The 72089-nt window shown below is 35.6% G+C and overlaps 3 protein-coding genes across 3 annotated transcripts; all 3 read left to right on the top strand.

Annotated features, from left to right (window-relative positions):
* Window positions 1-18470: 18470 nt before the first annotated feature.
* Window positions 18471-21734, top strand: LOC144704835 (uncharacterized). The gene is made up of 3 exons (XM_078577381.1): window positions 18471-18584; window positions 20378-20482; window positions 21331-21734. The coding sequence occupies exons 2-3, from the start codon at window positions 20386-20388 to the stop codon at window positions 21549-21551; spliced, it is 318 nt and encodes a 105-aa protein (XP_078433507.1). The 5' UTR covers window positions 18471-18584; window positions 20378-20385; the 3' UTR covers window positions 21552-21734.
* Window positions 21735-36337: 14603 nt separating this feature from the next.
* On the top strand, window positions 36338-40822 carry LOC144704687 (coatomer subunit epsilon-1-like). Its single transcript, XM_078577194.1, has 7 exons — window positions 36338-36607; window positions 36900-36989; window positions 38917-39068; window positions 39191-39326; window positions 39764-39919; window positions 40340-40419; window positions 40520-40822. Exons 1-7 carry the CDS (start codon window positions 36443-36445, stop codon window positions 40611-40613), a joined length of 873 nt encoding a protein of 290 aa, XP_078433320.1. The 5' UTR covers window positions 36338-36442; the 3' UTR covers window positions 40614-40822.
* A 17866-nt stretch (window positions 40823-58688) lies between these two features.
* Window positions 58689-59988, top strand: LOC144704155 (uncharacterized). The gene has a single exon (XM_078576437.1). It carries the CDS (start codon window positions 58752-58754, stop codon window positions 59694-59696), a length of 945 nt encoding a protein of 314 aa, XP_078432563.1. The 5' UTR covers window positions 58689-58751; the 3' UTR covers window positions 59697-59988.
* The last annotated feature ends 12101 nt before the right edge of the window (window positions 59989-72089 follow it).

Below are 72089 nucleotides of genomic sequence, written 5' to 3'. Positions count from 1 at the left end.
CCTTCAAAAATTGGTAGTAATTGTTATTTCTTTCTACTTGTTGATAACCACTCACACTTGATGTGGGTGAGCTTAGTTAAGCTAAAGTCTAATGCTTTCGGTGCCTCAAGTGGTTCAAGACACTTGCTGAGGTGGGAAGAATGTGAAGCTGAAGTGTCTTTGAACATACCAATGTGGGGAGTTTTGGTGTATGGATTTTAAAAGATATTGTGAGGAACAATTAATTAAGAGGCAGTACACATTTCCATACTCCCCATAGTTTAATGGAGTCGTTAAAAGGAGAAATAGGAAAGTGATGTCCATTGAAAGAAGTCTTTTTGGGGTGAAGCCCTGAATATAGCAGTTTATATTATGAATATATATGCATCAACTAGTTTATTAGGGAAACTTCCCTACGAAGCCTGGACAGGAAGAAAGCCAAATGTTGATCAATTGTGAATATTTGGGTGTTCGGCACATGTGAAGAGGGTAGATAGAAGGCCAGGCAAGTTACACCCAAGAAGCCACCTCTGATGGTCATTGTGTATGAAGTAGACCCCAAAGCGTACAAGTACTTTAATCCACCAACCATAAGGGTTGAGATCAGTCAAGATGTAGTGTTTGAAGATGAGTGCACATGGACTTGGCCATCTAAAAAGGAAAGTAGAAGTATGATCTCAATACCTACTCAAATGGATCTGACACCATTTGAACATGCGTAGAGTGAAAATGAAGACGCTCCAGGAAGTTATGGCCATTCAAAAACATGAAGCTGGCTCTCCAGCCCTTGGTGAGTATGGTTTCTCCCCTTTCTCAGTTGACTTAAAAGTCAATACATTGAGATTTGGAAGCCTGAGATCCATGCAAGAGAAAATCAGATAATGGAAGATCTTCACCTTAATAAGGACAAAGAGCCTGGACCTTAACGAGAGGCTTGCAAGGAAGAAGTTTGAACGAGAGCTATGATGTAAGAGCTAAAAGCAATTAAAAAGAATCAAATCGTGGAGCTCACATCTCTACTAGCTAGGTGTAAAACAATAGGCTTCAAGTGAGGTAAATAAAATCAAAAGTGTCCAAGTTTTGAGGCATAAGGCATGTTTCTTGGCCAGGGGATACTACTAAAAGAATCAGTATTGATGTGAAGTATTTGCTCCACTTGCCAGCATACATACCATCGCCAATTAATTGCTTTGGCCAAACAAATGAATTGGTATCTTCATCATATGGATGTGAAGTCTGCTATTTTGAATGGAGAGCTTGGAAAATAAGTGTATGTCACTCAACATGAAAGCTTTGAGCTTAAGGGATAAGAGGATCAGATACTAAAACTCAAAAATGCATTATATGGACAGAAACAAGCTCCAAGGATTTGGTACCTAATGTTGGGCAAGTGTCTCACCTCCATCATATTTGTGAAGAACTCACCAGAGCATTCCCTATATAGGTAAAGAATAGAGGGAAAAGTTTTTCTGGTCAGAGTATATGTGGATGACTTGATAGTGACAGGAGCTAATCCAAGTCATGTAGATCGATTCAAGAGGCAAATGAAGGAGATCTTTGAGATGTCTGACTTGGGTCTACTCATCGCCTATCTTAATTTAGAAGTCAGACAAGCGGAGCAGTGTGTAAAGATATTATTTTTTATTTATAGTCCATGAGACAGGTTTTCTGGAAGCCAATTCACCAAAGACACCATATGAACCACACACCAAGTTCTCGAAGAATGAAGATGGTGAGACAGTAGATCCCACAATCTACAAACGACTGATTGGGAAGTTGAGGTACCTAACTCACACTCAACCTAATTTGATGTATTTAGTTGAACTTGTGAGCTGGTATATGGAGAGATCAATTGTGTTACACATGTGAACAATCAATAGGATACTTTGATACCTGAATGGAACTTATGCTCTTGGACTCAGGTATAAAAAGAAATTTTTCTATATAGATATACCAACAGTGAGTTTGTAGGAGATGAAAAGGATCCAAAGAGCACTGGTGGAACTGTATTTTTTATTGCTTCTACTAGAATTATATGGTCATCTTAGAGGCAAATAATGGTGGCAATATCCTCATGCAAATCTGAGTATATTGTAATAAAAAAAGCAGCTTGTGAAGGCGTATGTCTAGCCCAATTGATCTCAGAAATGAAGGGAGAAGCCTTGAAACCTGTGAAGTTTCACATGGATAATAAACCAGAATTTGGATTCAATCATTCGTTTTAAGTCTCTGATTTATGCAACAATATTTATAATTTTTGCTTACTTAGAATAGGGTAAGTAAGGGTTCAATCCACAAGAAGCAAGTAATAAGAGAGTAAATTGAATTTAAAATATATTTTTAAAAAATTATTTTAGGCAATTCTATATACTTTTTGGATTTTAACTACATTCTAAATAGGAAAATTAATGAAATAAATGAAAATGGGTCATATTTTTTTAAAATAAATTAAATACATATTTATTTTGTTTTAGATAAGTTCTAACAGTTAAATGTGTTTTTTAGGAAATTTTATAGAATTTTTAGGGCAAGAAATAAGATTTAATTGTTTTAGATAAGTTCTAACAGTTAAATGTGTTTTTTAGGAAATTTTATAGAATTTTTAGGGCAAGGAATAAGATTTAATGTTAAGGAGAATCTTCGGCCATAATTTGTGGGTGGCGGCACTCTATCAAGTGGGTAATAGAGTGAAAACACTATAACATTTGCTATATGATTATTTTTTCTTTTTTTTTTTGCGCTGGAAAAGTCTGAAGTCAAGAATATCCACTTTAATGTTAAAGAGAATTTGTACCTAGACAAGGACATTTGAATGCGCTTTTAAAGTGGTATTCTTGTGTATTGGGTCTTTTCTTGTTATCTATTAGATGGGTTAGGTTTCTCCTTTCCACCTACTTGTATCCCATATCCACCATTGTATTTACCTAAGACTTGTTTTTTCTAATAAAATCCAAGAAGATGTGAGAAATCCACTTGACTCTGAGGAGTCAAGTTGGGTTCTTCTCAAAAGTCAATAATATATATATAAAATAGAGCTCAAGAAAGTAAATCATAAATTTCTCATTTTATCCTTAAATGGTGAATAATCCTAGTAGAAATATAAAATATGCGGTAAAAAATAAGTATAAAAGTATAATTTTATTGAATAAATTGGATGTTATCAATGGACTACAAGGCAGTCATAGCGTTGAGCAAGAATCCAGTTATCCATAGCCAGTCTAAACATATTGACGCCAGGCATCATTTTATTCGTAGTTATTTCGAGAAGACCAGATGGCTGATATGTTCACAAAAACATTGTGAAGAGTTCTTGAGCAGACGAGGAAGAAGCTTGGACTTGTGACAATCTACTTAGCATAACATGATTAAGGGGGTGATTGTTGATCTAACACCTTTCGTGTAAGTATCTAAAATAATATACGTATATGGAAACATCAAGAAGGCGAATATTCTACAAGTTTCATAAAAAATACGTCAATGTACCTCTCTCAAACAAACTCTATTTAAGGAAGGGTTTTCATCAAGCAGAAACTAAGTATTTTTCTGCTCCCTTCCTCTTGTCATATATTTTTCTTCTTTCTTGTAGGTAAAGCTCTGTGTGCGGGTTAGTGTCCAGGAAGCGGTTGAGAGTTTTGCTTAAAGGTAGCAGCAACAAATGAGAAGGGTTGACCATTTAGTATTTATGCTTCAATTTTTCTTTGGGAGTCATAATCTTCTTCTGATGTTTTGATCTTTCTAGCTCCCAATAATGGACTAGACTATTGAACCCCGTAATGTGTTTTTTGTTGAGTGCTCAAAAAAATTTTTTTTTTTCTGTATTAAAAAATATTTGTTTGTCTTTTCTAATGCATTCAAAAATATTTGCCAAGCAATGTCCACTAGGAAAAAATTTGATTTTTTTTTAGCATTGATGAAAATCACTTGGTAGTAACAAATAGTTTAATCCAGTGGCATCATCTGAAAACTACCCTAGACTGTAGCTTTTATACCCTTGTTTAATCTACCCTAAAAACCTTCGTTGAGGGAAAAAAATGCCGTTGATATTGCCTGCCGATGAGCGGTAAGGGAAGGGTTTCTCTTTATCTCTCTTTAAAAACCTACATGTTGAAGGGTAATAGTGACTTTAGGTTTCATATGAATATGACATCATAACTACTAAGTATTGCGTCTGCATAAGATCCTTCATGTCATAATAAAAGTTTAAAACATTTCTCACAGTACCCTTTGATCTTATTATTATAACTCAAGGATTGGTCTAAGATAATGGCTTTCAAGTAATCATCTGATTCTGCTACCAATGGCAAAATGAAATGGAAAAAATCACTTCAACTACGAAGAATTGGGGCTATCATACTACTTAGATATTCCTTACCGCCACAAGAGAACATACCACCACCAAAAGAATAGTATTCAATGATTGAAGGATAACAAACCTTCCTACTGAAATGAATACAAAATCTGAATGTCAAACATTTCTTTCTCTCTGTTCCATAGCAACCAACTGCACCGGATAAAGATCCATGATTTTTTCACTTGAAAGCTAAAGGTAATGGCGAACATACTACTTATTCTTTCATGTTGTATTCTTAGTATTATCACAACATTTTTCATGAACACCATCGGAGTGGGAAAAGGGTTTACGTCCTTGTTAAATTTTGAATATACAATTAGGGAAAGAGTTCTACACTAGTCAAAAACTCAACATTCTGTCATCTGCCAAGTCAACAAGGACCTCAATGTGGACCCATATGATTTACTCTAAGATTATCTCATAAGAAGTGAACACGTACCCCTTATAGTCATTTTGAGATTTGACAGCTATGATTAAACATAGGATTTTGCAAAGATAGGATCAAATATAGACTGCCAATATTACACATTGATCGAAATTAATCAAAAGGTAGGATTTCTTCATGATATAACTGTTGTGTTTGTTATAACAGGTATGATTAAGATTTAGATAACTAACTACTATATGGTAATATAAATAAAACCAGAAATGTATTGGTAAGATTACGGGATAGTCTGAAGATCATAACCATATCTCTTTTTCTCTCTTCTCTCTTTGTCTTTTTCCTCTTTCCCCTTGTTCTTCTTGTTCTTCCAATTCTACTCAGATTCCATCCATGAGGCAATTCTTCACATGGTATCAAATCCAAGAAGGGTCTCAAGAAGAGTAAGGGTAATTCAATTGCCACTGCGTCATCTGGTTCTCTCAGATCTCCTAGTTAGATCTACATGGGGTCATATGTGCAAGTACGAATCGTTATACATACATGTCATATGGTGTGTCTGTAGCCCACAAATGAAAACTATAAGTTATGGAAAAGGGCCATCCTACAAGTATTAAATGAGCATGATTTAATGGTATCTATCAAATATATTCCTATTCTGATTTTATTCGGAACATAATTTAGAACACCAGAATTCAAGGCCTAGAGGAGGATGGATCATACAGTTTTTGGTTTCCTTCACTCCACACTCTCAGAGGACATGATACCAAGCATAAGCAAACCTATAAAAACGAGAGAAGAGGGTGATCAGTGAGAAGAGAGAGAGAGGATGATCAGTGAAAGAGAGAAGAGCGAGAGGGTGATCAGTGAGAGAAGAGACGAGAGAAGATATTCAATCATAACTTCTGAGTTATTAATTATGGTGAAAATATTATATTGAATCAAAATGGTGTTTATGAAATCTAAATTGGACGTGTTAAGTGTGAAAACATTACACCCTCATTTATTCAAGTTCGACTTCTGAAATAGGTATTTCAGGTCTGTGAACTATACTTTGAGTGCTACATATCCAAATTGTTCAACTAATATTGTCACTCTGCCAGTTTAAATAACATCTATTACAGTGTATTATTTTACCTTGATTCAGTTTAACACTTCTATCTCATATCCTCTAATCATTTATGCATATCATACTATCCTTCTATATGAAACTTTTCTGAATTATAGTCCATCAAGTGAACTTTACACGCATCTTCGAGGATAGAATGGCCTGACTCCCACAACCTCCAAGATTCAACTTTGTCTTAATCCAGTTATATCTATTTCAGATTTATGTCCTCTTCAACAAATCACTCAATTATAAAAACTGATAATAATATATATCTTAAAAACATATAAACATTCATCCTTTTAAGTCATTTATTGCATTTGAGTATGTAGATTGTTTGTCTAGATTATCCAATGATGAACACCTAAAGTCCCAAAATGGCAAATGCTTATATATGAGGGTTCAGTCATCTCTAATTTAATTTAAAGTAGTATGATATGTGATGTTTCATTCTTATTTCAATAAATTTATTTCTATTTTTTATTTTTATAGTATTAATGATTTACTTACATCTAAAAGATAATTTGATTTTATCAACATGATTATATGAACATAATCTCTCTGCTCCTATGTTTTCATGAAACCAAATTTCCGTTGAGTAAAGTATAGTATTTATGGCATGGTTATAAATTTTCTTTAAAATATGAGACATTTAATCGTGCTTAAAGAGACCTTTCAACTTCAAAAAAGAGGGCAAAAAATAAGTGGATTTTCTTCCACTTTAAGATAGATTAGGTGGGAGCTTTAAATGCACACAATTTTGAATTAAAGTGAGATTAGAGAAGGCCACCCATTTATAGGTATGTATGCAAACCAACCTCGGTGCCCTCCCCTTTCTAATCTTGCTCCACCAAAAGTATACCTTCTAGTGGACTAGATGATGAACATATCCTCTAGAATTTCAAGCAATGTTTTCTGAGGGAACCATAAGGAAATAAATATTCTGAAGATTGTGTGGATATAGATAAAAATTTTATACATGAATAGCTCGAAGAAACTCATACAAGATGCTGTGGTAGTGGAATATGTGATACATGAGGTGATATAATTATCAAATGAGTTAGGTTTTAATTATATTGAATACTTTAATTTTCCAACGTGATCATTTTAGATTGTGTGCTATAACCTAAAAAAACAACATTTTATCAATCTCCAGCTTAGTGAAAGATAATATAGAATAAAAATGTATTTTCCCTTGATACAAATGTAAGTATTCATCATTGCAATACAAATTTAAGAGGTTCCTCTTCTATATAGTTTTTATGGGTCACTGGATTCTTACCCCTTTTCTTCATTTAAAGATAAACCGAAAGATTTTATTTTCTGAAAACTTTCTCATGGAAAACTATGTGATGTAATTGATTTCAATCTTGTCAACATATGTTTTTAATTCATTTATACTTGATTCAAATATGTCACAAAAAAATTATTTTTGACACCATTTAAGGATTTTACTAAAACTGAATCAATTGAATTTCAATCTTAAGTATTTTTATAAAACTTATGTTTAAATTAGTAACTTTTCTTTCAGTAAGGGTACAATTTTTTTGTTCAGTAACTAACTCAAAGCGTACTGTAAACAAAATCTGATTCAAAAACACATTTTTTTGTCATTGAAGTGTTTATTCATTTAAGGAAACTTGTACTATTGTGATTTGAGTACTATGAATCAGGTTTTAATGTTACTAAGGCGTTTTGAGTTAGGTTGTTGGGTGCTTATCTTGGTGTAAGCGTGATTTTATAATCTCTTAAGGATGTTAATAAGATTATGTTAAAAAACATTTTAATTTTGGAATTTGGCACATTAATTTTTTCTTCGAGGAATTATATTTTATTTTACCATCAGTTGATTGACTTCCGTTCAGGTAATTTAAAAGACCAATGAATTTGTCAATTTACTGGGATATATTTTGAGATAACTGATTTTTGAGAAACTTTGCAAATTATGATGGTAGATTGGCTGTATTCTATACTGTTTTATTTATTAGGTTGGTTATAAATAAGTGCATTATCTTGCACTTTTAAAATATGATCTCTATTCACACCTTCAAGTTTAAATTGAGTTAGAAAACCATAATGAACTCTGTCCTTGCCTGTAACTTAATCTCCCAAAACACTTCATTTGTGACCAAAATGAATGCAGAAATGCATTATTTTTTGGACCCTGCTACACGGGCAACTGGTTGGCCCAAAGGAATCTTGGGCAACCGGGACACGTGGAAAAAAAACCACGTGTCTTCCAAGGATTGGACGTAATCCCCTCTCTCTCTCTCTAGAAACCAACCGGTTGCCTCATTTTTTTTGGCGCTCTTCTTTCGCGCTCTCTCTCGCCCATTTCATTTTCCTATATTCTCTCTCTCTTCCCGGCAATCCTCCGGCGATCCTCTGGCGATTCTCCGGCTTCCGGAAAGCCTCGTAGAATCGTCAATTGCTCATGAATAGTAAATATTCTCTTCATATTTTTTAATCGGCGACAACTTTCATATGAAGGAGCCCAACCCGATCAGGCCAGAAGGACCACGCTGTTGGTGTCGATCAAGTAAGGAGCCGACCATTTGCCACAGCAGAGGTTTCTGATGCAACCCAATATCGAGGAAGAAAACGTGCGGAACAGATTTGGGAGGAAAACAAACTTGGACCAATATTCGCGTTCCGCAACCGGAGCAGAACGAAGAAGGGAATGGGCACACCAGCAATCAACGGCAATAAATTTAGGGTCAATTTAGATCAACGGCAGTTGGTTCTGATGCCCCATTAAGGCCGACAATAGATGGAGAAGATTCAGTGTAAGCTCTCATCAATTACGACCTCTGGTGACGATCTAGATCAGGGGAATCACAACGGCATTGATCGGAGTCTCCGTTGAAGAAATAAAAAAATAAAACTCCCAAAAACGCTTTGGCGCAGGGCTTCTTCTAGTTTTTGATCAACTTCTCTTCAATGCCAAATAAACTTAGAACTAAGAACAAGAGAATTCCAGAAGTACGTTGACGGGATTCCTCTCAACCGCGATACAATTCCAGTGATAATTTCAAGTTCACAGTCGATGCTGTCTCTCCAAATCACACAGCCATTCTTCTTGAACTCAAGCAGGACTTCAATTCCTGATTCTTCTTCTACCGTATCTTCCTCTTCTTCTTCTTCTACCGATCCGTTATCGCGTAGCCTAGTAGCCGTATCTCGGCGTTGATGGTCGGGGCGGCAGCGTGGGGCAGCGTGGGTGCCTTACGGCAGGGCGCGCGCAGGAGGGCTGTGCGGAGAGGCCGCGAGGATGCTGCACGGTGCCGTATGACCAGGCGCACGTGCAGCTGGGTCGCGCAGATGGGCACAAGAGATGGCCGCGCGAACGCCGGACACCAGGATTTGCGTGAGGGGGCCGCGCGGATGCCGGTCGGCAGGGCGCGCGCGCGAGAGGGCCGCACGGCTGGGCGAGGGTGGGCGCTGGGCGCGCACAGATGCGGGATGGGTTGCAGCCGCCGGACACGTACAGGGCAGCTGCGCGTACGGCTGGCGCGTACGAGCAGAGGCCGGTGGCGGCGGCAGCGGTGACTGGTGGCAGGGCTTTCCAAAAGCCGGAGAATCGCCGGAGGATTGCCGGGAAGAGAAAGAGAATATAGGAAAATGAAATGGATGAGAGAGCGCGAAAGAAGAGCGCCAAAAAAAATGAGGCAACCGGTTGGTTTTTAGAGAGAGAGAGAGGGGATTACGTCCAATCCTTGGAAGACACGTGGTTTTTTTCACGTGTCCCAGTTGCCCAAGATTCCTTTGGGGCAACCGGTTGCCCGTGTATCTGGGTCCTTATTTTTTTACACTCTTTTACATGATTTCGGGATAAATTTAACTAATAAATCTGTAAAAATCATCATCCAGGCCTGACATCATTATGCCAGCATTTTTTAAGTAGTTTAAAGTAAATGGTTTAGCATTGTAAAATCACTGATGTTCCCATGAATATTTCTATCATGTGGTTGGGTTTTCAGGCCAAGCATATGCTTAACCTCGTTGATTACCTTCATTGAGTTGTAGGATAAGAAATATCATCCCTGACCTCTCACATAAAAATAATATACACATCTATTTGTTTGCATATAAATATTATCTTAATTATTATCTTTTCTATGTTCAGACTATTTACTGTCTTGAATACTTAAGTTGTCTTCACCCTTATTTGACTTTATTAATATTAATTTTAGTCTTCACATATCCTTATCTTTTTTATCATCAATATCTTACTGAGTTCAGATTATTATATAACTATATACTTACTATATTTTCTACTATCACTTTTATCCATTTTTATTTTATTTATTGCATTTAAATTAGTTTTATTTCAAGCCTCCACTGTTAGAGCATAAAACATCATACACAACTAAACAGCACATATGATTTTACGTAGGATATAAATTTTAATTAATGAAAGCAAATTAAAACTAAAACAACATGGCAGCCATACCCCTAAATTTTCTCCATTGAACTAGCTAAAAGCTATCATTTTAAGTCCAATGTGATATCATCTTCCTAGCACCCGACCCTCAATAAGATAGTTCTACAGATCTAATTAAAAAATTCTTATGAATACTTAAAACCTAAATTTTATCCTACTCAAATATTGAAGTAACTTCTCATCGAAATATTGAAATAATTTTCAAATACTAGGGAAAATGTCTTAATATAAATCTTTAATATTTCAGCTAAATATAAGAGAATTTATGTGAAAATTTTATTATAAAGATCAAATTAAAATGTTTTTCAAAGTTTCATACCCCATTTCAGTTATTTTATAAGACTGCAAGGGAAGAAAAACCATAACAGTTTCATGTCCAATTGATTGTCTCAGGACTTGAAGAACTATTTTCATGAAGGATGAATTTTCTCAATCAAGATATTAAAAATTTTAATCAATTTACAGAGAAATGAAAAGCTGTTGCTTACTATACATGAGGCTAAAAAAATAAGAAACTATAAATATCAATGAGAAGCTGTGGTTTACGATACATGAAGCTAAAAAATTAACAAACTATAAATAACAATAAGAAGTTGTTTTTTACAGTACACAAAGTTGAAAAAAGAAGAAAATATAAATATTATTGATGAGCTGTTGTTTACAATACATGAAGCAGAAAAACTAATAAACTAAAAATATCAATGAGAAGCTGTTGTTTACTAAACATGAAGCTGAAAAAAAACTATAAATATTAATGAGAAGCTGTTGCTTGCTATACATTAAGCAGAAAAAATAATAAACTAAAAATAGCAATGAGAAGCTGTTGTTTACTATACATGAAGCTCAAAAAATAAGAAACTATAAATATCAATGAGAAGCTGTGGTTTACGATACATGAAGCTAAAAAATGAGGAAACTATTAATATCAATGGCAAGTTGTTGTTTACTATACACGAAGCTCAAAAAATGAAGAAACTATTAATATCAATGGCAAGTTGTTGTTTACTATACACGAAGCTCAAAAAATAAGAAACGATAAATATCAATGAGAAGCTGTTGTTTACTATACATGAACCTGAAAAATAGGAAACTATAAATATCAGTGAGAAGCTGTTGTTGACTATACATGAAGCTGAAAAATTAGTGATTATAAATATCAATGACGAGCTGTTGTTTGCTATACATGAAGCTGAAAAAATAATAAAGTATAAGAAAATTTTATAAGTTTTTTTTTCAATGCCAAAAAGAGGCTAGGAATTGCAATTTTATAAGACATGTTTTCCCAGGGAAAACTTTTGTTATCTAAAGTGCAGTTAGTGTTCGCCCGTCCCGATACCGGTACCAGATGCCGGTATCGGGACGGATGCTGTATCAGATACCGGAAAGGGAATTTCCGATATCTATTTTTTTTGATATCCTGATATCGGATATCCGTATCGGATTTCGGTTGCTACAGTGCTGATGTCCATCTCGATGTTGGCATCTGTCTCCATCTTAGGGGAAAGGATGACGATATCAGATATCGGGTGTGGATATCGATTTTCGATATCGACATCGAATTTCATTAACTTAAGAACTTTTATGTATTTTTTTATTCAAAACTTTGAATAAAAAATACACGAAAGACGAGAAGAGAGCTGAAGGCGGTGGACGGCGGAATTGGCGGATGGCGGCGTCGGCGGATGGCGGACGGCGGCATCGGCGGACGGCGGATGGCAGATGGCAGCATCGGCGGACAGCGGCATCAGTAGATGGCGGACTCGCTGGTACGTTCCAGCATTTTCGTCGGTTTAATCTTTGTATTTTTTGTCAGTTTAATCTTATTCTATGCCGATTGATATTTCTAAATTTTCTTTGTTTTATGTTCCTAATTCATTCGCTGATTCTCACTTCTCTAGTTAAATTGACTATGGCATTACATCCCAATGCTCTAGTGAAATTAAAAGATGTTATTTTAGAGATCATTAAAGATGTTCTTTGTTTATTCATTCGCTGATTCTTCTTCAATTTTTTACCTCTAATTCTAACTCGCTGATTATTTTTCATTGTTGTACCTCTAAGTCTCCTTCTCTCTTCTCATTCTCTCTTACTCTCCAATTCTCCCTTGCCCCTCTCTTCTCTCTCTCTCATTCTCCCTTACTCTATAATTCTCCCTCTCCCTCTCTCAGTCTCTCTTACAATCTAATTCTCTCTCTCTCAGTCTCTCCCACGCTCTGTAAATTTTTAACTTATAGTTCTAACTCTCCCTCTCTTCTCTCACCCTCTATTACTCTCTAATTCTCCCTTGCCCCTCTCCTCTCTTCTCTCATTCTATCTTACTCGCTAACTCTCCCTCTCTCCTCTCCTCCCATTCATTCTCACCCTCTGATTCATTTTATTTTTTTCCTCTAATTCTCCCTCATTCTCTCTCACCCTCTCTCACACTACAATTCTCCCTCTCTCTCTCATTCTCCCTTTATAATTCTCCCTCTCCCTCTCAGTCTCTCTTACAATCTAATTCTATCTCTCTCTCATTCTCTCTCACGCTCTGTAACTTTTTACTTATAGTTCTATTTCTCCCTCTCTACTCTCACCCTCTATTACTCTCTAATTCTCCCTCTCTCCTCTCTTCTCACTCTCATTCCCCCCGACTCACTAATTCTCCCTTATTCTCTCTCACCCTCTCTTACTCCCTATTTCTTCCTCTCTCCTGTCATTCTCTCTCTTGCTATGGTCTTTTTTAACTCTTACTTATAACTCTCCCTATCCTATCTCACCCTCTCTTACTCTATAATTCTATCATATTCACTAACTCTCCCTCTCTCCTCTCAATCTCTCCCACTCTAATTCTGAATCTCTACTCTCATTCTCGCCCACTCTCTAAATCTCTCTCATTCTCCCTCACCCTCTCTCCTCTCATTCTCCGCTACTCTCCTCTATCGCTCTCTTCTTTTTAACTTTTTTGCCTCTAATTCTCCCTCCCCACTCTCATTCTCTCCCACTCTCTAATTCTCCCTCATTCTCTCTCACCCTCTCTTACTCTCATTCTCTCTCACACTATGGTCTTTTTTAACTCTTACTTATAATTCTCCCTATTCTATCTCACCCTCTCTTACTCTATAATTCTATCTTATTCACTAACTCTCCCTCTCTCATATCCTCTCTTTTCTCGCTCTCTCTTCTTGTTTACCTTTTTACCTCTAATTCTCCCTCTCTACTCTCATTCTCTCCCACTCTCTAAATCTCTCTCATTCTCCCGTCTTTTAAAATTTTTAACATCTAATTCTCCCTCCCTACTCTCATTCTCCCTTACTCTCTGATTCTGCCTATCTCCTCTCATTCTCCCCCACTCTCTAATTCTCCTTCGTTCCTCTCATTATTTCCCACTCCCTAATTATCCCTCATTCTCTCTCACCCTCAGTTACTCTCTAATTATCCCTTCCCACTCATTCTCTTTTACTCACTAACTCTACATATCTCCTCTCGAATTCACCCATCTGTCATTCTCTCTTAGTGAATTCCACGCTTCTGTCATTCTACCTCAGTGCTCTGTTTATTTATTGGTTATATTCTTTGTATCCCTTACTTTCTTCAGAGCTTAAAATGTAGTTCAGCATCATGAGATGCCGTATTAATCAAACATTGCTTACCAAATTATGCCTTCGGAAACATGAACCCAAAAGGGCCGAGAGAATAAATCAAATACTCCATACAACCTGGTCGCCAATTCGAGTCGCCAGTTCTCACAAGTTGAAACAATCTTATCCTCACAAGTCGCGAGTTCGAGTTTTGGTTTGATGCACGCATTTCCACAAAGGCCGCTCCATGGAATATCTGGTCGTTGAAAGCTTGGCCCCAGCCACTTGGCAATTAAAATAACCCGGAGGCAGTGGCCCAACCGAAGATAGATCTGGGTCGGGAGCTATAGGTCCTGAAAGTACGGATGCGGGAACTTCTCGTGCCATAGAGAGTCACCCTTGTTTGAATCGTTCAATCATCATTGACTACTTCGAACACATGGAAGATGGATTCTGTGCATGCTTACTGTGCCGGGGAGATGAACCCGCACAATAAGAGAAAAACAATAAAGCAGCAGGCCGACAAAAGCATCAATGTATTTTGGCGACATTTCAAAGTTTGCCATCCAGCTCATCACGCGGAGCTTAAGGGCGAGGTGTCGAAAGACCCTGATCAGCCATGTATATCGGAAAGATTGCAAAGCAAACAATAGGGAGAGCCAAGCCGACGAGGGTCGATGAGGGAGCATACGCCGGAGGAAATGAAGAATGTCATTGCACGGTTTATATGCATGACTAATTAACCATGGAGCATTGTTCAGAATGTCGCCTTCAAGGAGATGTGGCGTTACGCGACACTTCTCGACTTGGATCCTCCAAGTGTGAAGGTCATTAAGTAGTAGACCATCCAAATGCATGGTCGCATGAAATAAGATGTGAAGAAGCTATGGGAGAACGTGGACCGAGTGTCACTCACCATAGATGCGTGGACTGCTGAGAACGGTACTGGACTACTGGGCATCACCGTCCATTGGGTGGACTATAAATGGGTGTACTGAGAACGGGCACTTGCCATCCGAGAAATCATCGGCAAACACGATGGGGAAAACATGGCGGCCATCGTTCTCTAGGCTCTCGAAGAATTTTGTCTACGGCCGAAGGTCAGTATTCAGCGGCAAACTTTATCTTATTAATTAAGCTCGTGACTTTACGTGTGGCCGATATTTATGCAGGTCTACGCCATGACTACTGACAATGCCACATCAAATAAGAGGATGTTGGCATTGATGACGAGGAAGATAAAGATCGTTAACCCGACCTTTAGCGCTAGAAGGCACGTCCCATGTGTCGCACACATTCTGAACATTGTTGTTCAAGCGGCAATAAAAAGCTTTGGCATTCCTTCGGCCCAAGCTGTAGAGCCCGAAGAGGGTGACGGACCAGGACAGCAGACCACAACGACAACAACAAGGACAACGAACTTGGCGATATGTTCTCAGCATCTAACGACCATGACGGAGCACGCCGGGCCATTATGTTTGGGTAATGCAGTTGCAAAGGTGCGGACACTAGTGAGCAATATTCAATGCTCTACGCAACGGAGAGAACATTATGCAAAGGCATGTGAAGATGACCCCAAAGCTGAGAACTCCAACCTCGTCGTCTTAGACTGTTCGGCCCGATGGAGCACCACTTACGCTATGCTGGCGGGTGCCGTGAAGAAGCGTGATGTAATTGATGAATTGTCGAAGGCTTTTGGTCAAAAGGGGATGGCGACAAAGATGTCGAAGGACGAGTAGGAGTTAGTGAAAGAGTTTTGTCGCATCCTTGGACATTTTGCCGTATCCACTGACCATGTTTACAAGATAGTGACGCTGGCAATATATGATGTACTATACCTCATAGACGGTCTCAAAGAACACATGGACAAAGTGGTCCAGCGAATCAAAGATGGCAATTTCTTCACAGGCGTACGATAGTTGCATGAAGCAGATCGTTCCAACATGGCGCAAGCGTGTAAGGCATGCATTGCAAGCTTGCACAGTATGTAGAGATCTTGTGGGCGAATGAGGCAATCACCGCCGCGGCATTGATGGATCCATTCCACAAAGTGTCAATGCTCTGTCGGGGTGTTCGAGAGGCAACCATCGCATACGTACAGTCATTGTTACCATGTGACTCGCTGAGGCGTGGACCGAGAGGATACGCTGAAGAGGGACCCTCAAGAGGTAATGAGTTGGACACTTGGCTTTAGAGCATTATGCGCAAAGTCCAAACGGCACGTGCGTCAACAAGGTTTGCGTGGGACGAGTTCAACCAATACCTAAACGGAGGTCATGCCTAATGAGGGAGTGTTCACTCCACAATCCTGGTGGGCCAGCACAGGGGCGAAGTGTTTCCCCTTACTTGCAGCCGTTACGAGGGAGCTGTTGTCCGTATGTGCGACAAGTGCTCCTGTCGAGCGCATGTTCTCGGTGGGCAACGCTATTGTCACGTACAAGAGATCACGTCTATCGCCGATAAGCATCGAAACACTCATCACTATGAAGCGTTGGCTCCGTGTGGACAACAAACGATGGTACACTAACGTTGAACTGGATTCGGATGGCGATGATGAGGAAGATGGTGTGGTCGCATGTGCTAGAGGTACACATGAAGTACATGAACTACATTTTTCACAATTTTAACGTAATCATTGTTTTTTATTTCTTAACTTTCGCTACGCAGGTGATGACCAAGTAAGCACAAACCTCTGACAGGGCCGTGGGCAAATGCCTAGGGGAAGACCATGTTTTTGACATAGCCTCCTTTGTTTAGAACTTTGCACCACTCTCCTATATATTTTAGTGAATTTTGTTAAAAAATTAGACTTTTCCATCTATATAATTTTATATATTCTGTTTATTGATTTTTGCAACATTTTCATGAAAAACTGTTGAATTTCACTAAATTAATAACTTGCACTTAACCAAACAAGTAAAGTACTTAGTTCAAATGTGCACTTTATTTAGTATTATAAATATTGGTTCCATGAACCATGTTAAAGCACCAAAAAGTGAGGGAGAATTTATTAAATATTTTTCCAACAATTTTCAAAAAAGTTCTTGAATTTTCAAAAATTAATAATTCACATTAAACCTTCCAAGTAAAATACTTTATTCAAATCTGCACTTCATTACTTATTATAAAGATTGGTTTAAGAAACTTATTGCGGCACCTAAAGGTGGGGAAGAACTTAATTAAAACTTTTGTTAAAACTTAATTAGAACTTAATTTTCCTGAAATAATTGTTGAATTTCCCAAAATTAATAATTCTTTATATCTGTCATTACTATATTTCTCTACCCTATTCTATATATAATCTTAATATCACTCAAATTGAATAATCATTATGCTTAAATATCATGCTAAGCTTAGTATCCTTTCTCCTATATCTTAATTTTAAATCTAAAATAACCCTTCCTCTAGTATCTTATACTCTCCCCTTATTATTAAAACGTCAGATTTATTATTCCATTTACTTACTATTTCTATTATCTATTAAAAGTATTAATCATATTATGCACTCCTATTTTCTTAAAATTCCATTATATTAATTTCGTTAAAACATTAATTGTGGCCCGCAAGTATGTTGCAATTTTGACATCTTAATTGTAAGTCTAAAATAACCCTTCCACTAATATCTTACACTCTCCCCTTATTATTCAACCGTTAGATTTATTATTACTCTTACTAAATATTTCTATTATCTATTAAAGATATTAATTATATTATGCACTTTTATTTTCATACAATTCCATTATATTAATTTTGTTAAAACATTAATTGTGGCCCCCAAGTATGTTGCGATTTCGACATATTAATTGTAAATCTAAAATAACCCTTCCACTAATATCTTACACTCTCCCCTTATTATTAAACCCTCGGATTTATTATTCCTCTTACTAACTATTTCTATTATCTATTAAAGGTATTAATTATATTATGCACTCTTACTTTCGTAAAATTCCATTATATTAATTTTGTTCAAACATTAATTGTAAGTCTAAAATAACCCTTTCACTAATATCTTATACTCTCCCATTATTATTAAACCTTCAGATTTATTATTCCATTTACTTACTATTTCTATTATCTATTAAAAGTATTAATCATATTATGTACTTCTATTTTCTTCAAATTCCATTATATTAATTTCGTTAAAACATTAATTGTGGTCCACAAGTATGTTGCAATTTCGACATATTAATTTTGACATTTGAGAATAATAGGGACATGTCTTAATTATTCAAGATGTAGCATCTATGGACGCGCGCTAGGGGATTTAAATAATGACGCCTAAGTCAAATTTAAACCTCGGAAGAATTCAGAAATTTCCAATATGGGATTGTGATGGAATGGGAAAAAATAAGTGGATATCGGAAACCGATATCCAATATCTGGTATCCATCACGTCCCTATACCTATGGTATCCGGTACCGATATCCGTCTAACCCTCAAAGAAGGATATTGTTCGATATCCGATATCCTGCACTGTCCCATTTTTTCCCGGATATCGTATATCGGATACCGAATGACGGACGGATATCGGTTGGGGGAACCCTAAGTGCGGTAGACAATATTTTCCATTCCCTAATGGTGGGGATTATTTCCATTGTTTGTATAACTAATGCATGTTATTTTTATAAAGTTCTAAATGATCTAATAGGAATTATTTTGTGGTTTGATATTATAGATTAATAAATACCGCTGCTTTGCCGTTGCTGATCTGTGTAGAAGATCGTCTTCGCCGGCGGAGGTATTCAATCTTCTTCAGTTCGAAGGTAAATATATCATCTCAATCTACATCTCTGAACATTTTTGATCCATTCCTCTCATTTGTCATGATTTCGTGTTTGTATCCTAAGATTGTTCGCCCGAATCCCGAGTATAATTTTTATACGACGGTGAATAGAACGAGAAAATGCGATCTTTTCGAATTTTGTCTCTGGTGACGCGTTTTCCTTGTTGTAATTGGAGTGTAACAGTAATACCCAGTCGAGAATGAGAAAGATGTGGCAGAAATTTTGTTATTTAAGTTCTGCCGCCTTGATTAAGAATCGGAAGCGTAATATAGGCAAGGTCCATTGTTTCATGATTGTAGTGTCGTCGTCTTTGAAGGAGTTCTCATCCTTTTTTTTTCATAATCCTTGATCGTTAATCTGAAGGAAATAATTTTATGATAAAGTATTGCGTTTCATGATTGTAGCCTGATTAATCTGCGCTGATCTCGAAATCTAAATTACCATGAGAAGTATAATCTTCTTATTCCAGATAACAAATTGGGGAAAAATAACTGGCTTGAATGAATCTCCTTAAATCATCGTCATAATGCTCGCAGTGGTAACAAATCAGCTTCTTCTGTCTCCTAACCTCGTCTTCTTCAATCTGTCATCTGTGATAGATTTCTATTTCTCGCGTATATGTTTATCTCTTTAGATCAGTGTCATCATTACTCATTCATTAGTTTCAATTATCCCGCGGGAATTTAATCTTTATTTGTTTTTTTAAATATCAGTTTTCTATGCAACGCCATCAGTTTTTCCTTTGAGGCCATTAATTTATTGCCTTCTCCCTCCCAACAAATGATGGAGTTTCTCTGCTTTTGTATTCATTTATTGAATATTTTGCTAATAATCCTCGGTATAATCAATCGTAACTTTTTAAAAGAGATGGCATAAAATCGATGATCATAGAAGCAAACTATATTTTTTACTGTCGTTTGAGTATTTTAAATATTATTTAACGCATTATCTTTACAAACCATAAACCAGAGGTAGAGAAAGCTCGCTTATCTTCTCTTTGCATTGTACTTGTCTCTAAAAGATTTCTTGATGTCTTTTTTTCCATCAGAAAATGATAGTCTTTAATGTTTTTGGCTGGATGAGGAAAATTTCATGAACAGGAATTAGAATATGCTATTGAAGTTCAGAACGTGTAGGGATCAAATTTCTGAGGAAAGCCAAACTCAATACTTGATTTCCAAATTTCGTTAGCAGAGGCCAGTTATTTATTTCTGTGATTATCCGACATTATAAACAAGTTTTTTGAGGTTTGCTGGCCATGGTCAGCAGTTTGCAATTCAAATTTCGTGGAAGAGAAAGTCATCGACGATGTAAAACCCTGGACCTTTCTGGAAATAATCATAAACAAGAATGCATTAATATGAATAGCTTTGACACTCATGTAAATAAAGATTATCCAAGTGGAAGAGGACAGAGTTTTTAAGCCTTGTTCGATGAGTCATATTCTGTTTTTAAGCCTTGTTCAATGAGTCATATTCTAGTTTTTTCCGACGTCCTTTTTTCTATCTTTCTTTCGGAGTTGTTGGCTTTCACATGCAACTTTCCTTGTAAAATATGAAAAAAACTACATTTTGTCGTACATTTTTCCGCCAAAAGTGTGGTAACAAAATCCCAGAGGCTCGAATTCTCCAGAACTTGGTTGCTCTTTCATCAATATTTTTGAATTGTTATTAGTATGCTTATACTCAAATCATCTTGCTGATTTGATAAAAAATTTCATTTCTGTCATAAAACATTGCTTCATTCCTTATATGGGCATTCTTGTCATCTAGGTCGAACAATGTCTGGAGTAATTCAGAAATTTCTCCTTGCTTCTGTAGCCATGTGGATGGCACCCATTGGGATTCTACTTTGCTTTAACCATAAAATTTTCCCAGGTAATGAACTATCTGATACGATTTCTACCTGTTCTTGTTTTCATTTTGAATGGTCTCAAATATTGAACCTTGAATTTTCTATCCTTCGATCACAGTTTTTGCATAATTTCTGCTAGAGCTTGAATTAAAAAAGGTTATGTATATTTTCCTTCGTTTGGGCTCCAGATGAATCGCTGAAAAAATTCAGAAAGGCTTTTTCAGAGCTCCTTTCAGACACAATGTAGATAAATCTCAGAAGAAGGCGTCAAATGACTGTAGATTTGATCTCTTTTTTTGCTCTTCTTCTCATTTAAGGTACGAACAGACGTTAATTAGAACAACCAAATCTGCTTCATTTCAGTTGAATTGTCCAAGATTTACATATCTAGTAATGAATATCGAATCGGCCCATGATTTTACTTAGAGTCGGTTCATCTGCTTCCTTATATCACGATTACCCGATTCATATTATATTTTATCTATATATTTTCATTTTTTATATTTTGAGTGATTTAGAACCAGGTCTCATGTTATTTACTGAATTATTTCCTGAGAACTATACGTTCTTTTGTTGCTATCTGTTCATTCGATCATGATTGCCCAGTTCTGATTTCTCTTGAATTTGTTTATCTCTTTTTTTCGTTTTTTCATTGAATTGAGATTTTCTGAAAGAGGATGACTGTCAACTTTTGAAAGATTAAATAGAATACAGGGATAAAATTATAGAAATCATAAATTTGGGCTCAAGTTACATAATTTCATCTGTCTTGAATAGGCAGATGGATGATTTTCAATTTTTCATTTAACACCCTACGAAAAACAAATTTGGCATTCTCCCCTTGTCTAACATTTTATGTATTTTAAAACAGGATCGAGCCTGCTCTCGTCGTCCTCTGTGACGCTTTTGAGTGGTTTTCTGGCTGTTATTTCTGTTAATTTAGTTATTGTGATGTATATAATCATGGCTATGCGAGAGCCGCCGACGAGTCAGCCTCAACCTGATGCAGCATTCTTGGCAGATGCCAAGGCAAGCATCAAAAAGCCCATAACAAGTGATGGATCTCCTCAACATAGAGACAAAGAGGACTAGAAACAGCGCATCATGCTCATCATCATCGCCACCGTATGTAGAAGAAAATAATAAAAGATCTTGGTTTGTTGGTTCTTCATTATATCTAGATTTAGCTGCTGTTAGGATTTCAGATGACGAAAAGACAAGGTCAGTTGGCACCAAGAAGATTAAACTTTCTATCTCACTGTTATCATTTTATGACTGCTGTAAATTCTCACTTTTTTTCAAATTCATTAGAAATTACAGAAGGGACGTATTATTTTCATCAATATATAACACAAATATGAACTAATTACTTATCCAAAAAACCTTGAATTTATGAATTGAGGTTTTTCTAGGTGGTGCAAAAATAGAATTATTTATTTTACTCATAATTTGACACTAGTCATTGAGTTTTAGATGCTTCCTAGTATCTTTTATCTCTGATTTATTTCATTTTGAGAGTTTCTGGCTGTTAACTGAATCTTTATCAGACATCTTTTTGGCTCTGAGAAAAAGGTGAAGAGAGTTACACAGTGAAGTATCTATCTTTGGTACAAAAGGCTTACTTTTCACATGTTATATTGATTTTTATACATGTAGTTAATTAGGATTGAAATCGGATGTGATAAAATATTATAACATACAATTTTTTTAAAAAAAGTAATTATAACATAATATACTTGAATGAATACTGGAAGCCAAGTAAATGATCATTGTAAGAGAACGCATTTTGAATGTCCTTCAAACTGATTGAAACATGTATTAGATTCAGAGAGACTTGTATTAATATTAGAGACAGAATCATAATGAACTAAATGTAGAAATTTAGATACAGAGATCGAGTTGGTGTTAATATTGAAACTGAAATATGTTTGAAAGCAATTGGATATTGAAATCAACAACAACTAAGACTAAGATTGGAAGGTAATATCCTCTCCATCTAGATAAAATTGATATTATATATAGTTGATAAGACAAATCAGGTGGATGAACACATCCTAAAAAATTAGTTAGTCAAGAACTCAGTTGGAAGGAAACTTTCAAATTGTGGGCTTGGTGGTCAAAAAAGGGTAATAAAGACATTAACAACTGAAATTAGATTCCTAGATGGCAGGAAGTAATATTTTGGGGGTAAAAAACATGAGAATAAATTTATTTTCATTTGTATTATTTATGTCCAAAAATATGATCCTAGGGCACTGGTATCCTAGAAAGTTGATTGGGAAATACTGACTGTTGCTTTAGGCTTAAAAGTTACCAAATACAAGGTTAGATAAAATCATGTACTTGTTTGTCACACATTATGTTCCCACCTCATTCCTTTCATTATATTATATTTTTGTGGAATATATTTATTGATAGAACGTATTTTTACATTTATTTTAAAATATTTTTTAATTACTTAATTGATTATTTATCTTAGCTTGGCTCCACATTAGTCAACTATCCAACTGGTAAAGTAGAGGAGACCAGGGTGGTTTTGTTAGGTTCAGCCACAATCGAAAGTTTGATACAAGATTCATATAGTGAAAGGAAGAAAAATAAAATAAATCTTTACAAAATGAGTTCCAACATACTTGATGACTGATTCACCTGAAGGATAGTTGAATTTGTTACTGTTTGGTTTGTCGAATGAAATGCTTCTAGCAACACACATTTTCCGCCTCTGCACTTACCCATGCAGGCCTAGTATTTCGTATTGCCTGATCTCTTCTCGATAGGAGAAGCTAAATATTTAATATGGTATTCTGATTAGTGTATTTTATTCTTTCAGGGAAAAAATAAGAAGAAGAGGAAGAGGAGGAAGAAGAAGAAGAAGAAAAAGAAGAAGAAGAAGAAGAAGAAGAAGAAGAACAACAACAACAACCTAAACCTTCAGGATATACCTCACTTAGGACTTAGGGAACCTTTTCTAATTAATGGAACCTTTAACAAAGCCCTTATGCCCATAAAGCCATTAAACCTTATGTGTGTGACCCTTAAGGCCCATATACTAATCTAGCTATACACTCTATCATCCCAATAACTCTATATTGGTTAGCTGAATTAATTAAGTATATCCAACATCTATACTTATTAAGCATGAATTGATTTAACACATTCAATAGGTTGAGTTTCCAGTGCGTGAAGTGACAAGATACAATGTGTATTCCATAAGTATCTAATTATTTTATGAACATTTTCATGAAATCTAATACTATTTTACATCCAGGGTAACAATATTTTGACTCCCATTATTAGGGACCCATATCTTATAGCCAAAGCATAACTATCCATCCATAATATGACACTCATGTTTCAAGTACAAGTATCACTTTGCATTTAATTAAATACCTTGTTGACATAAAGGTACCCAAAAAACTTGGAATTCATACTCATCAATTCAAAAAATGTTTTCTCTCACAATAATTCATTATCTCTCCTTAGTGTCTCCAAAGAAATAACTAAGGGATTAATAATCCTTACCATATGAACACAAGTAGATTTTACTGCTCTAACAGGATAGTTTAATGTCCTTCTCAAACATCCTAGGGATATGAATCTTTAAGATACTCAGTTAAAGATATTTAAGTGACATATTCAAATACCACCATATTTTAGTTATTATATTACAAAATTTTGGACTTCTTTATATCTATTAATCACATTTAAATAATAAAGAATATAATTTGATGATATTCAAGCACGAAGTAGGTGTGTCAATCATTAGGAGACCATTAACTCCATCAATATCCTTCTTAGACTAATGGAAATCATTAATTTACACCATGATTGAGACCTTCAAGTGATTCTTAAAAAAATGGAGCACACAAATTTACTTCAAGCTATGCATGCAGTATAAACAGAGGATCTGAATTCCTAAAATTTTGTACTTGAGTAAAAATATCGATCTACATAAAAATATGCAAGTTTAGAATTAAAATTTCATATATTTAGAGAAACAAAAGCTATCACCAATGGTTTTAATTTATCTTTTTTTTAAAATAACTAATGGGATATATTTAATGCCTATCACTGAAGTAATTATGAAAATAAAAAATATTAAGGAAAAATCTATTTAAAACTCTCCAAAAAGGAAAATGAAAAATAAATGCTTAAGAAGCCAATATGCATAGGAATTATCCAAAAAAAATTAATTTATTCGAAAATGATATCACAAAAAGTTGATTTCTTAGGACATTATTAAATATGATAACAATTTTAAGGTAAAGAAATCACGGGCCATTATGTATATGAACATCTAGTCATCGACATAACACTGATTTTTATTAAATTTTAATTTCTAGATGCACGAACTTATATGAGGATTGGTCTGTAGATGACACTGTGTGATCACCGTCTCCAAATACTTTCATCCATTCTTGAATTTTACCGATTTACAACATCAAATGATAAATGATATGAAATACATGTTATGTGTCATGATGACTATAATGTCTCTTGCTGAAAAACAAGAGATTGGATGGGGCAACCCCGTTCACTTTAACCAAAATTATTTTTTAATTTTTTAAGAATAAAATCAAAGTTATTGAACTTTTTAGGTAGTTATAAATTCTGATGAAGTTAAAAAAAACTGTTCTAAAAGGTATCATTTTTCAGGTCTCTATGAATTTCTCTCAATATCCGTGTTCATTTATCTTTATCTTTATAAATATTTTTGAAATACCTTGTAAGAGAAATATTTATTGAATCACATATTCCAAGAAATATTTATTCAATCCACCTTTTGTTGCTTATTCATCCGCTTTATTGATAAGGATCACACCTCCATCCTTATCGCTCTACATTTCTACTTGTTTTTATCCCTATCTTCATATCTTTATCTCTCTCCATACATTTCTCTGTTTCCATCTCCACCTATAAACCTTGATCACACTCTCACTTTATCTCTTGATCTTTGTGTATAATTTTTTTCTCTACGGATAACTGTATCTACCTAATTCTATTTCCTTCTTTATATCCATATATATTTAACTATCTATGTGTTTCTCATATTATCTTTATCTGGATTTCCAATTGCAGTCCTCTCCGTACATTTTAAGAATATATTTTCATTCAATGGAATGGGCTCGGTAAATCATATTTTTAAGCAGGAAAAATATTCAGAGCAATAAAAAGGACATACATTTTTACTTTTTCCAGATCATGATAAAAAAAAATACGAAACAAATTTGGTGGTCACATTTTCTGTGTCATTAGATGTGAATCCCTGCCCTTTTGTGAAATAGAATAATTACAGATATCATATGGAATAATATATAAAATAAACTCAGAAAGTGGTATTTGAATAAAAGCAAACATATTCTGGCCCAAAACGTGGTCAACCTTCCCGCAGGCTGTGTGCATGGGGCAGGTTCGTGAGGTCTGTCTTCTTGTCAGACTCGTGATCTAATTCTGCTAAAATATATAATTCTAAAGGGAATGTCATTCTTTTCTAGATGTCAAAGAAATTTGTTTTCCTGTTATTGTGTCTCGTCATCATTACTGAAATATATCCTGTAATGAGGAAGAATTCTGTTAAATAGTGATCATTGATGTAGTAAGCATCACTAAATACCAATAAGTCATAAGATATCTGCTTATTTCTTTCCCTTGATCATGAAGATGGTTTCATAATTTTTGCATCTCTAGATTCGTAAATTTGTCTTTACTAGCATTGTTGGCTTAAGTGCTTTGATATGTTTAAGAAGTTTTAGTGTACCTAAAGAATTGTTATATTTATTCTGTAATAAGGAATACAAAAAACCAACGATGCATAAAATATCCTCCAATTTCTTTCTCCAGATCGTGAAAATGGTTTAGAATTTTTTAATCTTTCACACACTCTTATACGTTCAAATCTGTTCCAGAAATATTGTTGTATCTTATGAATAATGATATCCCTTCTGTAATAATGAGTCATTTCCTTAACTGTCTGCATCCAAATACTCATGAATAAGCTGAAATATTTTTCGTAAATGTACAGACTAAAATTTTGTAATTTTACATGATCTCAATTGCTATTATCGACAAGTTTTGGTTGTCTTTTAAATTGTGTTTTTTTACTATAAAAATAACTATTTTTAACAAATGAATTTTGAATTGATAAACTATATTCCTCCTGTAAAATGGTGTTCCACTTCAGAAGTCACTTATATTGATGGGAGTTTATTGCAGCTAGAGAGTTATTTTTTGGAGTAATGCATATTGGTTTTCTATCTGTTAGATTGCCTATCATTTCTATTCTCTAATTTGAACATCATTTTATCTTGTTCTGAAAACACTAGAAGAAAAAAATCCATGATCCACATTTCTTCATGTTCAGGAATATCTTGCACCCTACTATTGTGGCAGGATGCCTCAACGTCATATTCACCATGTACCACATTTGAGAATATGCATTTTTAATATTTTAATCTGATCATATTTACATGTTTATTTGCATTAAATCACTCATATTTGCATGTTGTCCATCTTAAAATGATTAAATCTATTTTTAGAATAATTTTTGAGTTTTCTGCATTTTATGCGTTTTTTGGAGATTTGTTTAACAATAGATTCTAAAAGAATATAGTTTTGGAGACATAATATGATTTTTCTGGAATTTGTAGATATTAAAATTGGAAAGATATGATTTTTCTAAGTTGGAATATATATATATATATATCTATATTTAAATATATTTATATGTATTTTTTGGGTTTTTATTTTATTTTATATGAATTTTAGAAGATAATTAAAGTCTTTATTTCAAGCCGCCACATGTCGTCATTCGGTTCGTTGAACGGCGACGAATTAGAACTGATTATAATGAATGGCAACAACCAATCATTTGACTACCATTATGGCATTGCGAAAAACGATGCCATAATGGCATTCAACTAACGATTTTGGTTTTTTCTGCGCAGGGCTGACGAGGATGAATTAAAAAAGGAGGCCTTTTTTGTAATAAATGTGTGTGTGGACCGAGGCCCAAATAGACAACATTGAGCTTTTCTTCTCTCCCTTTGAAAATAAAAAAAAGTGGCGGTTGGGCGACGTGGCGCAATGGCATGGTGCCACGGGTACACGTGGCACCCACACGTACATGTGGCACGCACATGTCTATTTTTAATTGGATGAAAAAAGGAAAATTGCTGACATAGCGCGCGCTAACGCTGCGCCACATTGGCTGCGAAGAATATTACAATAAAATATATTTAAATAAGCCATATAATCACTCTTTTGTCCTTTCCTCCCCTGTAGGTACACATGGCACGTTCAGAAAGCACGCGCGTTGAAGACGAGGAAACATCGAATTCAAGCGATTTGACCATTTAACAGAAACAAAAACTGATGAAGCGTTAGCGACGCTGATGAGCCGAGAGAAAGAAATCAAGGGCTAGAATTGGTTCAACCTCAAATGGCTCTATCTTTTGATCTACAATTTTATTGAGCTGAAATTTTCAGCACTGCTTCATCTCCCCCTCCTCTTTCCATCCATACCCTCTGATCTATAAATAGAGGCCTGGATCACTTTGAAAGGCATCTTGAACTTGCTTCCTACTTATGTGGGCTGATTGAAAGATAATGAGTTTTCAGATCCCTCAAATGTGTTCTTAGTGCCCTGGGTGTGTGGGGAGAAGCATAAGAGAAGAGGGAGAGTTTTTCACCACTCGCAAATCGCCATGATCCTAGCGGAACGTAAGGTTCTAAGGTAAGTGCCTTCGCCTAATGTTGCTCTTTTCTCGACACCATTATTAGCTTAATTAGGGTTTCTTATTCTCTTTTCACTATTCATTCACTCCCTTACATACCCACTGTCTTGTCTATATCTTTTACATCACACCATTCCTACATTCAATCACTATCGTATCCTTCTCACTCTCTAGCTCATCCAGATATGGTTATGCATAATTCTACGTTCACTTCCACTGTTCTTGCTAATTGAATTTGAATTATAGCTATATACAATATAGTACTTGATATTACTATCTCGCCTGCTCTGCTCTAGTATTAATCTTTTCTCGCATCATTAATCACTATAATAAGAATTAAATCATTAATCATCATTCCTTCTGGAGACGATCCGTACTTAACACTAACTAAATATTCGTAACTAAGTACCGTCAATTATATTTTTATTTAATAATCTCAATTACCAATGATGAATTAAACCCCTAAAGTTGAGATTATCAACATTCACATCTTATCAGAAAGCGTTTTCAAGCCTTTAACTGCAGCACCGAGCATCCTGACCACATGAGTTGTTTACATGGGATTTTTCCCTGCTCTCGTTTAACTGCAGCACATATGAACACATCCTCTGTCTCCCTTCACACAGCCCCCTTCTTGATATGACAATTTGTGGGAGGAGGGCAGATAAGCACAAGAGGTTCCAGCCTATGCTACCTCTGCCACTAATGGTGAGCCTCTAGCCTATGGTGTTGGCTTTCTTTAATCATGCACACTTCTAGTAAATCCAAGTGAGGATAAATTATTGTCCAACTACAAATATCAAGCATTGGGGAGCTTGCTTCAACCCTTATGGGGGATTTGTTTAATTGAGTATGTTTCACTCATGACCTTTCTTAACAAACCCATCTGCTTGTCTGGCACATATCTATTTTCAACTTTTCCCTTTAGAAATCCAGGCTTAACATCTAAAATGGCACATTTCCCATTATTCTATTATTGAAAGTTCCACGAGCACTCCGTTGGTTTCAATCCTTTCTTCTACAGCGAATACTTTGACATAATCTCAGGCTGCAACCTTTGAGAATATCCCTTCACAACCATTCTCGCCTTTAATCTGATTACTTCTGCTCTGACATTCCTTTTCATCTTGAATATGCACTTCATTCAGGTCAATGAGTTTGTAATATGCTAAAGGCAAAACAAGTACCCATGTACAATTTCTTTCAGTTACATACATTTCTTCTTGCATACCAAGCCTCCAAAATAGCATTGCTTCCGTCTAAAAGGTTTTGTACCTCGTCTAACACATATTTTAGGATTAGAATTCTTCTGAGTTGTTTCATTCTAGATCTGATCTATAGTTCTGAATTTTCTTGGTCATTCTTCTTCAGAGGTTGGATTCTCACATTTTCTGAAGAATGAATGCCAGCTTCACCACATCCTCCATGCTCCATAATAGATGAATTTTCTAGAATCTGCTCATAGTCATCAATAGTGAGATCCAAAAACTAAGAAATTTTGGATGTACCTTCATACTTGACTTTATTGATGTCTCCCCAATTCCATCGACTTTCTTCTTGAAATATCACATCATTGCTAATATGAAATTTGGTAGGTTCCAAGACCATAACACCATTACATATTTTATCCATTTGCATTGTTAATTAAAGTCATGGGATAACTTTATTCATTGAGTCTCCTTTATTATTTTCCAAGGACCTACACATGAACTAGAGAGTTTAATGCCCATAGATGTTCCACACTCGGTCTTGGGCCAACCCATTTCTCATATAGAGTAGCACCAAAGAGGCTTTTATGGTAGTTGTTCAAAATGTAAACAGTACTTACAGCTTCTCCCCAGAATTTTGGTGGAATATTTTTTATTTAATCATACTTATCACCATGCACATAATGGTCCTACTTCTTATATCAGCAACCTCATTTGTTTGAGGAGAATATGCAGCCATTAGTTGTCATTGGATTCCATGATGATCATAATACATATATAACACATATGAGGTAAAGTCCCCTCCATGATCAGTTCTGAAAGAATTAATTGTGATAGATTTTAATGCTTGGACCAAAGACTTTTACAATTTAAAGGTGTCAAATGGCTCAGACTTTGCTTAATAATCATTACCCTCATTAGCCTGGAAAAGTCATTGATAATTGACATAATATAATCACTCCTCTCCTAATTCTGATGGACCAATTGGCCCATCCAAATCACAATGTATCACTCCAGAAGTTTTATTTCTCTTTGAGACATTGATGAAAAGAACAGAGTTCTATGTTGTTTCCTAGAAACACGGCTTTGAAACATTTGGCCGAGTACTTCAAATAGAGGCACCACATTAACAAACTGCTTTCAGGCCAGCTGTATGAGTGACTTGAAATTCAAATGACAAATGTTGAGGCCAAAGCTATTCTTAAGATATCTTTTCATTAGCTATGAAACACCTGTTATTGTCACTTAGTTTCAAAGGGTGTAATATCCTGTGACATTGTCTTACTATGAGTAGATTCCCACGCGAATCATAGATAGATAACATTCCAGATTCTGGAACAATTGATTAGCCTTCTGCATCTAGTAACCCAATATTCAGAATCTTGGATTCTAAGTTGGGAATATAAATAACATAACTTAAATTCAAGATCGTACCATTTTTATTGGGTTAACTAAAGTGTTACCACCTCTGCCAATAATCTCCATCTTCAAACCATCTCCAAATGACACTCTTGGTGTTGAAATTTCTCGAAAGTCTTGAAATAAGCTCTTGCTAATTTTCATATGACTTTTTGCGCCATTATCAAGATACCATATATTTTCTTCAAGAGGCTGACAAACTACAACTTGAAGAAAAATTTCTTTAACATCATCAGAAATTGTTTTAAGCAGAGCATACTTTGGCCTTTCTTAAGTATATGTGAAGCTTTCTCCCCTCATTCTGACATTCATAAACATAATGTCAATATTTTTTACAATTGCAATGTTTTATCCTAGACTTAGCTCAAGGTATGTCTTCAGCCACCTTGCCATGTTATTTATTGCTTCTGCAGCAACCATGACTATGTGCACGATTGCACACATGATTCTTGCTTCAAGAGAACTTGCCATTTTGTATGTCTTTTTGATTTTAAGATGGCATTTGTAAAAAGAATTTGTTACTCCTTTTGTATATGTCATTCTCAAAGCTTATTATCATGGATCTTCTATGAGCCGATTGTTTCAAGTATCATAGAATCTATGTCTCCAAATTTATTCGTGAATTGTGCAATGGAGTCAATTTATTCTGGAACTTCTCAAAGAAGTTTAGAAACAACATATCTTTCCACAACCTTCTCACCAAAAATTTCTATTTCAGTGAAGCTATTGATAGTTTCCTGGGAAATTGAGATATATCTTCTTCTCCTAGAACAAGCACATCAAATTCCCAGTTGGGAGCTTGAATCTTGGCCTTCTTGACATGAGCTGCACCCATGTTCATTGTCCTAAATACTTGTCATATTTCCTTGGTATTCTTGTCGATAGCAAGTTGCACAATGACATCTTCAGGTACTGTATTAAAGAGATAAGGTAATGTTTGATGTTTCTTATTTATCGATATATGTTCCTCTTATATCATCACCCACAGTTAATGACCCCCCAAGAACACTTCCATACGCATCACCCACAAAGGATAGTTGTTATTGGAAAGAACTGGAAGAGGAGTTGAGCTGGGCTCATCCAATGTTAGCTTAACATGGGACCCTACGTTTCTCCTTTGATACCACAAAGCATGGGCATCTTCTCCAGTTCTTCTAGATCATACACTCTAATACCACTTGAAGTAAAAATGCCCTTTACAATGCATGGAGAACATACACAAACCAGAGGGAGAGGGAGGCAGAAATCAACAAAGAGAAAGAAAATGAATGATTTGTTGGATTGCAGCAAGGATACATACACATAACCTTTGTATGCAAACTAAGTCACAACTGCAACCTTAAAAACAGAATTGAAATAAAGTTTAGTCACCAGATCAAAGATGAAAAATTAAAAGATAAAATGAACAAAGATGTATCCTTCTAATCCCATTTATTTGACAAAATCTCTGATAAGCCATTGTTATACATTAGGATTAGTTTTTGAATAATGTTGTGTGTATTTCAAAGGGTTGCAAAGGTTTTATGTGTATCAAGGTGGCTCTGGGTGGGTTTAGGCAGTGGCGCTTTTTTGTAGTGCCACCAGAAGGCCTGATGGGAAGATTTTAGCATATCTTGGAAGGGAAGTTGGTGACGCTTTATATCTTTAAGTTTGTCTTTTGTGAAAAACCATGGTTTGGTTAGAATTGGATGTGGAATTCATGAAGGTTTCCTGATAAGCCTCATGCACAATGAGTCGTTGGCTGTGGGAAGCTCCTCACAATAAATCCTCATTCTTTGAGTTGCACTGAAAAACACATGATGTTAACTAATTCATTCTTGTTTTCTTAGAGTCCACACAAACAGAAAGAAACTTGACCTATTAGTTACAAGAAATGAAAAATATAATAGACTACACACACACAAACATCAAGACTTTTTGAACTCTTAATTTTGAGAAGCAAGTAATTTGAGAAATAAATTATTTATCTTGAAAAAAATTATGACAACATCTAATTTATGCAAAAATTCTATAAATTCAAATAAAATTTTGATTTCAAATGAGATTAGGACTGAGTTTTTGTGTTCTAAATCCTTGATCTGGATGAAACAAATTGATTCCTTTCAGCAGAAAACATAAAACATAATTGAAACGACGTCAAAATTAAGAGTTCATGGGGTTGCACAATTCATTTTTTCATTCTTGTTCAAAAAGGAGGGATAGATCTTGCATTCCCCAAAATATATTTTCTTAGTTCCACATACTAGTGGCATACCATTTTTATTTTAATTCTTTTTCAGCTTAAAAAATTAATTAAATAGGCAACATTATCCATCTCCCTTCGAAATGGGTAGGGAAATATTGAATTTTTTAACTCCACGGACACCTACATTTCCAATCACCATTCTTAACATATATTTCCAAGTTATCCATAAAAGAGATACCCCTCAATATCTAAGCCTCAAATGTATAGAATAACTCAATTATGTTTCTCATATCCAAGACACAAGACAAACTATTAATAATACCTGACATTATCTTTTCCTCATTTTTTCTACTTTGGATGTATAAAAATATGAAGAACAACAAATCAATGAGATATACTCTTGAAAATTAAGGAAATTATTTTTTTCCTGGATTAATTACCATAAGTTTCTCTTGATAAACCATAATTTTTCATCTTTCTACTCTTTCTAAAAGATTATACTGCATCGTTTTTTTTCAATTCTTATTTCCCCAAATATTTTCAAAATTTAACACTCTTCTTATGTTTTAATCTCTTTAACTAATTGACACTAATTTCTGGATATTACAAAAAAATTGATACTCCTCTAATATAATACTCTTTTCAAGTAAAATTGTTTTGTATAATTTATGCTTATAAACTTAAAAATCTAGTATTTGTTATTTTATACTATTTTTTACATTATGAATTAATAGTTCGTCAAAAAATTAAATCTGAATGGATTTATATGAGTTTCTGATTTATTAAGCTTGTTGAATATTTATTTTATATATTTTTCGACATAGAAATAATTTTACTTAAAATTTCCAGAACTGCTAAAAATTTGATTACATAATTATTTTCTCAAATAACCTGCCCATAATTTATTCATTAATTTTATAGAAATAATTATTATAGACTTGGTTTTGTCAAAAAAAATGATTATTGATCATTATCTGATATTAGAAAATAAATTATTTTGAGCACTAAATTTGTAAGATCAAGACACAATATATGAAAGCTTTATTTCCTTGAATCTATAACCAAGACACAAGATCTAAAAACGAGAAATGACATAACATTTCTCCTTGATATGTTGAATACAGCTGGGGATTAGGGTATATCTTGTAGTGTTTCATCAAGTTCAATACTTTTTTTAGAAATTTCTAATTAATCCAGAATTTTTTTTCACAAAAGGAACTTGCTACACTCCCACCTTCAACTATGGGTGGATAGCCAAGGAAAATGCCTATGAATAAAAAATAGCTTAACATTCCTTCTTGGAATGTTGGATTCGAATGTGGATTATAACTACATCTAACTATGTTTGATCAAGTTCAATACCCTAAATACAAATTTATAATTAATCCATGATGTTTGATCATAGATATACGGATAAGCAAGACATGAGATCTGTGAATAAAAAAAATGACAAAACAATTCACTCAGGTCAATTTTTGAGAAGTCAATAGATAATTAAGTACCTCAGCACCCTTATAATGTCTATAAAACTGTTAACAAACTGTCATTCTCGATCACTGTTCATTCTTAAACAAACAAAAATGGATATTTACCAAGACTACAATCTATTGAAACACATAACCGAAATAAACAAGATATGAGATGTGGGAATAAAAAAATGACAAAAATTCACTTAGGTAATTTTTTGCAATATCCACATATATTCAAATACCTCAACAATATATAATGTCTATGAAACTGATAACAAAATGTCATTAAAAAAAACTATTGACTTTTAATGAAACAAAATGGGTGTTTCTCCAAGACTACAAAGCATTCAAGGGCCTCAGTGAAATAAACAAGAGACGAGACCTGCAATTATAAAAATGATAAAAAAATCACTCGTGTCAATTTCTGCAAAGTCCACATATAATCAAATACCTCAACATGTTTATAATTTTTATAAAACTGATAACAAAATGTCATTCTCAATGAATGTTAATTCTTAATAAAGCAAAAATAAGTACTTCTTATAGATTACAAACTATTCGCCTAATAGAAATAAAAAAGATACGAAACCTACCAATAAAAAAATTACAAAAGTTCACTCAGGTTCAAATCTGCAAAGTTCATACATAATCATATACCTCAACATCCTTTTAATTTCTGTAGAACTGATAACAAAAATGTCATATAAAATTACTGTTCATTCTTAATGAAACAAAAATGGTTATTTCTCCAAGAGCACAAACTATTAAATGTACCAAACAGAAAAAAACAAGATACAGTACCAGCGAATACAAAATATAACAATAAAAAACACCCAGGTTAATTTCTACAAAGTTCACAAATAATTAGATACCTCAACATCCTTTTAATTTCTATAAAAGTGATATAAAAATGACTTTCACAATCACTGTTCACTTTCAACGAAACAAACATGGGCATTTCTCTGAGACAACAAACTACTAAAGGGCCTAAAAAAATAAACAAAATACGAGACCAGAGAATAAAAAAAATCATCTAGATCGATTTCTATAAAGTTTACTGATAATCAAATACCTCAACATCACTTTAACTTCTCTAAAACTCATAACAAAATGTCATTAACATCAACTAATCAATCTTAATGAAACAAAATGGGTATTTCTGCAAGACCACAAACTATTCAAAGCCATCACATGAAGAAACAAAAAACGAGACCAGCAAATAAAAAATAAAAAATTCATCTAGATCAATTTCTACAAAGTTCACTGATAATCAAATACCCCAACCTCTTTTTAAATTCTATAAAACTCATAACATAATGTCATTCACAATCACTTTTCAATCTTAATGAAACAAAATGGGTGTTTTTCCAAGACTACAAACTATTCAAGGGCCTGACAGAAATAAGCAATATACGCGACCTACAGATAAAAAAATGACGAAGAAATTCACTCGGGTCCAAATTGGCATAGTTTATAAATAATCATATACCTCAGCTTACTTTTAATTTCTATAAAACTGATAATAAAATGTCATTGTTTACTTTTTAATGCAATAAAATGGGTATTTCTCCAAGACTACAAACTATTCAAGGGCCTGACAGAAATAAGCAATATACGCGACCTACAAATAAAAAAATGACAAAGAAATTCACCCGGGTGCAAATTGGCATAGTTTATAGATAATCATATACCTCAACATACTTTTAATTTTTATATAACTGATAATAAAATGTCATTGTTTACTTTTAGTGCAATAAAATGGGTATTTCTCCAAGACTACTAACTATTCAAGGGCCTAACCCAAATAAACCCTTTTTCCCAGTTCATACTCAGGCCCATTTATACCTCTTAATAACACTCGAAAATCCTCATTTTCAGATCTTCCTCGATCTCTCAGATCCAGTCGCCAGCGCCGGCGATTCTTCCTCTTCCGGCAATTCGATCAGAAGCTGTAATCAATCTGCGAAGAATGGCTTCCCCCGACCATCTCTTCGTTCTGCGCAACAACTTCTACGTGGGTGCGTACCAGGCAGTCATTTCCGGCGCCGAGCAGCTCCCCAGGCTCTCCCCCGAAGAGGACGATGAGAGAGACTGCCTTATCTACCGCGCCTACATCGCCCAGGGATCGTACCAGGTCTCGGGCATTGCTTATTTGTGCCTAGATTTTTGTTTTCCTTGTTTTGTAGTTGGAGAAATTTTAAAATTGTACTTGTTTTGCTTGAATCCTTTGACGTTTATGCTCGAAGTTCGATTAACATGTCTTGATTTGTTACAGAAATGGGCTCGTTCATTTCTGGAGGCAATAGATTTTATGAAAACAAGTCTGAAGAAGTAGATCGATTTTTTTCTTCATTCCCGAGGAAACGCATATCTCTGTTTATTATTCTTTTCTTGAGATTTTTTATTGAGTATCGTCTTCTGGGCAGCTTGCGATCCAGGACATTAGTGACTCCGCTTCTACTTCTCTCCAAGCTGTCAAGTTTCTTGCTAGATATCTTGATCCCACTGAGAACAAGGTTGGTCGATGGGTTTTTACTTCTTTTTTTAATTTTTCGTGGAGATTTAGTGCAATGCTCACGTCTGATAATAAAATTTCGATCTTCGGATCTCATATAGCAAATATTTATATTTTTGTTTTGGAAGATTTCTGTTGTACTATCACCGTTGATTTGATAAAAGACATCAAGTAATATCAGTTTTTTGGATAGTATCATATTTTTCTATTTACCTAGGTAGAATAGATCCCTGATGTCTTTGATTATGCCGGTTTCCTTTTCTCCATTGTGCATACGCATCATTCTCTTCAGATATTATATTTTCCATGATGTATGCTCGTTGAATAGAATTTAACTTGTCTGTTTATTCCCGTCAAATGACGATTCATACTAACAAATAACAATGCTAAACTGATGAAAAAATTGGGGATCGGGATGTTGTTTTATCAATATCTCAAAGGTTTTCAGTTTGTTTATTTATCTGTTCGAGGATAATGTAATTCGTGGAGAAAAGGTTGACCTCTATTTCTCACTGGAATGACGTGCATAGCAACAGTTTCACATGTATTTAACATGCTTTATGGACCTTGTTAATTCTCGATGCCTACAAATATTGTAACCTGGCAGCTGATGTGCGCTCAAACTTTGCAGTTAAGGAGATGACTGATCTAAGGCTCTTTTTTGTTCTCGATAACATATATTTAGTTTATTCTATCATTCATAGTGCTTTTCTCTCCATTTTATACTAGTTTTTTGCGGAAAAGAATCGATTTTCCCCTCCTCCCGGCTTTCTGAAACAATTACTGTTACACTTGTTTAATTCGTAATTTGTGAATTTTTTACCATCTTTTCCTATTGGAAAAATAATACAGTTGTGTCACCTTTATTTTACGATTATGACTGGGTGAAAACAAAAAGGGTAGTAAGGTATAGTGAATAATCAGAGTAAAGGGGTTCATTTTCAATAGAAACAAATCAAGGTGGTGAATTCTATTCCAAATTCAACAGTTATCTCTTGGGTATCATTTCCAGAAAGCTCTTTGAAATTATAATGTTGGAGTCTCTTGGTCCTTGTCTGGTCTGTCCAGGGCATCCTTTAATGATTGGATCTCATAAGGACATGTATAAAATAACAGAAAAATAGTTGTTGAAAGAGTATATGACGAATAAAAAGAATGTAAAGAACCCATGATGCGCATCAGGGTCCTTGTCTGGTCTGTCCACGGCATCCTTTCATGATTGGATCTCATAAGGGCATGTATAAAAAGCATAAAAATATTTGTTGAAAGAATATGTGACGAATAAAAAAATGTAAAGAACCCATGATGGGCATCACGTTTCCGCCCGCTGACATCTGGAGGAAGATAAAATAAGAAGAGAAGAAGAGGAAGAAGAGAAAAATCCAGAACTTGACCAGTGCAGCAAATCTGACCTTCTTGGTAAGCCAGATTTGGGCCCCGAATCCAATGAAATCTTCACACATTCTGAATGGTGGGTCCAGGTGCATCGATGGGTATGCATACCCGAGTTAATTTCAGAAAGGGAAAGATTGTTTCTCTCTTAGATGCTTTTTGAGCATCTGCTTTGGCGTCCATAGTGGGACTCGTCCATTAGGTGGACTTTGACGAGCTTAGTTTATTAAAAACTTAGACGATAGCTTTTCATATGTTCTAAGGTACAACTACAGCAGCTTGCAAATATCCCTTATTTTTTATTCAAAAAAAAAATACCAGTAGCTCATCTAGAACTTCCACTTGGTCTACGCTGCAGCTGTAAGTTGTTTGCCTTGCCTCAGCATATGTTTAAAGATGTTTGAGATATTTCTTTCTCTGATTCATTGATTTGCTTCTCCAATTACATATATGAAGCTGAACATGTTTGCATAAATTTTCCTGCATTTTTTTGGCATCTCTCTTATTCTTACGATTTATATTGTTCTCTTGTGCAGGATTCGGTTATTTCAAGCCTTAAAGAATGGCTTAACGACATTGCCATTGGAAGTAATCCCACGCTTCGGTTGGTTGCGGGCACCATCTTCATGCACGAGCAAGACTACAATGAAGCTTTAAAGCATACCAATGCGGGAGGGACCATGGAGCTGTTAGTGCCAAAAATAGTAATTTAATGATGATTCTAGGAGTATAAAAAATATATTTTAAGCTCAATTTTTTCTTGAAAATTATTTTGATTGTTATATTAATTAATTTCTTAAATATTGACAGACATGCCCTCAACGTGCAAATATACCTTAAGATGCACAGGCCTGATCATGCGGAGAAGCAGCTCAAGATCATGCAGCAAATTGACGAAGACCACACACTGACCCAGCTTGCCACTGCCTGGCATGCGCTTGCTGTGGTGGGCCAATTAATATTGACGTACAAATTGGATTACACGTATACATTGTTTTCTTATTTTATTTCTTATCATTTTTTCTTTTGTTTTATAGATTTATTTTTAATATTTTTCAAATATTTGTTTTCGATATTATTTCTTCTTTTGAGTTTTAATTTTATTCTTATAATGTTCATTTTTATTTTATTTTACTATTTATGTTTTTCCTTTATTATCCATTTTTTCATTTATATCTCGTTTTCACTTTTAGTATATTATGTATTTTATTCCTAATATATTGTTTTTAAAACTATTTATTTATAAAAGTTTATTTCTTTCCCTACTGCTTGTAGAATGAGTTATTTGCATAGATTTCAGATCATACTTTGATCCGGTAATCTCAGAGAAATTTGAGATTTTTTTGTCTTTTCACCGATTCATTTGTTTGTACCTGATCTCAGGGTGGTTCCAAGATCCAGGAGGCTTATCTTATCTTCCAGGATTTCTCTGAGAAGTATGTAATGACGGGGCTGATCCTGAATGGAAAGGCTGTTTGTTGCATGCTCATGGGGAATTTTGACGAGGCTGAAACCTTGCTCTTGGACGCATTAACTAAGGTTCCAAGCTCAATCCTCCATCCATAGCTTTTAAACAACAGTCTTATTCACGGTTTCTGTTAAAGTAAACTCTTCATATTTCATATGGATAATCGAGCAAAATTCTTGGTAAAACCTTTGATTTGAACTGATTATATTAAATTCTTACTTTTTCTGTATATCCCTGAAGATAATCCAGACAGATAATCCCACTATCCTGGCAGGGAGAGCATCATAGCTAAAAAATATCAAGTACTGCCCTGAATGTCACCATAAGATAATCCATTTGAATAGATTTTTGTGAGAATTCTTTTCAAAATTTGTTATGTTTGGTAAGTTCATTTTTCTTTTAAGACAATCGGTAGCTTCGATAATACATAACCTCATTCTATTTAACATACCAAATGCATTACTAATCTCATTCATATGTCCTCTGCTCAGGATCCAAGAGATCCAGAGACTCTAGCCAATCTTATTGTGTGCAGTCTACATCTTGGGAAGTCATCTGCTCGCTATCTAAGGTACGTCCGATTAGACAAACTCATGACTTAGAGATTATGTTACACCAATTGCCAGAAATGAAATTTGGTTTTATTTTTTTCTTGATATAAACATAAACAGCCAGCTTAAGTTGCACCATCCGCAACACATGTTTGTGAAGCGTCTTTCAGCGGCTGAGGATGCCTTTGAACAAGCCTTCCAGAGTGTTGCTTAAAGGGGCTCGTTTGTAGTTCTCTTTTTGGACAGATAAGTTGGCTTTTTCCTTGTTTCTAAAACTTTATTTTCCTCATTTCCATTTTCTGGGCATCTTTCTGTAGTAAGATGTTCAGATTATGATGTGGCCAAAGGACTCTTATATCAAGGATAACACTATCCGATTCCAGATATGATATCAGTAAATCAACATATATGGGTATTCCTGAATGGCCTTTATCTATCGAGAGCTAAAAAGTAGATTTATAGACCTGTCTTCCATACGATTAATGAATAATTTTCCAAAACAAGTGAGAAGTTCTGTTCTCCTGAAATTATTGGATTCAAAGAATTCTTATAGTGTGCTGGATTGATAAATCTTGGTGGATATATATGTTAATCCAATCATGTAGTTATCGTCTTGGATAGATAATATTTTTTATGAATTTTTTTTATGCTTCCCATTACTCCGGCCTGATATTATATATCGGGAGTTATTTGGACTATCCTGATTTTTAGAAATCTTATCGTAGGAATTGCTGTATAAAATAAAATAACCTGTATGTTTATGGGAGATAACAGAACCGGAGTAAGCAGTGCTTTTGTTAAGTCATCCATCACAAGACTTGTTTCATTTCGTTCTCCGAAGGGTTGGACAGATCAGATGGTGGACGATTAGAAATAGATTAATTGAGCAGAGTTTGATGATGGGACAGAACAGAACCCACTTCAGGGTTTTGTTTCTCGGGCGAGGACAGTGGAATTGTAACGGATTAGAGTTGTCCGTTCCGTCACGAATTCGATCACTTGTCCATGAACCGTGGGATCGGAGACCAATACAATCCACAGTCCCTACCTGGGATTTCTTTGTTTCCTTCCTTAGAGTAGTTTCCCTTTAGTAGCTTGCAATCCTCAACTGATTAGGGCAGTTAAGGAGGCTTATTAGGGCAGTTAAAAACAAACACAGTTATGTTGAGGAGGCTGGGTTTTCCTCCTGATGGGGGGTTCAGGCACCAATCTTGGATTATTACCATTCATATCTGTGTTTGTTTTTATGACTTTTTATCTCTTCTCTCAAAGTTTTCTTCCTTTCTATACTTAGTTTTTTATAAATCTGTGATTTTGGTCTGTAAAAGTGCAAGACTTCTCCATCTGATACTCCAAAAGCTCACATCTACTAAATTAATGTTTGATCCTCTTAAATGAAAACTGCTTTGAATTTATGATCTAAAGTGTGAACCTTATTGTTCTGTTGTGGAAAAAGAAACAGTTTTCTTCTAGTGTTGATTTTTATGCTTTTTATTTTTCCATTTGATTGAGAATTTTTGTCATGGTACCGTCGAATTGCGTTTAGATCGTTCCTCTCATTTAGTCTGTGACCATCCTAATATCAAAGGTTGAGAAATGGATGTAAGATCTTTAGTCACACAGGACCTACTACCATACATGAATGCTTTTTTTAATGACTGGCTGTAGCTCTGTTTTTTAATGATACTAATCTTTGAAAAAAATATAAACTATGTTCCCAAATTACACATTATGTTTGTTCTTTTTACGGCATAAATAACTCATATCTTAATTATAATAAAATCTACTGAATAACAACTAGAACCAGACACGTAATTTCAAGCTACCCAAAGCAAGTCTGAAAGTCCTATCGTTCAAAGGGAATTAGTTGAATCAAAATTTGATGAAATTATAGATTAATTTTTAAAAACGTGATTAAAGAAAAAGTGAATGTACTGAAATCGTCATTCTGAGGTCACAAAAATCAAGCAAATTTTGACTGATAGTGTCACAATAATACTTCAACAATTACTAGTGAAATTTATAAAGTTAATGATTGGAACGAAAAATGTATTTTTGTTGTTCAGTACTCTGAATTCAAAGTGGAATGAAAGATCCTATATAATAATGAGTTATTTTCAATTCTTTTATTTTATATACATCTTTTCATACCAGAAAGATAACTTGAAATTGTAAATAACATGGAACTGTTTCTGGGGACAAACATTATGGAATTTATTGGTAAAAATTATTTTGTTGTTAAGGTCGGGACAAGGTATATAAAGGAATGTATCAATCGTAGGCTATCATTGGAGATGAAAATGAAAGTGTATTCTGGTGAAAATTATGCTCTAAATGATTGTCAAAATGAACAAAATAAAATCTTTTTTCCATTTTTCTTTAGAGTTTAGAATGTTTGTAAGAATGTTTGTTTGATTGGCCATCAGGTTAGTTACCTTGATATTATTTTGATTGTTTAATGGATTATGGATTACTTGAGAAGGGACATTGCGTAATTTTTACTGTCCCATTCACCCATAAAATTCTTTCAGATGCTATTTGAAAAGCATGACCCTATACATGTTTTAGGCTCACTAGATTTATGCAAGACGTGGGCTATCACAGTGTTTGCTTTAATGTCTGCTACATTAAAATTTTAGTCATTTAAGATTTGATGTAAATTCTGGATTCAGATTTTTGGAAGACAAATTTTCAATTCAATGTTAGTCTAGACCTTCTAGAGAAGGCCAGAGCAGACCAAAAATATGGTACGATATTTTTATAGATTTGTCCCTATAGTTTCTACTTTGTTTTGTACAACAGAATCATGGGTAAAGTTTCTGCAGAGACACACCCACTAATGTCACAAGTGAGATAGGCGTCTGTGGACATGTCTTTCAAGGTTGTAGGTATTTTTGGGCTGTAATTTTTATAAAATACAGTGCAAGGAAAAGCCAAGTTCAAAATTATTTTTAAAATCATTCTTAGTCTCTTACAGTGAACCTTAGTCATCATCTTCTCTTCTCTCTCTCTCTCTCTCTCGCTCTGTGAAACAATGAAACCCATAAGTTTGGTAGTGGTAGAGATGAACATTTAAACAACTCTTCTGCATTTGTACTTCTTGTTAGCTTTATAAATTTACTTGATATTTTGATTATGTACAGAAGTTTGATGTCCAGTATACTGAATTTGAGAACCTCTTCAAGATCTCCTTGGTCCTTCATATCTAATAGGACCATCTATAATATCGTATTTTTTTAATATGAGACCCACCTTGTAATGGATGCAGCATCATGGGCGGTTTATCAGACAATATTATACTGTTGATGAAATGCAAATTCTCAAAAGGACCTGAATGAAGGATTATCTTTTGTACAATCCCCTTTTGTCTACGAAGAGTAAATTGTACTTGTTTGCATACCTTGGTAGAGTTTTAATTGTAATACAGGTAAGGAGTAAAATAAACGGAGATTCTTTGATGCCAAAAAGAGACAATAATAAGCCCAAGCTTCCACTTCCACATATACCATAAAAGAGGTTCAATGCACACAAAGTTCATTTTTGAATCCCCATTACAAGCCCTTTTAGAATGTAGCTAAAATGAAGGTACGAATTCTGGAACTAACCCAGAGGCCAAATTCTGAAAGTATATCTACAAGTGTGGGTGACCAGAGTTATAAATTTAAGTTGAAGATAAATAAATCATAGCCCTCCAAATCCCTATATAAAATCTAAAGTCTCTGAGATATATGACGACTCAATTTTTTTCTTTTTCTATCTTTCTGTTTCTCATCTTAAAATCTGGTATCAACATGTTGTTGATGATGAATTGCATTAGATTTCTCTGATTCTTATTTTCTATAAGAGTATGGGAGAGAGAGTTCAAGTTTGACCAATATTATTCGAGAAAGTCTCTGCTTGGAAGTGACAACAAGATTTTTAACATTCCTAGTTCTTTCATTTGAATTTTATCAATTTTTTCTACACAAAACAAGTTATAAAATTTCATGCATGATGTTTATGATTTTATATTGTATTAATTCTATCATTAATGCATAAATCTTGCAAAACTCAAGAAAAAAAGGAAATGGATTTATTATGTGAATTAGTTTATAAAAGGGGATTACTACTTAAACACCAAGAGATATAAAGTTTACGCATTGTGTTGTATAATTTTGAAATGTTCTATCATGTCGAAGCATTGAATTATGATGTGCATTTCTTGGTGTTTGGGTAGTAATCAATTTTATGCTCTAATTCACATAATATATAAATTTTCCTATTTGTCCTTACTTTTAGAAGATTTATGCATGAAGGATTGAATTAATATGACCTTAATATTTTGATTCCATTATAAATCTTTCCTTTCTAAGTTTATCAGATTGTTCTTTGTGTAATTTTAGTCATGACAGGATTATTATAGAAGGGATTAGTAGAGAAAACCACCAGTGAAAAGGAAAAAGTTTGAATGAGGAGCAAGCACAACTACAATCTGAGGGCTTGGGGTAACTTGACACTGCCATATGTCGAAGATAGTAGTAAAACACCCCATATCTGCTCTAAAAAGCACATAAGCAAATCACATACTTGTGTCCTTTCATTTTTCTTATTTCATTTTATCCTGTTTACTCAAGGAAAAGCAATGGCTTAAGGTGTTGGCATGGTCGAATCACACACCAACATCTGGCTGTACTGGCTGTACTGGCTGATGGGACAATGCTGAAGAGAATCAATGACCATCATATCTAAAGAGGGTCCACGACTCCATTTTAATCGTACTTCAACCATTCTGCACTCGTTCTGTCTCCTTCCGCTTCTTTTTTGTCTTACTTTCCCTTTCTCTCTCTTGCTTTCCCTTTCTTTTTGGTCTTACTACTATATCTGAATCTCTCTCTCTCACTTTCTATCTCCCACCCTCTCTCTCTCATTTGCTCTCTCTCGTGGTTTCTCCCTCTATTCTTTATATCTATGTGACACAGTCTTAGTACAGGAACAATGTAGGAACAGGACTTGAATCCACATGCCTTGCTCTACTTGAAGCAGCCAAGTCCTAGATCCACAAAACTAGGCTCTCTAACCCTTCAGCCCACAAGGGATTGTGCTTGAATCCACAAGCCCTGAAGCACTCTCTAGCTAAGAGAACACTTAGAGGGGAGAAAAAACAGTTTCAACAAAACAATAGACTTCAATCATAATCCTTGAAGGGTACATGGGGCCCTTATAAATGCCACAACAAGTGCAAGGTCGTCCCTAATGACTGTACCCATGAAAGGGCAACTAAAAAATTGAGAAAACCATTTCTAACAAGCTAAAACAGAGGATAAGTAGGCTGACAGGCCTCAACATAGATTTTGTACAGATTTTGGGGCCCATAGAAGGTCTCAAGAAATATTTGTGTGGCTCAAGAAGATCATGATAGGACAAAATAGAAGATAAGCAGCTCTAACAAGATAGAGCAAATATATTCTGCAGATCCTGGCAAAAGAAGAGTCTGTTATAGGATTTTGTCAGATAAATTTTTCAGTGAATCCTGTGAGAGAAAATATGTTAAAGGATCTTGTCATAGAAAATCTGTTAGGGGATTGTGTTAGAGAAAATCCAATTAGGCAAAATATGTGAGAGGATTTCGAGGGGCTCCAGGTATTCTTCTGCAGATCTTATAAGCTCTAAAAGAACCTCCTTCTTGGGTCACAAGTTGCTAATGGGCCTTTGAAAATGGGCTTTTGGGCTACATAACTATGTTTCTTTGTCTTTCTGCCTGTCACTTTCTCTTGCTGTCACTCACTCGAGCTCTCTTTTTCTCTCTCTCATATCTTCTATCCCTCCATCTCTTGCTCAATGGCTCTCTTGATGATAAAAAGCCATCATTTTTAAAAAATCTTTTTTACATTGTCTTGACATAGGAAACATTTAAAGACATGAGAAGTACTGTCAATATCTGATATCCATCTATAAGATAAGCCATTAAAATATCAAAGCCCTTAAAAATGTAGAATGCTAACAGATAATATATTTAATTACAGATACTGTCATGGAATTATCCCATTAGCGGCAATAAATATCAATGAGAGGATACTTAATACTGTGGTGGAAATTTCATCTTCTTGATATATATTAAATGATATCAATTATCAATAATGGACTCCCAGATATGGAAGTAAAGATGAACAAAACCCTAATTGATCTAGTTATGTGATATCTAGTTTTGTATATGCTATCTGAACCGTAAATACACAGAGATAATAATATTCTGGATAAAATACAAGATCTTATGACTCAGTGATAACCATGCATAGTGCTATGAGAAAGATATTCTGGATAAAAGTAAGACAGTGCCGATATTTATTATTTTATGTAAACAACACAACAAAATAAGAACTTAGAAGTTTAAAAGCATGTTATCATGTAATATATTTGTGCACTTATCATGTTACTGCTACCACCAGAAGTTTGCATTTATATGAAAGTACGTTGCTACATAAAGGTCTTAGAACTTTGAACCTCTCAAATGAAGGATAGGTTGTCTATAAAAGATTGGTGGTGCTTTTTTGCACTTTGGGGATGGGTGGCTGCAACACTTTATGAAAGCACATATGCACGCAAGGAAAAGAGAATTCTAACCGTTTCTAACCAATTATTTTCTACGTTAAATATTGTATAGATTTTTTTTTTGAGTTGATTATTTTGGTGTATCATCTTCAAGGATGCAAACATCTTTCAGGGACAGTCCACACTAAAATCTATACATTTGATTAAATGTGATTGGAATATCCCCTATAAGTCGAAATTGATGAGTTTTAAGAAATTTCACCTGATGTGAAATTGTTGAGTTGTAAGAAATTTCACTTGATGTGATCATTTTGTACATCCATTCAATATATATCTAAAACACAACTCTCATACCCATCAACAAAGACACTAGAATAGAGTATCTATGTTTATTTGGAGTAACATATTTTCCTCAAATGGTTAACTATAAATGATAACTACTGGTAGAGGAACCTAGTTACACAATACACATTTTAGGGAATTATTAAATAAATATGGAGTCCAAATTTCTGGCACCACACTGGACATCTAAACTAAATCAAAAGGTGAATGTATGCAAATTTTAGATCAATATATACTTTTAAATGTCATCTGAATTAACAAAATTGATTGGTATAATGTATTCCACTGCCTTATGAGCATATTGTCTGGTTAGAGGACGTCCATCAGCATGGAAAATCCTGGTATTTATCTGTCGAGGTAGAACTCGGAGATTATTAGGATATGATTAAGTTAAAATTTGATTATTATTTTACAATAACCTTACCCACATACTGATTTTACCCCTAGAGATCTGAAATCGTCACATAAATTTAATGATAAAACCACAGTCTTCCATGCAGGCAGAATAATATTGTTTTCAATGGCACCGTTTGGTCACAGAATTTGTATGTAAATCACAGAATTTAATGATAATAAATATATTAAGATCAGATCCAAATTTTAAAAATATGTTCTATGGTTAATGAATTTTCATCATAGGAAAACTGGCGGTACATTCATATCCTTGCAGAATATTAATGCACATATTTTGTATGTAAATCACCCTCACCTATTTAAGATACTTGAACCTAAGTTATTATGACTCAAGCTTCCAAATTCATAAATGTATTATCACAATAAAATTAAGTTATTAATTTTTTAATTTCATTTATTCCATCATATGATTTTATCTTCATAGACTTAGATAATGGTTCATTTTATTTTACTCTGATAAGAAATAAATTTATTCCATAATTCCCTGTCAATATTGTGTGTAATTGTGATATATATGAGAAATTTAATACGATTAATACAATATTGAGTTGACATTTGACAAGCTTGTTCTCCACTTGATTTGCTCTAACTTTGATGTTGTTATTTTTTAAGACGCTGCGGTCCATTTGCCACTTTTGAACCTTGATGTATCTCCTCGGAATTGGAGTGTTCTACTCTTTTCTTCAATGCGGTTATTGCATCAATATTTTATTAATCATATAAATATTTCACCTATATATATAATACCTCACCATATTTTCAGGGAATTATGGAATGAATTCATGTCTTATCAATATTTTATTACAATACATTAATTAATTCAAAATTTCATGTTATGATTATTAGGGGCTAATTATGTGTACACGAGTTTTATGAATTAAGTGTGCAATCGCTGTTTCTGTGATCTATGCATATGCCACTTGTTGAAGTTGTTTACTCTTCCACTCTGTAAGTTTTTTTACTAATTATAGGGTATGAAATTAAATAATTCAATCACTAGACATTCTCCATGTGTATAATTTCAATAAACCAATTAGAAAAACTTGTTTTTTGGATTTGAGAATATGGTAAGTTTACATGAAATATTCTCTACCACTGCCATGTATATATCTTGCCTTTCATAATTTCCAATAGAAGCTCTAGCCTATAGATCTATCTCTGACGCCATTTATTATCTCATATCTTGAATCTGATTCCTTAGTTCTATTTATTATAATTCTATGTATTTTTAATTTGATTTTTTTATAATCTCTTTCAGGCTTCAAACCTACAACATTACACACTCAAATATGGGTACTCACGTTTCTAAGGTCTAATATATGATCACTGTTTTATAATCTTAGACAACTTTAATGAAATAATTCTGACCTCATTATTCAAGATTATGATTATAATTGAAAATACTTTCTCCTGATATTTGTGATAAAAATGTGCTTTATAAAACAAATGAATATATTTCATGGTTCGTGCTTTCAAAAGTGAGTATACAACAAATTAATCAACTTTAATATCTAACATATATTTTTTATGTTTTTTTGACTTCACCAATTGGTCCAACATATAAAACTGTTAGAAGAAAAAAATAAATACTCCATTATAATCACTTGTCCAAGGGATTTTTAAACTTCATAAATATGATTTACGAGGTAAATATTATTATTTGAAAACACTAAAGATCTACATGTCTACCATTAACGCAATAGAGCAATAAGTAAAGTGATTTGAAGCAAAAAAGTGATTTAAAGTGATTTTGTACATTAAATTATGTTTATTATCCTCCTCTATATGATGAATGGTGACCACTTATGATGTCCTCTTTTGATTTTAAGATCAATCATAGTTCACTGGACTAATTAAATTCTCTAGCGTAATGGGATAAGGTATGCTGTAAGAATTTAACGTACAAAAGAACCATAATTTATCATAAAATCTGGGGGTTCTTTCAGTGTAAAATTTAATGAAAAATTAAGATTATTTTAGTTGATTTTATGGTTCTTGAGGAAAATTTCTAAAATCTTGAATAAATTGCAGTGCATTATAATAATTTTTCATTTTGTAATTTACTTAATTGAAAAAAAATCTTTACTGAAAATAAACCTATGAATAATACATTGGAGAATTATCACGTATTTTATCAGCAAAATTTTTAAGATAATTAAAACACATTGTAACAAATAGCATGTCAACTTTTAAATTTTAAAATCATGAACTTATACATTTTTATATTAAAATGATTATTGATGGGTAGCATCAAAATTAAAATGGAGATATTTATTTTAGAATTGTATTTAAAATATTGGTATGGATATTTAGAACATCATATTCACAAAGAAAAAAGGTTTGAAAGTTGAACTATACTGAATTATTATTTTATGGCATTATAGCACTATATTGTTGGATTTTTTTTATTCAGGAGACACAACAGTGGAGAGGGTGATTCCACCTACAAATCCATTTTGACTTGCTCCTGGCCTATGATTGTTCCTTGAATTGCACTGTTTCCTTATTTATGAGAATTATCTTGCATACATCCATTCATATCTTGTATTAGACCATATCTAAATCTGTTCTCCTCTATCCAAAAGCTTTCCATATCACCTTTCCCTGCCATTACACCATTTAAAGTTCATGCAAATATTTTATATCAATTTATATAGATCCATTCACCTCTCGCTACTATATTCCTTATTATCCCATGATCATTTCCTTATTGTGGAGTTATTTTCCTTTTTTGACCGTCTCTCAAACAATATCTTATCTCTATTATGTTTCATATTAATATTCATAATCTAAATAAATATTAACTATCACATTTCCACCTCAGCACTTTCATCTCTCCACATGCTATATTATAATATTTGTTCTCACCTTTTAAATCACACTTTAGATACTATAAAAGTCCTGATAATCGTTCTTGTGAAGACACTTCTTAATCATAATTAAAAAAAATCATTCCATTGACCACTTTTTTTATGAACAAAAATCATTCAGATTCAATATTAGTATTGAGTGTATCAGAAATTGGTATTGAATTCGAAAAATGTTGGAAGGAAAGGAGAGGATAAACATCCAGGGAAAAAGTAACATTTAGGCAAAATATTTGTTAATACATGGCTCGAGAGAGGCATGTGAACTATTAATGTCTCTCCCAAGGAAACTGAAAATGATCTTTGTCACCAAAAACTAAATGTTTGGAAATAATGGATTCCTTTGATTTATTTGTCTTAAAAAACAAACTATGGTAGTCATGATACAATTTCATAGGAAGAAGAAGAAAAAATTTCCTTGAAAACAACTGAAATTGGATCATTCTTTTTCATGTTGGTGGCATGACTGGGGAGAAGGCACGCATTTTACTGGGGCTCTCCACAAGATTCAATGAATAATTTATAAGTTGGGTATTCGGTTATGATATAGTAAAATAGTATAATTTAGAATGCAATTTAAATGAGATTATTTTTACACTCATTATAGTAAAATCTTCTATATAAGTATAATAAAATTTTAATTTAAAAATAACCCAATAAAAATAAAATTAGGGTGAAGAATAAAAAGTCATGTGTAGCATAATCTTGTTATACTACTATATTGCATTCAGTGTAAACGTTTTGGAAGGTGATGAATAATAAAATTTACCTGCTAAAGAAGCTAAGACATAAAATGTTTGAAAAAAAAAAGCAAATTAGAAAAGAAACACGTGAAAGAAAGTAAAAGAATATAAGATAATCTAGCATATAAAATAAACATTTATGATTATATGTTTGGAAAACCATTGCTTAATGATTGGTTGAATATTGATGATTAATGCATTACAATAATATCACTCAAGTAACGAGCTGGATAATCGTGTCATTAATATTTTATTAGAAAGTTACTAAGTTTTATTATTACAGTCATGTATTTGATTTCTTTACTATTTTTTACTTATGGGATTATTTGGATTTATAATGTATTCTTAAATGAATGCAAACTATACTGTTCTTTCATTTTATTTTCATCTATCAATAATTTTAGAGATATGTGCTTTTTTTTCATCCATGCGTACCACTGTTAAAGATATCTAAACCATTATTTGATATTTCATATAAATGTTTAACCTGAAAACATCAATGTGATAGATATGACATGTATGCAAGAGATTTATACTAATCAACATAATTAGTGCGCCCAGATCTTGAATTTGAATAAATTAAGAAGATGATTAATTATTTAATTGGCCCGAAAGTGCATTGTAGTTGAATGATATGAATACCCTTTTTTATTTGTACGTGCGTCACACAATCTTTTTATTCTTCCTCAAATTAGAACTTTTTTGAAACAAGTTTTCAAGTCTTTGGTTGAGTTTTGGATCAAAAGAGCACAATGTAGGGTTTAAATTTTTTCCATCAATGTCGAAAGTTTAAGGTTAAGCCAGGGATACTACAATCATCCCCATACGAGCTCTAATGTAAGCGTTAATTTTGATAAATCCAGGTCATCTAGGAGTGGTATGAAATCTCTAGTCACACATACCTCAAGAATCATACGGGGATTCATCCTCTCAACATAGTTAAAAATCATTATTTCGGCTTTTTTCATACAAATAAAATATGATTTTTATTCATATTTTTTTTAGAGTACGTAGTAAGTCGTTTGCAATTAGATTTTGAATTTTAAAATCTACTTTCAATTATATTGTTTCAAGCTGATAAAAATTGAAATCAATAACCCATGGAACGTAGCAAGTCTATAGATATGCAAACAAAGGTTTTCTTGATATCTTCTGTTATTTTTCTGTTTTTTATTTTTTGGTATTTTATTGTTACAAAATTTATTTAATTGAATGTATTTCCAGTGATTGAGCCTAAATATATGTTAGTAATATCTCATTAAAAAGATTGAGTATCATCCAAATCGAGAAAACGTATAGAAGAAGTTTCTATAAATCATTAATTTCTTTGTGTTAAATCTCTATGAATCAAACTTATTGAAAATGCTGTGTTCCTATAATTTTTTACTTTTATCTTATTCTATAATTATTCAGAAAAGTCATATTATTTAATGCAAGGTATATTGAGAAAATCCATCACGACTGTATCGTCTGTTGATCTGACCATTTTGGCAACACCTTTTTGACGGAGAGTACTTTTTGTCGTATATTATACATACATCAATGTTATTTTAACAGAAATATATATTTATATCTGTTTATTCAACATAAAAATCATTCATGAAGTGATTACTAATATCCTTAAAAAGGACCTAATGAAAGATTCTAGTATACCCAGATTTTTCATAGCTTTTTTTGCTTCTTTCAATTGTATGTTTTGAAATATTATGGAAAGACCTTTGATACCTTTTTAGGGTAACAAGTTCTTGTTTAATTTTAATTAGTAAATACTTCAAGCATATACAAGATAATTATGATCAATATTTTTTTTTCAACAAAGGATTCTTAGAAGAATGTTTCCTAATCAGTATTTGGAAGATTTCGATCTATTGGGAGATAATAATGCGTTCTTTGATTATTTTTGTTAACTAATTATGGGATAAAAGAGGTGCTACTGATCTTATTTTGATATAATATTTAGAGGGAATGATATTGGATAAATATTTTGCTATATATCAGGTTCTAGAAACATGGGCCAGATACATCTAGTCGTAGATAACCAAGTTGAAAAAGGAAATTTTATTTAGAACTTTTTATCATATGAAAAATAGGTATTGAAGATTTCTGTTGACTGATTTTATACTGAGTATATTTCAATACACACATTTTAAACTTGTCTCATCTGAACCAAAATTGTTCCATTGCAAGATATATGTTACTAAAATATATGAGTACAATAAAATACACGTAAATGATATTTTTTTACCATATTGAGTTTGATGATTGGTGGTATGTCTTCGAAATATTCCTTATTGAAAAATGTATGATTTATCTTACGGGTATACACAATTTGATTTTATAATTAAAGGGGTCTCAAGGAATGAGACATTTGGATAGTTGAGATATATTAAGAGTAGTGAACATATTAAGTTGTATAGTTAGATTTATTATCTTCATTTCATTCAGAGACATTAGTGAATCACCAATTGTCAATGGGTGAAAATATTTTCATGATAAGTGACTTAGACAGATAATGATTTGGGATGTTTAAAAATATTTTCATGACAATTGGAACTTGGAGTTGACATATAGTGATAAGATATTATTCGTGAGCTTGAGCATTAATGTAAGATTATTAGAGTGACATTGTGTCCTGATTAGTGTTGGTGAAGTTCTTAAAACTAGAAAAACTGATTTGACTATGATTCTTGACTCATACAAGTCAAGCATTTTACCCATTCAGAGCGAAGGAGCAGCTCAGTGTGAGTCAAGAAGTGGCTGATTAAGACTTGTGGCTTGACTTCAATAAAGTGTGTATTGAGGAGTGTCAACTCTGCAGTCAGCACAAACATGCACCACCCACACCAATAGGGACTTGAAAATATTGTTTAGTTAATATTTCAAGTATCTTGTACTCGTTAAGAGAAATAGACAGCTAGGATAAAATCTAGGAATTCACATAGTTGGGATCAAATCTAGATGGCTAGGATCAAACTATAGAATAGGAAACATTCTCGTTCCATCTAACGGTGAAGTTTTGTTTTAATATAGCAGTTATACCAGTTTTAATGGTTATGATTAAAATAGACAATTTCTATATTTAGTATCATTTTGTATTATAAATACCAAGCAATCAAATTGTAACTGCACGGATGAATACAAAGATCTAATTCAAGCTTGTCTTGGTGTAGCTTTTCTTCTTCTTCTTCTTCTTTCTCTTGTTTCATCCGAGTTCAAGATCTTCAACAGCGTAGATAGACTTCTGATTTCAGGGAAAGATGCACCAATGTTGATAAGGCATACTTATAAGACACAATAACTGGTTTGAGGATGGAAGAGCATTTAGGACGAAGGTTGGACCATATTGAGTGGGGAGCAGCAATGTAATCTATTGAAGTCAACCTTAGGGAATCTGGGTGGACGTAAAGGAACTAGAGATGCTCGAAAGAGTGGTCTTTAGACTAACATACATGTGTGCTTTACCGACTCTGACATGTAAATGGCACAATCGAGTATTGTTTAATAATCTATCGTAAAGGTAAATTAAACTGGTACGCAGCAGGACACTCGAGAAGTTTAAATGCCCAAAAAGGAGTAAACTATTCGTGAGCAAAAGACATACAAGAAGTTTGTTTAATTCATAAATATGAAAACTAATATATACATCACAAATATAATGAAATATGAACTAGGTGACCCCTCTCAGTGCATATCACAACCCTATTTGGTGACATATACTCTTCTATTAAATACCTAATAAATTTTGTTTTTAAGAAATGAAGGATGAGAAACTGAATCATCAGAACAATTAGAAGAGGAACAGAGTTTAAGAATCATATCACGAGTTATAAAATATTTTCTGTTCTTAATCATTGTTATTTCCAAGAGATTTGATACTGGTTGGGCATAAGTTATTAAATTATGACCAACTAAAATTCGACATGGTGATAAACTAAGTGATACTTATTACTGAATATTGGAACTAAATTTTAATAAATTTAAATTATTCCATGAGAAAGAAAGTTGCCACTATCTGCGTAAAGCTTTCTACTCGAGGGTAAAATGACGTAAAGAAATTCCGTTGATTATTCAATGGGGAATAGGGATCAAACAAAACAATTTTTTTTTGTTTGTAATGTTCCCCATGAAAAAAAACTCCGAAGGGCGTTGATTAAAGATTCTCTCATGAAACTGTTGAAATCCCTGAACTAAAATGTGAACTCGCGGTTTACTTTGCAAGAATCGGTGGTGGGGGCCATTTCAGTCAATAGGTAATGAGGATAATGCCCCACATCAAATCATTTTATCTTCTTTGCATGCTACTTCCTCCTACCATTCTGTCTATAGAATAACAAGCCTCAGACTACTTTTACGATTGCTATATTTTGTGCCAAGAGAATTCTAAGATATCCATATTATTACTCAGGATATTTTGAGTTTCCTATTCTCTAGTAATTATGATATACTGTGTATTCTCTGCCTTTTTGGGTTGAGTGCTATGCAGGAGAGCCTTCAACTCATATTTTGTGATCATTTCCTTATGGTGGACCTTCACTTTATTTTATAGGATATCACTTTATTTTCCAATTAACTGTGTTGATTTTTACTTCATGCGATCTGATCTCTATTTTTGTAAAATTATGACTTTCCCAATAATCGTTTTTTCACCGGAAGGCTACCTCGACCGCCCGAGCTACGGAGGGGGTGTAGTTGGTGGAAGGGCATTCCTTACAAAAGGTAATGTTTTATCAAGGTCTGAGATCAATCGGAGCGAGTTTAACAGTAAATACTTATCCATAAAACTGTATCGATTTTCTATGAGATTTAGTGTATACCTGTGAGATGTAATTTTCGCCCGCATTTGTCTCACATTATAGGATTACTCCCATTTCTCCCCATGGAAAAGTCATTTGTCCCACATTATAGGGTTACTCCGTTACCCATTTTTCCCCGTGCCTTTTATCCTTGCTTGGAAGTGTTCACCAGAATACATGATGCTCGTACAATTTCCTGAAAATTAACCCACTGCGTGTACTATTTTTTCCTGTGCCATTTATCCTTTCGTGGAAGTGTTCAAGAGAATAATACATCATGCTTGTACAATTTCCTGAAAATAAGATCACCTTTGAAACGGCTAGTGGAAGTAATAGTTTGAGGCAAAAAAAAAATTCAATGACCTCATGAATCATTTTCTGATGCAAAGCATTTTGTTTACATTAAAAATCATGTCGATAACTATGTAATACCAGATAATCTTATTAAGCACAGGAAATACTTGAGTTTTATGCAGTACAAAGTGGACATCGATGGGATATCCCCAGTCAGTAACACTTGAACAGGGAAAAAAAGCAGTACATAACCTTTAAATGGGAACGCAACCAGTATTTTTATATAACAACAAAAAATGAGACACTCGAGATGGGTGTTGCTGCGGCGATTATTTTCTAGAAAACAGTGATGGGCAGATTCTGACCGGATCTTCTTCTGCTTAAGCGCAAGCTGGCTTAATATGTCGTCTTCCTTCTCACCGAATGGACAAATGTCCGGTGCGGAATGAACCACCGTTGCATGTTACTTGACAAGATAGTTTTTCTTGTGTTCAGACGGCGCTTTTCCCCAGCCAATACGCAGCGCCTTTCTCCTCTCATATCGGCAGGCAACGACAAAGACAGTACATACTCTTATCAATCCCGCTTGGCTGCGCCTGTTAAACTTGTACAATTCACCGGCCACGTATCCCTACTAAGATGGAGACACTCCCCACCGTTTACTTCGTCACACACGTCGTTTTTGAATCCCTTGAAGTTACTTTCAATCGCCCGTGAACTAGTCTGGCTTGTCTTGGACACAACCAAAAACCCTTTTATCATGACATTGAATTTATATTTTTATCGGTGTAGGATTCTATCTTTACTTGTTATTGTTCATCTTTTCATCGATTATCTCGCTGTTTTTTTTTCGCTCGCGTTTCCAGTGCATGTACGTACCCTAACCATTGGCAGAAGTGAATGTTCTAGAGATTGGTTAAGCACTCCCGTGACTAAGGTGTCCTGGACCACTTTAATATCCCTTCTCCTACGCGGTGAATGTTGACATCCTGCTTACTCTATTTTGACCTAATGTGTGTAGAAGAGTGGGACTGGGAGTGATAGTGATGGTGATGACAATGACATAGAAGAGAGATAGTGTGGAGAATTGCACCCGATGATGTCCTTGCACGGAAAGGACAAAATGAAATCGATTGAACGGCGATGGAATAACCACAGGAGCGGCCGTCCTATGGGCGTATTCCAGTTCAGAGGAAAACCGCGGCGAGCACGTGATGGAAAGTAAAATATATGGGTTTTAGTCAAGAAGAAATCGATAGCTATTTTTTTAGAGAGAAGGGAAAATTGAGGGAAACAAAGAGAGAGAAAGTGAAGGAGAGTGAGAGAGAGAGAGAGAGGGAGCAACACAGAAAGAGGGAGCGACACAGAGAGAGAGACAGAGAGAAAGAGAGCGACAGAGAAAGAACGAGGGAGACAGTGGGAGAGAGCAACACAGAGAGAGAGCTGCACAAAGGGACAGGCAGAGAGAGAGAGAGCGAGAACGATACAGAGAGAGAGAGCGGTACAGAGAGACAGGCAGAGAGAGAGAGAGCGAGAACGATACATAGAGAGGGAGGCAGAAAGAGAGACAGTGAGAGAGAAAGAGAGTCAAAGAGAGAGAGAGACAGAGAGAGAAAGAGCGTAAGAAAGAGAGAGGGCGAGAAAGGGACAGAGAGAGAAAGAGCGTAAGAAAGAGAGGGCGAGAAAGGGACAGAGAGAGAAAGAGCGTAAGAAAGAGAGGGCGAGAAAGGGACAGAGAGAGAGACAGAGACGGAGAGAAAGGGACTGAGAGAGAGAAAGAGCGTTAAAAAGAGCGAGAGAGCGACATAGAGAGAGAGAGAGGGACACACACAGCGAGAGAAAGAGCGTCAGAGAGAGAGAGACACAGAGACAGAGATAGAGACACAGATTGAGAATCTGAGGCAGAGGGAGGCGGAGACAGGGACACGGAGAGAGATAGAGAGAGACAGAGACCAAGAGCGAGAGAAAGAGAAATAAAGAGAGCGAAAGAGAAAGAGAAAGGGAGGAAAGTGGGAGACAAAAAGAGCATCAAAAAGAGAGAGAGAGGGACAGAGAGAAAGAGAGAAAGAGCGTCAAAGAGAGAGAGAGATAGAGAGACAGAGAGAAAGGGACAGAGATAGAGAGAGAAAGACGTAGACTGAGAGTGAGAGAGAGACGGAGACAGACACATCGAGAGAGATAGAGAGAGAGAGACAGAGATCAAGAGCGAGAGAAAGAGAAATAGAAATAGAGAGAGCGAAAGAGAAAGAGAACGAGAAAGTGAGATAGAGGAGAGAGGGAGGGAGGGGAGAGTGCAGCCTATAAGAGGAGGGACGACCGCTCCACTAATCTCCACAAGTGAAGAGAGAACAGTCACACGGACTTGGAGGAGATGGGGAAGCTACTCCTGGCAGTCTTCCTCGTCCTGGGCTGCAACGTTCTCTCTTCCTTGGCATGCACCTACTGCCCTCGGCCCGTCCCCTCGCCACCTCCCCCTTCACAAGAGGTGCCCTGCCCTCCCCCACCCAAGAAAGTCCTGCCACCTCCGCCCCCTAAGAAAGCTCCACACCCTCCGCCGCCTCCGCCGAAAATCGTTCCTTCTCCTCATCCTCCACCACCAAAGGTCGTTCCTTCTCCTCCTCCACCACCGAAGGTCGTTCCTTCTCCTCATCCTCCACCACCAAAGGTAGTTCCTTCTCCTCCTCCACCACCAAAGGTTGTTCCTTCTCCTCCTCCGCCACCGAAGGTCGTTCCTTCTCCTCCTCCGCCACCGAAGGTCGTTCCTTCTCCTCCTCCGCCTCCGCCAAAGGTCGTTCCTTCTCCTCCTCCGCCTCCGCAAAAGGTCGTTCCTTCTCCTCCTCCACCGCCAAAGGTCGTTCCTTCTCCTCCTCCGCCTCCGCCTAAGGTCGTTCCTTCTCCTCCTCCGCCACCGAAGGTCGTTCCTTCTCCTCCTCCGCCTCCGCCTAAGGTCGTTCCTTCTCCTCCTCCGCCTCCGCCTAAGGTCGTCCCTTCTCCTCCTCCTCCGCCCACTCCTGTGCCGTGCCCGCCGCCGCCGCCGCCGCCTGTTGCTAGGCCGGGATGCCCAATTAACGCTCTCAAGCTCGAAGCCTGCGTGGACGTGCTCGGTGGGCTTATCCACATCGGCATTGGCGGCAGCGCCGCCGAGAAATGCTGCCCTCTCTTGAGCGGCCTCGCCGATCTCGACGCCGCGCTGTGCCTTTGCACCGTCATCCGCGCCAAAGTGCTCAACATTAGCATCATCCTGCCCATCGCTCTGGAGCTCTTGGTGAATGACTGCGGGAAGCATCTTCCTTCCGACTTCAAGTGCCCGAGTTAAGTCGACCTGCTTAAATTGCCGGTTGCCACGGACGTAGACTACGTCCCGCTCTCTGTTTTGCACACAGACGGAGCTCCAGAAAAGCCACAATAAAGTATGGAACTGTGTTTCGTTCCAGGTCACAAGTGCGTTATCTAATGAAGTTGAATTGCTTTTCCTCCGGTGATGAGGGAAGCTTCAGCAGCTCTTAATCGTCGTCGATACGTTGGCTTTTCGTTCTGATTGTGATTTGTTTTTTTTACTGTGTGTAGACGAACGGGGGATATCTAGTGAGTAAATGATTTGTGTCGTATGTCTAGAAAAAGAAATTATATTTAACCTGAAAAATCTTATTTATTAGTCAGTTTTAGGACTACCAAGGGACTAAACCGTTAAAGTCTAATAATCTTATGGTCGTTCACTATGTTTTATCGACACTTCACGTTTAGGAAAGGAAATCGAATCATAATATATCATATATTTAAGAAAAATACATACAATTTTAAACCTCAAATACTACATGATGATACAATTAAGTACTTTGTCATGAGCAGATAGCTGGCATACAAAAAAAATAGAGCTGATTACTTGATGTATACTTGCATGTGATGGTTAAGAAACAAAAGATAAACTTTAAAGATATATTGATTTGATATATTACCTGCGTCAGCTTGAACATGGGTATAATATATGTATTTATACTCACAGTTTTTTTACGTATATTATTGAAAGTGGGAGAATGAAATGAAATCTATAGTTCTCTTCACATTCATAGCTGAAGGTGTAAATGCAGTGAAGACCCAATAAACTTCTTTTTTTGAACCAATACTTTCACCTCTCTATAGCAATCAAAGTGTTAGGCCCCTAACTAGGCGGCATCCCTACCCAGTGGCCTGCATGCTTATAAGGAGGGTGTGTTCGCGCATAGATTCACGATGTGTAATGATTGAGTCCTATTTAGTGCGATGCTGCAACGCACTAAGGGTGGTGACACCCAATCCTGATATTTCAGGCCATCGCCCTTGTAGTGGTAACACATTATGGATGGTGAGCGTGCCCGTCGGCGCTCCGTGTAGCGGATCAGGGTGACCCACGCGCACTGGAGTGCGCGGGCTGGCGAGAGTGCGCGGGCATGGGTGCCAAGGGCCGCGCGTGCACACAGGATGTGCAGGCCGCCCGGTAGTGTCGCGGTGTGGCCCGTGGAGCTGTGCGGGGAGCCATGTGGCTGCGCAGGGGCATCGCGCGCATCGCGTGTGTAGGGCGTCGGGCAGGAGACATCCCGCGAGGAGACTAAGGCATTGGCGCATAGTGAGTGCTGAGACGGCTTGGGCACGTGGCGCCTAGTTTGAGGCGCTGAGCACATCGCATCCTAGTGGACCGCGCGATAGGTGTCAGCATGAGTGTTGGTGGCATGTCTGATTGCCCAAGGCTGGGGTGGCATGAGTGATCGCCATGCCCATGGGCACGCGTGTAGCGGCAGGGCTGGCGGGCGCGTGGGGCTGCAGGCCTCAAGGCGTACGAGCACCCCTACTGTTGGGTTCTATAAGCCTAGATCTGGATGAACAAATCAAAACGATGCGCAGCGGAAGACTCTTTGCGAATCGAACGGCATCGATAAAAACCATTAAAACGAAGTACCTTTGCACGAATCTCATTAGTGATTTCTTCGATCCTGGAGCAAGACGAGTCGAGCTGCTCAAGTGTGCAGCCTCTAGACGTGTCCACGCGGTCCTCGGTGCGTCGGATCTCCTCCCTCTCATTGACGAGCCGCGTTCTTTCTCTGTCGGCGTCATTACGTCATCCCGATCACATCAGGGATGGAGAGGCAGTGTGGGGAGAGTGGAGAAGAAGGGGAAAGGCCCCTGAACAATTCTGGCCTGGGTGAATTTCGTTTAGAGCCTTCCCCTATTTATACTAAGTGGGTATTTTTCATAAAAATCCCCAAAACTTAAGTATATCTTCCAACGTCCAAAAGATCATTTGCGTGTGACCCTCTAGGCCCATGTATCAGTCTAGTTAACGACTCCAGCGGCCCAATAACCTTTATTGGCCTTCCAAATTAATTAACTATATCATCATATAGATTAATTAATGTCAGATCAATTTAACCCAATCGATAGGTCGAGACTCCGACACGTGGGGTGTCAAGCTACACCTCGTGCCCTAGAAGATACAAAGGAGTGTGTATCGACTCACTCATGGAACCTGTTCGTCATCGATTACCGTGTATGTATAATCCCTCATCCACTTGACGCTCCTTAGACGACTTAGGGTATGGTCAACTGTCAAACCTTAATCGGTCATCAGAGTTAGTACTGATGCATTCAGAAATCATCAGAGAACTCTTCTCCGATATTTCACTGCCTTGGCCAAGGACTTCATCCCATCATCTTCCTTGAGCTGTCACCTCTTATACCGAGGTGGACGATCCCATCTTGACCACTCAATCGTCTTCGTGAACTTCTTGATGTACCCAAACTAAGACCGTTTAGAAACCCATGATTAGAGACTCGTTGGCCATAGCCAAAGTACAATCGTCCGTCCACAAGACGTCTTTGGTGTCTCAGGTCTAAGGACCACTTACACAACCGTGACGTGAATCAACCTGATTGACAGTTCGGTATAATACCATTCAGGGATTCGTACGGATCAATTAAGTGAACTCTTTCCACTAAAGAGCACCCACTATCTATCCTTAGTGTCTCCACACTAATGGCTACGGGACCGGCCATACTCATCATATGAGTGAGGCTAGATAGTGTTATTCTATCCTGATACTTCGATGTCCTTCTCGCGTATCCTTTGAATAGGAATGTTTAGAACACATGCTTAAAGACTAGTGATCTCCGTATTACGATCTCATCATAATTCACTAAGTCCGATTATGTATTCATGGACTTCATTATACGCATCACACGTGCACTATAATGAATATGTTCTATTAATGAATATGGAACGAGATGTGGAATGTGTGATTGGCTTGCCGGCCACATATATTTCCATCACCTACTAGGGCGCACGGCGCCTTGTCTCAATACTTTGGTATCAACCCTCATCTTCCCCTATGTAATGCCTATGACGGTAATGTAACCCGTTGATGATATTAATGCAATGACCCTATTCCTCGACGGGGTTGCATCCCCTCCCTGTCCTCTAACACCTTCGAAAAACTTCTACTGCAAAAGATCAAGGCTGCTCACTGTTCTGCTCCAAGCATTGAGGCCGGCACGCGCCAGATTTGAGCAATTGTCCTAGCTCAGAATTTGACCGTGTGACACAAAGTTATGCCTTACAAAAATTAAGCAAACTCATTAGATGAAAATTCAAGCCCATTATCTGTCCGTAGTACCTTAACAAAACGTTTAGTCCATTTCTGCACCATAAGCTTCCATTTCTTGAAGTGTTGGAATACTTCTGGTTGTTGCTTCAAGAAATAGACCCATAATTTCCTTGAAAAATCATCAATAAAGATGAACATATAATGTGCTTCATCATGAGAGGGAACACTCGAAAGACCCCAGAGATCCGAATGGACATAATCCAAATTTCCCTTTCTTTATGGATGCCACTTATGAACATGACCTGTGTTTGCTTACCAACAGTGTAGTGCTCGTAGAATTCTGGGGTTCTTGTACATTGCCTGCAAAATAATCAAGGTTGATATAACTGTACCAAACCCTGCTAACTCATATGGACAAGTTGCATATGACACAATTAGTGATTTCTTGGGCAGATGACCTGGTGGATTCAAAAGCAATATCACCAATGACAGTAGTGTTTTCCAGAACATAGAGGTTGGCATACTTAAGACGGCCCTTCAAAATAACAAGAGAACCTTTCATGACTCTTAGAAGTCCACCTTCACCAACAAACTTATAGTCCTGAGAATCAAGAGTGCTTAGGGAGATAAGGTTCTATTGAGCTCCAAAACATGTCGCACATTACCTAAAGTTATGATAAGGCCATCAAACATTCAAATTTGTACATTTCCAAGACCTTCAATCTTACAAGGAGGATAATTACCCATCATAACAACACCAGTTGAGACAATGGAATGAGGAACGAGTGCATTTATTTGAGAACAAATATGAAACATAAAAGCTGAAACAATAATTCATTTGGATGGAGAATTTGACTCGATTTCACATACACCCAAAAGCTCACCATTCATGGTTGCTTGGAGAAGGCTGGAAGATGGCTTATAGGTCTCCCCTTGACTAGACTGCTTTGACATTTTATTCTTGTTATGCAAGTCATAGCACTCAGATTTTATATGGCCTTTATTGTTTTTATAGTTCCAAGTTATCTCATTATTTCTTGACTTCAACCTGCCTTTCGATTTATGCGACTTCTTTTCAGAGTCTCTACCTCGAACAACCAAGCACTCGGCCAAAGATGATGACTGAGTTGGAATAAAATTATTCATACTCTATTTTGATCGAAAAGCTTCAAAGATGGATGAAAAGCTGAGTTCGTTTGGGTAAAAAATTTGAATATCAGTGAATGCAGTATATCAGGCTGCAAAGACCTAAGAAGTAAGTAGCATAATCTTCTTCAATCAGTGTGTTTGCATCAATCGCCTCAAGATCTGCAATAACTTCTTCAAATGCAAAAAAGATGAGATCCGACAAAACTACCTTCAGCCATCCAAAGGCCAAATAGTCTATGTTTTGCAAGCATTGTACGATTGATAGTCTTGAATATGCAAAGTTCCCCCAATTTCTGCCAGAAAATATAGGTGGAGGTCTCTTTATGCACATCTTGCAAGATATCATAGGTTAGGTGAAGATGACTTTGTCCCAAAGCCTTGCGATTGCACTGATGTTTCTCCTCCTCTGACCAGGACTCTTACATCATGGGTAATAAAGCATCTTCTAAAAACATTTGGGCCAAACCAGCCCACATCTTAACTTTTCGCATGGTGAACTTGGTCTTCCGATCCAAAAGATAAAGTTCAATCATTGAGTATACCATGCTCGGATACCACTTGTAAAATGTGGGGGAACAAAATGAAATGTATATTTTTCTACATAGCAGCATTCACCACAGAAGGTGTAAATGCAGTGAAAAACCAATAAACTTCTCTTTTGAAAAGCCAACACTTTCACCTCTTTATAGCAATCAAATCTAAGTAAGGTGACAAGAATATCAATAGAAGGGACTAAAATTTTCCCAGAGCACACGAACCTCTCGTGCACAAGAGAATAGAAAATATGGTCCAAAAATAATGACAAATGGAGAAGATAAATCCAACAAGAAATGGGCACAAGTCTTCTGGAGTGGAGAGGATATAGTGCCTACATTGTACCAGTGCTGACGACATAAGGAAATGAGAGAAAAATATTTTCTTCTGTTGTCGCCGCCACTATCCCAAGTGCTCTTGAATTTTCTGCTAAAAAGAACAAAACTGGTATTTGTCCTAAAGATAAATAAAAAGGAGGGAGTGGCACATGAGGGCTGAATGGTCATAGTATAAATACATCTATGTATACCCATAAAAAGGGTTGTTTGTTTGTTATTATAGTTTGTTTATTTCATTTTTGTATTGAGGCCTTCATAAAAATCTATTTCATGACCTCAACTTTCTGGGATTTTAATAATATGCGTTGGGTTTGGAATTTGTTTCATAATATGTTACAGAATCCTTTTTATTATTTCATTACTCATATGAATGAAAATATTTAACTCAGTTGATTTTCACAATATTATATTAGAAAGTAATATGTCATTTAGTCAAAGTGATTGAAGCCCTTTAAAATATATAATTTTTCACCTCTTCATTATACTCACCACATAACCCCTACACGTTTATAAAGCACAAACATTTTAAATTTAAAAATAAATAAAAACTGTATATAAAGACAAGTTATTAGGCCAATTAGATTTTAGGATTATATTAAATGAATACTTCTTAAACAAGATCAATAATTGAAGTCCCGTGCAAATTAACAAAATAAAAATTTGTAAATCAGTTTGATGAAAATATATACTAGATTTGGGTGCAAATTACTAAGTTATCAATGTTTAACATTAGAATATCTTCAAGAGTTGAACTGAAGAAGCCATGAATGAAACTGAGTGTAAAAATGGTACTTGAGATAAATATTGTGATAAAACAAGAAGGAGAACACGGGTTCCATTAACATTTTTTACAGGTAGTAATATGTTTTTATAGCAGAACGGTTGCAATAACAACCATACCCATTTATTTTAAATAACCACTAAAAATATAGAAATGATGTAAAATCGAATTTCTAAAAACATGCATAATTTAACGAATATTCATATATTTATATTCAATAAAATTATAAATATTTTTTTTTTACAATCGTTATACTTTTAATAAATGTTTGACATAATCAGGGCCTATAGGATAACTTTTACTTGGCCCATAATGGGATGGAAAGATCCATACAAAAATTTTTAAAAAAATTGATGTAAGAAAGGTTTTTATGATAATCATTAGACATGTCATACAAATGAATTTCCCTCTTTTTTGTATTCTCGTCCCAATCTCTTTTTAAGTGTTGAAGGCCACATAATGACTCTCTCTCCATGCCTGAATATGGGCTCTTGTATCGTATTTAAACAGTTTCAATGTAGATATCCAAAAAACTATTGGTCTTAAACCTTTGAAAACTAGGTGTATATCTAGCCCTCATAGCGAAAAATCCATTTGAATGAAGAAATCATGTTTCTATGTAGTTTTCATTCTACATATTAGTCCATATTTAATATCATTTATGGATTACACTTAGCATATTTTTAATCAAATATTAAGATATGTTTTAATTTTAAAACAGTATGTTCCCAGATCAATCACAGCACTTCAATTAATTTAGAAAGTTTTATCATTTTATACCGGGTTTATACAGGTTCTAGCTAGTATTTAAGTTTTGCTTTATACTTTTGAAATGAATTTTGTGCTACAAATATTTTTCTAAATATTATAGTCACTTATGGGTAGGGTAAAATGGCAACTACATCTGAAATTTCATTAAATATATTAAAAATTATAGCTCATTATGTTGACAACATCACTATTTAGATACTTCATGGCTATAATAGACCAAAAGTGAAGGTGTAACCTTTCCATACCACACATTAAGATGTTTAGCAACCACTGTTGGGTTCTAGGGCCTTGATCGCGAAGATGTCTTTTGTGGCGAAAGTCTGATCAATAGTTTGGTGTAATACCATGTGAGGGATTCCAGTGGATCAATGTAGTGAATTATTTCCACTAAAGATAACCCATTATCTATCCTTAATGTCTCCACCGTATAGGCTATGGGGCCAGCCATATGTATCAAATGAGTGAAGCTACATAGTGTTGTTTAGAAAAATAGTGTTTTTTTAATATCAAATGAGTGAAGCTACATAGTGTTGTTTTATTTGGATACTTTGATTTCCTTCTTGAGTATCCTTTGAATCAGATGATTTAGAATAGATAATATATCACTAAGTAAAATAATGTTTTCATGGACTTCATTATACACATCAGATAAGCACTATAATGCATACATTCTATTAATGAACAAAGGGATGCAGTATGGAATGTGTGATTGGCTTGCCGAACACACATACTTTCCTCAACCACTTGAGTTGAGGATATTAAAGTTAACTGATCCGCACCCAGGAGTTGTCAAATTTGATTTACAAGACAACTACACTCCTATTCCCCCTTCTTGTTCACTCAACTAAACTCTTGTTAATTATTATTTTTGTGTTTTCATTAATAAAGTCTTTCAACAATAAATGACTATGTAAACAAAGACAAGATCATAATTTGTTGTTCATAAGTTTATCAGCATGACTTTTTACTATTAATTTTCAAAGTACAGACCAGAAGAATATTGAAATATCCAAATAAAACAACACTAATATGATATTGTGGAGCTTGTAGCCATTGGGGCAAAGATCAGAACGATAGATAGTCGATGTTATTAAAAAAAAGTCTTACCTATGTGGATTTCTATCCAGTTCTTGGCTGTACTTTGAGTATGACCTACTAGCTCCTATTCTTGGGGTTTCAAATAATATTAACTTGGATACTGAAAGAACTGTCAAAACATAATTCTAAGGTGAAGATGAAACTGCACACCATTGGTATACAATAAAATTGAATCAAGAAGATGATGCAGGTGATAAATTATTTAGGGTGTAATTAGGGTTATTCATACCTTAATTTCATTTTAGGAGTATAGTGTAGCTGTTAGATTAAGTCTTCACTAACTAAGGATTATAGGGTTCCATGGAATACTCACCATAATGATTATAGTTTGTGGTGATTGAGTTATATCATTGGATTCTAAGGGCTGGCCGCTCCACCAATTAAATTGATTAAATGTCTCCATGATTAAAGAATCTACATGTTAGATAGTCACTATAAGAATTATAGTTTGTGGTGATCGAGTCATAGCATTGGAGCCTAAAGGCTGGCAGCTCCACCAATTAAATTAGTCAAATGAATCCATGATTAACGAATCAACATGTTAGATAAAATTCAACTAGTTTATACAAGCCAATAGATAATTTTTCCATTTATAGAGTTTTAAATAAACTAGAGCATAGGCTGTGAGGGTCCCACAAAAGCCGACTTGATATATCTTAGGCTCTGAAACTCAAGGTGTCACCTTGAAGCTTATGGGCTGATAACTAAACCTTTCCGTTAGCCTAAATTAATCCATAATTATCTAATACAAATTTTAGATAAATTACTAATTAGTTTAGATTCTGAATAATCAATTGGATAATGTTTAAACATTAGTATAATTTGTTTTGGTCTTGTAGGGGAATAAAATAATATATTAGTGATGTTGTGGGCTCAAGAGCACAAGGGTGGTTTGGCATCTATTTTTGCTTTTTTCCAATTTAGAGAATGCATTTACAGTATCTGGTGGAAAGCTAAGAATGGAAATATGTATGACTAATTTAGTGTTTTTAATTAAAATTTCATTAATGTCTCCCGCAAAAATGGAAAAATAAAGAGAAGTTCAATACATTCTTTTAGGTATTTAAATGAGAACAAAATAATTAAAAACTATGAGTGATCATTGTTACCAAACCTTCTCTGCCATGGTCATTGGAGTTCACAAATGACGCATATAAAGATACCACCACAACATATCTAACTTAATTAAAATACATGAATTTTCTTTTAAAAATAAGAGGTAGTCAGACCATGGCCTTTTAATTCTGTGGTCAGGCCATAATGTAATAAATATGTATCTTATGCCTTTAAGTATTTGTGTGGAGCAGTCTAAAAGACATCTGAATTATATCCATTTACCTAAAGTTTCACTGCCCCTTCAAAACATTGAAGCAATAGAAATGTTTGGATTGTCCCAAATAAAGCAATACATGCATTGTAAAGGGATCCCACTTTTAAGGAGTGAATGAATAAACATAAAAATACTGATGTTTGTAGTAACTTTTGGTTAAAGGTACTCTGTCAATTAAAACTATTTCACCCTGGATTTTCAGTTTTCTGACACTTTGTGCCATTTCAGTATTGGCATGAGTACTGATTAATCGTTGAGTTCTACTTGATGTGTAGATTCAGCATATCTGACAATCATTGTTTTCTCTTACACACCAAATATTGACTTTGTGCAGGGGTTATACTATTCAGTATTGATTGTTTCATATTGGTTTTGGTAGGCATGTTGTAAGGTACACTGGTATCATTTTATCTTTCTTCAAGTCATAATTTTTCTTTCATTTTCATCTGCTATATTTTTATATCATAATGATAAAAAGGTTAACAAATGATTAAGCCAAATGGTTCCAAATACATTCTAACATGATTTTTTTGGAACCCTGTGTTGATAACTATTCTTAAGTTGCTGAACTGAGACTAGGAGCTAAATCAAGTCTATAAGAATTTTCAATGAAAAGATAAATTATAATTAAACAAAGTATGGTGTGTATAAAAAATATATTTAAAATAGTGCAATATGAGTCAATATAAAATGTCATTCTTCAGCTAAATATATGAAACTAGGAGATAAATCAAGTCTATAAGAATTTTCAATGAAAAGATAAATTATAATTAAAGAAAGTATGGATATTGGGTGTACAAAAAGTGTATTTAAAATAGTGCAATATGAGTCAATATAAAATTTCATTCTTCAGCTAAATAGATGAAAAGGAAACTCCCACAAATATTGATCTGTATGATTTTTTTGAATTGCATCCGTGAGGCCTTTTTGCTTGACCCAATGCTGAAGCACTATAAATACTACATGAAATAAATTAAATCAGGTTTAAAGAGGATCAGTTTATTTTTAAAGTTTGAATTTGAAACATTCAATTAAAAATGATTAATATAAACTCGATCTTCTTTGGACAATTCACAAATTGCATGTAAGTTTATAGCAGCATATGATGGAGAGCGCCAGCCCGAGATGGCCGCCGCATCTTTGAAGCCATCGTCATCATCTTCATCGACCCCTGCCGGCTCGCGTCCCGCCTGACCGGCACGCCAAGGCTACGGTGAAGAAAACTGGGTTTAACACCCCGGGTGAGAAGCACGACCCGGCCACTGACCGACTCAAATTTCCTGTCGGCTCGTGCTCATTTCATTTGCCAATTTATCATGTTTTCATTTTCATCGTCCACATCATCGTGTTTGTCCATATCGTCGTGTTCATATTTGTCTGTATCGTTGCGCCCTTTAAATTTCCACAGTTTAATTTATTTGTGTTGTAAAATGGGGTCCCCCTTGTTGGGCCCCTTGTTGGACTCTTTGTAAAGGGCCCATCATGGCCCTATATAAGGCCATGATGGGCACCACACCAAAGGAGATCTGGAATTCTTTTGTTTGACAGCTATCCCACGTCCAGATCTCACCAAGGAGAAGAAGGGAGGAGGAGGAAGGAAGGAAGACGAAGAAAAGAGGATGGAGGAGAAGGTAGAAGAAGAAGGGGTTGTTCCACAGATCTCCGTCGTCCAAGCATCAACCTCATCGGTCCACCCTTCGTGCCACTCAGTCACACGCAGATTTCCGTGAATCGGCCTCATCTCCGTGGACTCATCTCTGCGATAATGCACCCCTAGGCGACATGTTTACAAACGGAGAAGGAGAAGTGTGTTGGGACCGCGCTCACGCCGTCAACTGGGCATGGCCACCTGCTCTCCATGACTCTGCGCCGCCCAATCGGGTGTTGAGCGGCTAACACGAAGCATCAGCGGGTCTGCATGTTGCTGAAAATCCCCTCCAATACTCACCACGAACCACACCGTCGCTTGAGGCCGGCGCCGACACTTCGACGCCGCCGTCTTGGGTTGGGTATCCCTGCACACCACGCACCGATCGTGACAGCGCCAGTCTGCATTCTGGTGATATTACTGCCCGCGATCAACAATTCAACGCCATTCGGAGGGAACCGTGCATCACCAGAGCTCCGTCAGCAACCTGGAAAATCCCACCGTCAATGTTGGCCGTCACCCGATCATCTGGTTGGATAGTTGATCCCAAAACCCAGACGGTTGCAACCTTTCGAGGTCAACGCCCTGCGTTAGTTGGTCGGGAAAGCATCTCCAAGCCTAGGTGAAGACCAGATCACGTTGAGCACTGGGCCCACGTCTAGCTAGAAATTTGCAGATCCGAATAACTGCATCAGGCGCCACCTGTGATACCCTCTTGTTGGTCAGGCTGCAGATCGGTCAGCCTACACGAGCGACAATGCTGGCCAGCAACCGGCTGCTAACCTGCTTGGTCGGGATTGCAACCTCCTCCGTGCCCCTGCGCCGCACGACTGCCGCATTGGACGACTTCGCCGTCACGGGTGTTGCTGTGCTGACCCATCAATCCATGATTGTATGCGCCGCTTACACTCCCCTTCGCCGCTTCGTCACATCGTTGCCGCTGGGCCTCTCGCTGTAGCACCCCGTGCTGCCGTTGCCTAGCTGTTGTACTCTCGATGGTACGCTCCAGCACCGCACATCCGCCGCTTGTCAAGCCAAACCATGCCAGTTAACGACACATCTCCACCGCAATTGCTCGAACCGTCTCGTTCGTGAACCGTGCCAGTTGGTGCGCGACACATCTCGCGCACCAACGAAGACGCCGATGACAAAAGACATCACTGGCGAGGTACGTCGTTCCCCTTGTTCGTGAAGTTACACTACGTCTTTTAGTATATTTTCCGCTGGACTCTGCCGCTCTCGGGTTAGTTTTGGTTAGAGAATTTATCGAGAAAATTACGAATTGAGTGAATTCTTTGGTCTGCCATTACGTGCGAGCGCCAACAGAAAGTCTTCCATTCGACGCTGGAGTCACCGTCATCGCTCCGACGAGGGTCAGAAGGTCACAGTCACCGTCATCGGCTGCCCACTCGAACCTCAGAGCTCGGCGAGTTTCCCCACAAGTCGGGGCATGCACATACATCCACATAGGATTCACGTCATCAC

Source organism: Wolffia australiana, chromosome 6, assembly GCF_029677425.1.
Source record: "Wolffia australiana isolate 7733 chromosome 6, ASM2967742v1".
Taxonomy (NCBI): Eukaryota; Viridiplantae; Streptophyta; class Magnoliopsida; order Alismatales; family Araceae; genus Wolffia; species Wolffia australiana.
Note: the sequence above shows the minus strand (reverse complement) of the source record. Positions and strands in the feature narration are given on the sequence as shown.

What these genes read in the sequence shown, in the direction of transcription:
- LOC144704835 (XM_078577381.1), top strand. Translation starts at nt 20,386, where the DNA reads ATGTCTGGAGTAATTCAGAAATTTCTCCTTGCTTCTGTAGCCATGTGG. An exon ending in TAACCATAAAATTTTCCCAG is followed by an intron (nt 20,483 to 21,330) that starts GTAATGAACTAT and finishes ATTTTAAAACAG; the next exon opens with GATCGAGCCTGCTCTCGTCG.
- LOC144704687 (XM_078577194.1), top strand. Translation starts at nt 36,443, where the DNA reads ATGGCTTCCCCCGACCATCTCTTCGTTCTGCGCAACAACTTCTACGTG. An exon ending in TTGATCCCACTGAGAACAAG is followed by an intron (nt 36,990 to 38,916) that starts GTTGGTCGATGG and finishes TCTCTTGTGCAG; the next exon opens with GATTCGGTTATTTCAAGCCT. An exon ending in TCATCTGCTCGCTATCTAAG is followed by an intron (nt 40,420 to 40,519) that starts GTACGTCCGATT and finishes AAACATAAACAG; the next exon opens with CCAGCTTAAGTTGCACCATC.
- LOC144704155 (XM_078576437.1), top strand. Translation starts at nt 58,752, where the DNA reads ATGGGGAAGCTACTCCTGGCAGTCTTCCTCGTCCTGGGCTGCAACGTT.